This window comes from Elephas maximus, chromosome 7 (assembly GCF_024166365.1).
Source record: "Elephas maximus indicus isolate mEleMax1 chromosome 7, mEleMax1 primary haplotype, whole genome shotgun sequence".
Lineage (NCBI taxonomy): Eukaryota > Metazoa > Chordata > Mammalia > Proboscidea > Elephantidae > Elephas > Elephas maximus.
The window spans coordinates 49,316,764-49,388,852 of NC_064825.1; the positions used below are offsets into that span (position 1 = coordinate 49,316,764).

General features: G+C 41.6%; 1 protein-coding gene across 4 annotated transcripts; it reads left to right on the plus strand.

Moving 5' to 3' along the window:
• The first annotated feature begins 3,159 nt into the window (after positions 1–3,159).
• On the plus strand, positions 3,160–40,606 carry LOC126079031 (protein PIP-1-like). Of its 4 annotated transcripts, none has more exons than XR_007518184.1 (6): positions 3,160–3,446; positions 17,591–17,726; positions 20,419–20,648; positions 38,186–38,347; positions 39,089–39,202; positions 39,771–40,606. XR_007518184.1 is itself a non-coding variant. In XM_049889922.1 (4 exons), exons 2-4 carry the CDS (start codon positions 38,239–38,241, stop codon positions 39,890–39,892), a joined length of 345 nt encoding a protein of 114 aa, XP_049745879.1. In that variant the 5' UTR covers positions 3,171–3,446; positions 38,186–38,238; the 3' UTR covers positions 39,893–40,606. The 4 variants fall into 4 exon arrangements, 1 of the variants encoding a protein (XP_049745879.1); XR_007518185.1 differs by having other exon boundaries at positions 3,163–3,446; positions 20,419–20,598; XR_007518186.1 differs by lacking the exon at positions 17,591–17,726.
• The last annotated feature ends 31,483 nt before the right edge of the window (positions 40,607–72,089 follow it).

Sequence of the window (72,089 nt, forward strand, 5' to 3'; positions counted from 1 at the left end):
AAATAGGGGCAGCTGAGTGTAACAGAAGGAACTTGATCCTCAGCGTTAGATAAATCTGGGTTAAAATCCTGTTTAGCCACTGTTTAGCCACAATCTCAGACAAATTCACCTAAACTCCCTGAGCCTCAGTTTCTTCTTTAGTCTGGGGGCTGGAGATAGTGTCTGTAGAGGGCCTGGCTCATTCAGTCGGGCTTGGGAAGGATACGTAGGCATCACCCGTTCATGGTCACTGTCCCAGATTATGGCTGCAAAGAGGCCTGGGTAAACAGGCCTTGCTAAAAGCCACAGGGACTTCCACAGGGACAACGTCACTTCCTTTTCTAATATTGCTGAGTGATTACCTACTAAAACTGCCCAGAAGCAATATCTACTGCAGAGGAGAGAGAACAAGGTGGTGCGACTGGTCCTCCCCGTGACATTCAAAAACATAAGCAAACCCATTGCTGGCAAGTCGATTCTGACTCATAGGAATTCCAAGGCTCTAATCTTTATGGAGAAATCCTAGTGGTGCAGTGGTTAAGAGCTATGGCTGCTAACCAAAATGTCAGCAGTTCAAATCCACCAGCTGCTGCTTGGAAACTGCATGGGGCAATTCTGTCCTGTCCTATACGGTTGCTAGGAGTTAGAATCGAATTGGTGGCAATGGGTTTGGTTAATCTTTATGGAACCAGAGTGTCACATCTTTCTTTCATGGAGTGGCTGGTGGGTTCAAACTGCTGACCTTGGGTTAGCAGCTGAGTGCTTAACCATTGTGCCACCAGGGCTCCTTTTCCCATTCATCAGCTCTCTATCGATCTATCTCCCATGCTGAGTTCTCAGCCCAGAGCCTGAAAGGAAGAGAGGAAGGGAAGACCCAGCCCCTGCCCTCTGGAAATGTGATCTCGAAGGGCTGATCAGACTCACAAGAGCAATGGCATACAGTGATGGCAAGGCTAGGGGGGCCACAAGTCCACAGCTCAAGCTTGAACTGCCAGCACAGACCCTTTTTGCACTGTGACCTCTTGTCCTCATCCCCAGAGATCTTCCTCACTTACAGACACTCTCCCTGCCAGCCACACCCCTTTGCATGTTCTTTCACAGCACATTCCATGCCTGGTCTCTGTTGCACACTCTATCTGGAAAGCCCTTCTTCCAACTCATGTGGCCTCTCCTTTGGGAAGGTTTCCTGGAGGTCTTCCCTCCTCTTTTCTCCTTCAGCACTTTCATTTATTCCAGTAATATTGACTGACGCCTTCTTCGTGGTAGGCAGGGCCTGAATAAAATAGAATGTGGTCCCTGCCTTCAAGGAGTTCCCAGTCACATGAACTTTGTTAGTCTCTGTGAAAGAGCCACTACGTGGCACAAATTGTTGGTGGTTCCAACCCATTGAGAAGTGCCTCAGAAGAAAGGCCTGACAATCTGCTTCTGAAAGGTCACAGCCTTGAAAACCCTATCTAGCACAGTTCTACTCTGCACACATGGGATCGTCACGAGTTGGAATTGGCTTGATGGCAGCTGGTTTGGTTTTTTGTTTTGGTGAAAGAACAATCAACTCTCTTTTTTGCAATTATGTGTGTTAAATGAAATGAAAATGGAGTCCTGTGGTTGACAAAATGGCGTTGGCAGTCAAGTTGGCAATGCCCCTAAGACTTGTCTTCCCTGAAACTTAAGCCTAGCTTTACTGTAAGTCAGGCCACCCTCCCTGAGCAATGAAATCTGGACAGTGCTTCCATTCTTCTTGACAGTGAGAACCTGACAATGCTTCAGTAGTAAATCGTATAAGCCAATCAGAAATAAGCTTCATTTGCTTCCATGTTTTGCCAGTATAAGCTAATCGCTGCCGATGCTTGGTGGAGTACCTTTCCACATGTAGTTTGGTGCTACCCAATTTGCGAATCTTCTGCCCGAATAAACCTTATTTAATAGGTTAATATTATTGACCCAGTTTCTTTTGACAAGTGTTTGTGTGTCTGTCTCCCCCACTAGGTCATGAAGGAGCTCTGTTGTGTGTCTGTCCTGATCACTGTTTTGTGTCCAGCACCTACTACAGAGCCTGGCATATAGTGGGTGCACAGTTGATTGAATGGCTCTGTGACCATGTGTGGGACCGAGGGCTTTCTGGGAACTCAGGGAAGGGGTCATGATGGTAAAGAATAACCAAGGAGAGATTCCTGGAGGAGGCAGTGGTAGAGTTTTTATAGGAGGGAAGAGGGCAGGACTACAGCAAAGGTATGGAGGTAGGAATGAGTCTGGGCTGTGCAGGAGACAGTGGGGAGACCTGTCTGCCTTGCTGGGAAAAAGGTGGGAAAGTTAGTTGGATGCAGGGCAGGAGAAGGTCAGGCATGCCTCCTGGGGTTTCAGGGTCTCTCTGCATCTCTATATAGCCTTGGCTTCTCCCAGCCCCTGGTTCTATCTCCCTCATACTCCCACCTTTGAAAAGAATGCCAAGAAGTCCATGGATAAGGGACCCAGAGGGCAGCAACGTAGGTGCAAGAACTCTGATCTGGGAGTTTAGGAAGTTCTTCTGTGGAAGCCCCAGCTCCAAATCACTGTTCCCAGATAGTAGAGTTGCCAGATAAAATAAAAGACACCCAGTTAAATTTGAATTTCCTATAAACAATGAATGATCTTTTAAGATAAGTAGTACTGCGACATGCTTATATTTAAAAAATTAGTTGAACCAAAAATATCTCCTGAAGTCTTCTTAAAACCAAAAAACAGTTTTGCTTAGTTACTAAAGAATGTCTGCCTTGAGCATTGTGCTCTTTTAAGAACTATCTACATGGGATCAAATTGATGACAACAACCTGAAAGATTAGACAGGAAACTGATGGGGCAGTAAGTTTATGTTAATGAGGGAGGAACAGCTTGGAACAGGAGGGTGAGAATGGTTATACAACTTGAAGAATGTAGTCAATGTCACTGAATTGTACGTGTAGAAATGGTCGAATTGGTGTATGTTCTGCCATGTATATTCTCAACTGCAACAAAAAATAACATATATTATTTAAAAAATTATTTGTTGTTTATCTGAAATTCAAATTTAACTGAACTTCCTGTATTTTCATTTGCTAAATCTGGCAACTCTTGCCCTACTCTCCATTTCATAATCTGCCACTCACCCCTGCCCTGAGCCCCAGGGAACCATCGAGAGGCCATGTGCCTTCCACAACATACTCAACAAAACAGGAATTTAAAGCTGGAAGAAAAATGCAGAGTATATAGACCCATCCCTCCTCCCACATACTGACTAGGAGTCTGAGGCCCGGGTGGTGGCAGACCTGGCAGAACAGTGGGTACTCTGTTTTCTTGGCTACAGCTTCCTGGACAGCAGAAGGACCCTCAGATAGGGGCTGGTTAGAAAAGGGCAGTGCTCACCCACCCATCCCTCTTGGGCGAGGCAGGACAGGGAGTCTCCAGGCTTTCACCCCAACCCTGGGCTGTTTCCTGGAGCCTGACACCTCCAGGTGAGTCATCTCCGCCTGCCAGGCCAGCCTTGGCAGCTTCTGCTGGGTGGGCAGGGAGAGCCAAGTGGGCGACGCTGGGTCTCGTGGACAAGGCCACTCCTTCAGAAGGTTTATCACCCCACCATTCCCCCTCTCAGGCCCCTCTAATGGCTGGACCAGGTGGGGCCCTCAAAGATAACCCAGCTCAACACCCATTTTAAGATGGGAAAACTGAGATCAGAGGGGAACAGGGACCAAAATTACCAGTCAGTCAAGTTGGGTAAAGGCACTGTCTGTCAAGTGGCCATTTCATGGCTCCTGCTGAAATATCCCACCCCTACCCTAGTTTTATGTTTCTTCCTCTCTCTTATTCCTTGACGTTATATTTTGTATTTGTTTATTGTCAGCCTCCAGTTAGAACGTAAATCCTGTAAAGTTTCTTCCTCTCTCTTATTCCTTGACGTTATATTTTGTATTTGTTTATTGTCAGCCTCCAGTTAGAACGTAAATCCTGTAAAGAGATTCTAGAGCAGTGCCTGGCACTCAGTAGGTGCTTAATAAACATTTGTTGAAGGAAACTGCCTTTATTATATTTCCTCTTCTGTGGAACATGGTACATGGTGCCACAGTCCTCCCAACCTAAGACCCGTACCATGGCATCTACCAGAAACCTGGCTCTGTGCCGGGTTGTGTGCTCCCCCAGGTCTGGGTCTGTGGCTCCTTCCTCTGATTGTAGCTCCACCTGGGTCCTGGGATGGAGAAAGTAACAGCACAGCGTTGGGACAGACTGATAGACAGTGGGTTTAGGGATGCTGCTTTATGAGGGTTTGGGCTCTCAAGTGTTCACCGTAGTGACCCCACATGAGCCAGATAAGCCCATAACATCTGGGCATGGAACCCAATCCCAGAGCCACACTGGGGTTGACCTCTCCCAGTCAGTCTGGCACAGGGTACAGTCCTGACCAGGAGCTAATGACATCCCCATCCCTTACTAGGCATCTTTCTACCTCTCTGTATGATGATGGCTTTGGACTGATTCATCTTTAAATCCCACCAGCCTTCTTCCTACTGCTTGCCACCCCCAGACCTCTGTGCCAGCCACTCTTGCCCTCTAATCCTTAGGTCCCAGATCCTTCCCTCCACCCTGGTCAGAACCTCTGCTGACAGTTTCCTCTGTCCTCCCCTGGAGCCCAAGTCCAGGCCCTGTCTGTCCTGAGGACCATGGGTGGTGGGGACCTAAGGGATTGTCCTGGGGACATTTGTTGTTAGGTGCTGTGGAGTCGGTTCAGATCATAGTGACCCCTTTGCACAACACAACAAAACACTGCCTAGTCCTGCACCATCCTCACAATTGTTGCTATGTTTGAGCCACTGCATCAGTCCATCTCATTGAGGGTTTTCCTCTTTTTCTCGGACCCTTTCCTTTACTAAGCGTGATGTCCTTCTCCACGGATAACATGTCCAAATTACATGAGATGAAGCCTTGCCATCCTTGCTTCTAAGCAGCATTCTGGCTGTACTTCTTCCAAGACAGATTTGTTTGTTATTTTGGCAGTCCGTGGTATAGCCAATATTCTTTGCCAACACCATAATTCAAAAGCATCAATTCTTCTTTCTTTCATATTCATTGTCCAGCTTTCACACATATATGAGGCGATTGAAAATACCGTGGTTTCGGTTAGGCGCACCTTAGTCCTCAAAGTGACATCTTTGCTTTTTAACACTTTAAAGACATCTTTTGCAGCAAATTTGCCCAATGTAATATGTCGTTTGATTTCTTGTCTGCTGCTTCCATGGACGTTGATTGTGGATCCAAGTAAAATAAAATCCTTGGCAACTTCAATCTTTTCTCTGTTTATCATGATGCTGCTTATTGGTCCAGTGTGAGGATTTTTGGTTTCTTTATGTTGAGGTGCAATCCATACTGAAGGCTGTAAGTGCTTCATCACTAAGTACTTCAAGTCCTCTTTGTTTTTAGCAAGCAAGGTTGTGTTATCTGCATATCGCAGGTTGTTAGTGAGTTCCCCTCCAAGCCTGATGCCCCGTTCTTTTTCATATAGTCCAGTTTCTCAGATTATTTCTCAGCATATAGATTGAATAAGTATGGTGAAATAATATAACTGCGTTGTACACCTTTTCTGAATTTTAACAACTCAGTATCCCCTCATTTGGAAACCCTGGTGGTGTAGTGGTTAAGAACTATGGCTGCTAACCAAAAGGCCAGCATTTTGAATCCACTAGGTGTTCCTTGGAAACTGTATGGGGCAGTTCTACTCCATCCTATAGGGTCGCTATGAATCGTAATTGACTCGATGGCAAAGGGTTTTGGTTTTTTGATCCCTTTGTTCTGTTTGAACAACTGCCTCCTGGTCTATATACCGGTTCTTCATGAGCACAATTCAGTGTTCTGGAATTCCCATTCTTTGCACTTGGGTCAATTTAAATCCATCCGGAGAATGTTACTCGCAGAGAATCTGCCCAGATTTGCCTTGCCCCACCCCTCTGACCAATGCAGACATCTTGTTTTGGATGACTCTTCCCTTGGTATGTTCGAAACTGAACTCTCTATTTTCCTGCAGACCTGCTCCTCTCAGAATCTCAGGGAGAACACCTCCAGCCAGCTGGTCATCAGAAGGAACCCAGGAATCACCGTTCTCCTCCCGTTTCCTCCTGCCCTCATCCAATCCTTCACTAAGTCCTGTCTGTTCTTTGTGAGATCTTCTCCCCTTCCACAGAACCACATTTATCCATGCTTCATTTTTTCTCACCTGAACCTCAGAAATAGAGGGCTCCTAGACACCACCCTCTCTGGAGGCCTTCAGCCTATGCTTCATGTAGCAGGCAGAAAGGGATCCTACTGGCAGCAAATCCAACTGTCACTCCCCTGCTCAAAACCCTTTGCCTCCCCATTGTCCTCAGGATAAAGTCTAGCACCTTGGCCTGGCATTCGAGGCTCTTCATTATCTAAATTCTACCAGCTACACTAGCTCACCTCACACTGCTCTTCCACAGAATGCGGAGCATTTTTCAGCTTCCAGCCTGGGCTCAAGTTGTCCCTTCCACCTGGAATGGCTTTCTCCTTCTTAATGCTGAGATTCTTCCAGCTTCAATCATCTGAAGAGTCCACAGCAGGAGTCAACTTGATATCCAGGGAGGCTGGATAAACAAGGCTTTTTTTCAGGGTGCCTGTGTTTGTTTTTAGAGTCGGCCAATATTTATTTATTTATTCATGTATATATCAAAAAGGATTTGAGATGGGCCATTAAATATTGAGTGCCAGCCATGTGCAGCAAAACCCTGTGTGCACACATGCATACTCACCACACTTGCAGACGCAAGACCAGGGGTACCCAGAGGACCAGGGGACAGGAAGAAAGGCATAAGGGCTCCTCAGTGGGCTCGGAGCCCAAGGCTAGGGTGAATTAGGATGAGGCATTAGGGTTCAGAGACAGGCAGAAGTGGACTCGGGGTTCAAATCCAGGGTTTTCTGAGCCTAGAGCTGAGGCTGCCCCCAGATGGCTGCCCTTGGGGCTGCCCCTGGATGGCTAAAGCCTAGCCCTGCCCTCAGAGAGCTCCTTTTCTATTGGAAGGAGAGGATTCTCTCTGGAAAATTGAACAAAACACTCTGGAGGATTCATCTCTGAGTTTACCCCTTAGTGCCCCATGGGGCTCAGCCTCCAAGGGTAAGGCAGCTCAGAGGACAGCTGTGGTTGGGAGGAAGGGGGATATGGAAGGGGGAGGGCTTGGAAGACATAGAATAATGAGAACTGCATAACAGAAGACAGAAACAGTGGGAGCAAAGGCTGGAGGCAAGAGAGGGGGGAGAACTACAGCTTCCACCTGTGACCCCCGTTTGCATTTCTCTTCTCTCTTGCCCAGCTCAGCTTCAAGATCTGCTCCTCTTTCCTCTTGTAGCATTGCTGGGTGGGGAGTAGGGTGGGGATGCAGGCAGTGGGGTGAAGACTGTTGGATGCTCAGGCCCTCCCTGAGCTCTGGGCTCTCTACAGGAGGGAGCCCCAGGCCCAAGCCTGGTGCAGCCCCCGCTGCTGAAATACACACCAGAGTTCCCAGTGCTCTTTCTGTTACGGAATTCTAGAAGGTGGGTCCTTGTCTGGTACACTCAGACTTGCCAGTTATCTAGACACAAGTCTTTGAGAGTGAGGAAAGTAAATTTATTGCAATTTGCAGAGCAAGAAGCCTGTAGGAAGTTCCTCAGATTCGACTCCTGGAGCTATGGGGAAGCAGGGCTTATATGTGATTTGGGCAAGATGGTGGCCATGCAGACATACTGGGGAGGGGAAATTCTAGAAGGGAGCCAGGAAACAGGAGGTGGCGAGGTTCTCATCGGACCTCTTGCTTCAGAATAGGGTCTGGGTGCTGATTTTCCTTCTTATTCTTTCCACCTGTTATTGGTCCTCTGTTGAAGTCAATTAGAGGTCACAGCTGGTGCTTCTGTGCATGCAGGGCAAGCCAAATCCTGGCTTGGGCTAGTGTAAGGACTAATGGAAATTTACTGGCATTTGTAGGGTCAGGTTACATTTCCAGTCACACTCATCTTTTCTGTCCCTCTCAACCAGTGATTGTGTATCACTACACCCATTTCATAGGCGAGGAGGCCAAGGACTAGAATATTGTGGCAGAGCAAGGAGTCCATCCCTTTTTCCTCAGAGGCTAAAATCCTCCCTTTACCAACAATTCCAGATGCCATCTGCTTGTGATTCTCAACAGTGAGGCACAAGCAAGGGTACTCAAAAATACGTGTTGGGTTGGCATCAGGAGGGACTCTGGGAAGGGGCCTCCTCTGCACCTTCCAGGCAGGAAGTCAATACAAGCCTTGCTTTCCATGGGCCCCTTTAGGTGCTGGATCCCTCTGCATCTTCACATAGCCGTAGGCACAGGGTACAGAGCCCAGCTGGGCATCAGGATATCACCAGCTCTTCTATCACTTGCTGTATGACTGTGGGCCAAGACCTTGTCCTCTTTGGCCTTTCCTTTCTGCAGGTGCTGAGCTAGAAGTTCTTCAAGGGGGGTCCTTCCTGTCCTGAGCTCTGTGATCTCTGACTTTCATGTTTCCACTTGGCTTGGTTCCCTGTCTGCAGAGAGTGTGCGGGTCTAAGGCAAGACCAGTTCCCATGCCATCTATCTGTTCAGCACTGAGATGGAGCTTTTCAGGCAGGGGAATAAGGAGGTCTGGGGGCAAATATTCTAGTCTCTTCTCCTGCAGCCAAAGCTGGGGCTCACCTGGCCCACTCCCAAGTGACCCCACCAGACACCAATGTTGAGCAGCTGGGAACTGAACTGAGGCAGCTATCAAGACAGCCCTAAAATTAGCCCCAACAGGGATAGGGAGGGGGAGCAGGCCCAGACTTCAGCTCCTATGACCCCAAGGGACTGAGTCTGTACCCCACCCAAGGTAGGAGAGGTCAGACAGTTCTGGAAGTGGCCCTACGAAGATGCTGGATTGGGACAGTTGCAAATGTGTATGGACACATATCAGGAAGAGGTTAGAAGGGCAGGTGCCCTTTGCCAGTTGCTTGGGTCCTGATGTGGCTTCCAGTCTGCAGCCCTTCAGAACCCTGGGAAGGACCACTCAGGAACCTTGTTATTTATGCTCTTCTAGGCCTAGGCCTGGTTGAAGGGGCCAGTCTGTCCTCCCAAGGCTGAGTTGGATAATTTCACATGTTAGCATGAACTCTCAAGTGCAGAGGAAGGTCAGGAAGCACATATAGCAGCCTGATGTAGGAGCAGACTGGAGCACCCAAAGCCAATTCCTCCCACCCAAGGATAGCAGCTCTACCCTCTTCCTTCCTCTTTGGCATGGTGCTCTGGAGATATTATTCAAAAGCAGATTCAGAAAGTCTCGGGTGGGGAGGTGAGATCTATGAGATTCTCACAAGGTCCCACATTGGTCTACAGATTCACATTGAGCATGAATCTCACACCCCATGCAGCCTAAGTGGGCCCCAAGGGCAAGCCCCCTGTTTTCTTCTGTTCTATACGTATCCCACCTCTCACCCCTAGTGGAGCCTAGAACAGGACCAGGCACCCAGGAACAGGATATGCCAGGTTGTTGTTAGTTGCTGTCGAGTCACCCTTGACTCATGGTGACCCCATGCACAAATGAACATAATGCTGCCCAGTTCTGTACCATCCCCATGATTGGTTGCAGATCAGACCATTGTGATCCATGAGTTTTCATTGGCTGAGTTTTGAAAGCGTCCATGAACAGATGGGTAGTGGTTTTGCATGAGGTACATTGGCTGAGAATAGGACCTGAGTGTCCTGCATGAAGGGTGAGAATTCTACCACTGAACCACCACTGCCCTTATGTACCAGGTTGCTGACGTATTATTGTGGGCTGCTGTGTGGGTGTATAGGTGCACACGTATAGAGAGAGTACAAAGATTCACGTGTACAGTAATAATGAAATAAAACTAGCTAAAAGTTAAAAAATAGTTAACTTTTATTGAGCACTTATGCCCAGGCAATGTGCTAAGAATGTTAACACCCACCAACAAAAAATGTTAACGCACAGTATCTTATTTAATTCTCACAATGACTCTGATGAGATGACAAAATTGAGGCACAGAGAGGTTAAGTGACTTGGTCAAGGTCACACAGCTAGTAAGTGGCAGTCAGGGCTGGGATATGTATGTACACATGGGTCTATTAGTGTGCTCACCTTGGTGCATATATGCAATGAGATGAGCACATGTGATTGGAAGAGTAAATCAGCAGCAAGGATGGAGTGAGTGAGGTAGGAGTCACGTGCACAATGATTCAGAGCATGAGGTTTCTACAGCATAGGGGGCAGAAAGAGGTACAGGCAGGAGTCTGACCAGCCTGGGCTTGAGTTCTCACACTGGGCAGGGCTGAGCTTTGACTTCCTCCTCCGTGAAATGCGTGTGATAATACTTGCCTCATGAGGCTCTGTGAGAAAGAAATGTGGTAACACAAACAAAGTGCCCCACCCAGCACTTGCGAGGCACACAGTAGGTGTTCAGGGTGTGTGAGTTGGCTGGCCCTTCCTTCCCATATGACCAAACTGCATGGCCATCCAGGAAGTGGCTCATGCCCTGTCTGGTTACGGGCAGAGTAAGAGGAGGGAAGGGCCTGGGAGAAGTGGGCAAGGTCTAGAGGGTGATATTGTGGTCACATCTGAGGAAGCATCTCAGGAAGGGACAGATATCCAAACAGACCTTATAACCAGACGTACTGCCCATTGCCTTGGCCCAGACAGGGAGGCCAAAGCTGGAGACCATCCCCTGCCAATTGAGTACAAGCCTTCTTAGGAAAGCAAACACCTCATCCTTGACTCGCTCCTCAGCTATGTTATACATGTCAGCCTCTATTGTCCTGCAGGTGGTGCTCACTGGGAACCAAATCTCCTCTGGGCTGGTGGTCATCAATTGGGCTAGGCCTGTGGAAGCCTCTGGTGGCTCATTTTCTTTTCCTTCACCCACAATTCTGGCCATGCCCTTAGAGCTGGGGTCTCTGAGGCTGCTCACATCTGGGTGGATTTTGAGTGGGCCACTGTGAGGCATCACCAGGCAGATCTCTGATCTACCATCCATGTAATACCAACAAGTTCACTGCCAGAGCCACTCCTGGGGAGGTAATGAGCTGTCTCCTGCAGGCCTCTATAAAACATAGGAAGTTACCTGGGTAGGAGTTACCTTTTCCTGGGATCCAAAACAGAAGCAGGTGCTCAGATGGATCCCTTGGCTGGCTGAGAAGCAGGTGCTGGGGGACTAAGCTGAGGGCACGCTGCAGGTAAGAGCTGGCGGAGGGCAGGAGACCAGATTGTAGTACTGGGGGTCCCGGTGTCTCATTGCATCTGCCACCTTCAGTTGCCATGTGGGGAGCCTCAGGCCCCAAGAGGGTCAGCTGGCCAGGGTCACCCAGAGAAGTGGCACAGACCTGACCCCAGCTACCAACCCACACTGCTGATAGGAGAGCTTCTGGGAGGCTATGGAAAACTGGGTTTGGCACCCCCATGTGACAGCAGAAAAGGCAGGACTGGGCAGAGGTTTGGAGAGCAGACATCCTGGATAGCGGGTGATTCCAGGGTATGGAGGTGCCCTTCTCTGGTAACAGGGCAAGGGCTTACTCCAGTTACACAGGCCCTGACCCTGCTGGTCACTCCAATCCAATATCTACATTCCCTGCCCGACTGGGAGCTCCCCAAGGGTAAGGTAGGGTGTGATCTATCATGTCCCTAGGGCATGCTGGGTAGACACTGAGAGGGTTTGAGGAAGGGAATTGAACTGAATGTTATTCAGTATAAATGGAAAGAAACAGTGTGGAATGTGAACAAAGATTTCTTCACAAATGTGATTGTTAAGGTCGTGTGTCAACTTGGCTGGGCCATGATTCTCAGTGGTTTGGCAATTATGTAATAATGTAGTTTGGCAGTTATATAATTATGTAGTTGGCAGTTATGTAATAATGTAATTGTCCTCCATGGTGTGACCTGATGTGATTAGCCAGTCAGTTGTGAGGGGTGTTTTTTTTGGAGGTGGGACCTGCATCCAATATATGTATAGGCATTCTGGCAAATCTCTCTTGGTTGCTCTGAATCCTGCATCTGGCTCATCATCATCTGACCTCAGTTCTTGGGATTTGTCAGCCTCCACAGCTTGTGACCCAGCAGTCTGCTGTCTGACCTACAGATCTTGGATTCACCAACCCCTGCAGTTACGTGAGTCAGGAGAAACCTCCAACCCGATGCCTGACCCATGGTCTTGGGACTTGCTAGCTTCTACAATGGCATGGGCTATTTCCTTGTGATAAATCTCTCTCTCTCTCTCTCTATACACATACTTCACTGGTTTTACTTCTCTAGAGAGCCCAGCCTAAGACATTTGGTACTGAGAGTGGTTCTAGAGAAACAAAATTGTAAGAATGAGTTTTCTAAACTGGCTATCAAGTCTGACTAGTCTTAAAGGTACTGATGACTCAGCTTCCATTAGTAAAGAAGGCACTGAAAATCCATGCCATAAGGTGGCAATGTTAATATGCAAAATATCACCACCAATAGATCAAGTATTGATGAGAAGTGATGGGTGATTGCACGTTGGATACTTTTCTATAATTTTGTCAGAGGGAGAATATAGGAAAGCTGGTTGGTTGACCCTACTTTTGCTAGACGAAGCGGTGAAAGAGCTGAGGTAGGGCTTCAGAGTCAGCTCAAGCACCACATAAAAGACTTGAAAGTTGCCAACTTGTTACTTGAAAGAAAGCCTGATTTTTTTTACAGTAACAGAGCTGATATTGCCGAAAACAAAACCCAGGGTGTTTTTGTAAGAGTGGCTGAATTAAAATGTCAGGTGAATTCTCAACCAAGAATGGTATCTGAAGTTAAAGTTAGGGCATCGATTGGGAAGAAATGGGATTCTGAAACCTGGGATGGGAACATACGGGCAGACAATCAGGAAGTTGGGGACACTGAGCCCCTAAATTCTGTTGAATCACTCCTGCCAACAGAACCAGCCCTCTTACCCTCATCTGAGGAGATTACTCCCTCTTTGTCTGCTGAGCCACCCTCCTCAGAAAAGTCATTAGCACCTCCACCTCCATCTGATGAGATTAACCTAGCTGTGCCTGAAGAGCCTTTGCCTGAGATATCACCTGGGGCGGTGCCAAGGGCATTGCTTGGGGCATCACTTGAGGCAGATGCCTTACAAGACATTGCTGAATGTTCTCAGACCCATCACCACCACCCATTTTTGCTTCTGGACCTATAACTAAAGTTAAGTCCTAGCGAGCCCCAAAAGACGAAGTAAAAAGTGTGACCCAGGAGGAGGTAAGCTACACTTCAAAAGGACTGCTTTACTTTTGTAATATGTACAAATGGAAACCTGGGAATATGTGTGGGAATGGTTATTAAGGGTGTGGGATAATGGTGCGGGGAACATAAAGTTGGGTCAGTCTGAGGTTATTGATATGGGCCCACTAAGCACAGATTCTTCATTTAATGTTTCAGCTTGAGAAGTTAGGAAAGGATGTAATAGTTTATTTGTTTGGTTTGGTAAAACATGGATTAAGTGGTGGCTTACACTAAATTAAGTTGAAGTACCAGACCTGCTTTCGTATGTTGTAGAAGCCATCCAAAGGCTTAGGGAAATTGGCACGTTAGAGTAGATTTATCAGGTTGAACCCACCGTCCCACCTGTGGAGTACCCAGAGGACACGTTTTTTACCACAGCAATGACGAACATATCCGTGAAGAGAGCACCACCATTCTTGAAGACTACTGTGATTGTTACTTTATTTAAGTTCGATTTGATAGTGGGAACTGCCCTGGTTTAAGACACCTAAATAAAAGGGGGCTGATTTGGCCCTGTGGTTGTAGGGGCCAAGTGACGGCACTTTATTGACAAAGACAAGGTGGGTGTGATTACCATAATGGACAACACAATCAAAACAATAATCAGAATAGTCTGACTCGTATGGACTCATGGCATTGGCTACTTAGTCATAGCATCCCTCGGAGTGAAATAGATTGAAAATCTCCTAAATATTTTCTTGAACTGTACAAGCAGAATTCTGGGTCAAGTGAATGGCAGTCTAACTCAAATTGCCAGAATAGTCATGGCCCCTCAATCAATTCCCAGACTTGAGCCAGTTTATGGGCCTACAACTGCACAAATGAGGGGGCGGCTGGGTGCCCTTGAGGAAGGACCCTGTTACGCTGCCCAAAATTTATATTGTTATCTTTCTTCAGCCTTCCCCAAAGGAATCTATGGCCTTTCACAAGAGTGACTGTTCATTAGGGAAAAGGACATAATCAAACTTTTGGGGGATTACTGGTGTCATGGATTGAATTGCATCCCCCCAAAATGTGTCAACTTGGCTAGGCCATGATACCCAGTATTGTGTGATTGTTCACCATTTTGTCATCTGATGTGATTTTCCTAAACAAACAAACAAAAAAACCCAAACCCGTGGATTCCAACTTATAGTGACCCCATAGGACAGAGTAGAACTGCCCCATAGGGTTTCCAAGGAGTGCCTGCCTGGTGGATTCAAACTGCTGACCTTTTGGTTAGCAGCTGTAGCTCTTAGCCACTCCGCCACCAGGGATTTTCCTTTGTGTTGTAAATCCTACCTTTCTGATGTTAATGAGGTGGAATTAATGGCAGTTATGTTAATGAGGCAGGGCTCAATCTACAACATTAAGTTGTGTCTTAAGCCAGTCTCTTCCAGGGGAATACTGATGACAAGGATCTTCATCCAGAGCCAAGTGAGCGAGAAAGACTTCTCCTTTCAGGGGAATTCAGGCTGGCGCCCTGAATTTGGACTTCTAGCCTCCTAGACTGTGAAAGAATAAATTTCTCTTTGATAAAGCCATCCACTTGAGGTATTTCTGTTACAGCAGCACTAGATAATTAAGACAACTGGATACTGGCTCTGAAATGATACTAATTCCAGGAGACCAAAAATGTCACTGTGCCCAACTAGTCAGGGTGGGGACATTTGGAATTCAGGCTTTTTAATGGATTCTTAGCTCATTTTTGTCTCACAGTGAGTCCAGTGGGTCCTAAACCCATCTTGTAGTGATTTTCTGTTTCAGAATTCATAATTAGAGTAGATATACTCAGCAACTGGCAGAACTCCCACATTGGATCCCTGACAAGTGGGCTATTATGATAGGAAAAGCCAATTAGAGCCATTAGAACTGCCCTTATCTAGGAAAATAGTACATCAAAAGCAAAACTGCATTCCTGGAAGAATTGCAGAAATTAGTGTCACCATCAATGACTTCAGAAATGCAGTGGTGGTAATTCCCACCACATGCCTATTCAACTCACCTATTTGAGCTGTGGAAAAACAAAACCAAACAAAAAACACAGATGAATCTTAGAGAATAACAGTGAATTATTGTAAACTTAACCAGGTGATGACTAATTGTAGATGTTGTTCCCGATGTGATTTCATTGCTTGAGCAAATTAATACATCTGTTGGTAAGGGTGATGCCTTTTTCTCAATTCTGGTTTTGAAGGATCACCAGAAGCAGTTTGCCTTCAACTGGTTTAAGGCCAGCAATACACCTTCACTGTTCTACTAGGGCGTCTCAACTCTCCAGCCTAATGTCATAATTAAGTCTGCGGCAGCCTTGGTTGCCTTTCCCTTCCACAAGATATCACACTGATCCATTACATTGATGACATTATGCTGATTGGACCTAGTAAGGAAGAAGTATCAATGACTTTTTACTGATTGATAAGACATTTATGTGCTAGAGAGTGGCTAATTAACCCGGCAAAAATTCAGGTGCCTTCCAACTCAGTGAAATTTCTAAGGGCTCTGTTGTGTGGGGCATTCCTTCTGAAGTGAAGGATAAATTATTGCATCTGGACCCTCCTACAACTATAAAGGAGGCACAACACCTGGTGGGTCTCTTTGGATTTTGGAGGCAACATATCCCTCATTTGAGTGCGTTACTCTGACCTATTTATCAAATGACTGGAAAAGCTGCTAGTTTTGAGTGAGGCCCAGACCAAAAGAAGGCTCTGCAACAGGTTCAGGCTGTGTGCAAGCCACTGTGCCACCTGGGCCATATGATCTGGCTGATCCAATGGTATTTGAAGTGTTAGGCAGATAGGGCTGCTGTTTGGACTCTTTGGCAGGCCCCTATTTGTGAATCACAGCTCAGACCCTTAGGATTTTGAAGCAAAGTCCTGCCATCCTCTGCAGATAACTATTCTCCTTTTGAGAAACAGCTTTTGGCTTGTTATTGGGCCTTAGTAGAGACTGAATGCTTAACCTTGGGCCACCAGGTCACCATGTGGCCAGAGCTGCCCATCATGAATTGGGTGTTGTCTGATGCACAGAGTCATAAAGCCAGACATGCACAGCAGCATTCCATCATTAAATGAAAGTGTTAGTAAATACGAGATGAGTCTCGAAGAGGACCTGAAGGCACAAGTAAGTTGCATAAGGAAGTGGCCCAAACACCTGTGATTTCTACTCCTATCACATTACCTTCTCCCCTCCCGGTCTGCATCTATGGACTTACATGGCCTTCTTATGATCAGTTGACTGAGGAAGAGAAACCTTGTGCCTGGTTTACAGATGATTCTGTGTGACACCGCTTGAACATGGACAGCAACAGCACTGCAGCCCCTTTCCGAAATCTCCCTGAAGGATAGTGATGAGGGATCATACTTTGGCTCTTGTGGACTTTTTCTAATTTTCTTCAGCTTCAACTTGAACTTCCATATGAGCAATTGATGGTCTGTTCTGCAGTCGGCCCTGGCCTTGTTCTGACTGATGATAATGAGATTTTCCATTGCCTCTTTCCACAGATGTAGTTGATTTGATTCCTGTGTATTCCATCTGGCCAGGTCCATGGGTATAGTTGCCATTGATGTAGTTGAAAAAAGGTATTTTCAATGAAGAAGTTGTTCACCTTGCAAAATTCTTTCATGAGATCTCCAGCATCGTTTTTAACACCAAGGGCATATTTTCCAAGTACCGATCCTTCTTTGTTTCCAACTTTCTCATTCCAATCACCAGTAATTATCAATGCATCCTGATTGCATGTTTGATCAATTTCAGACTGCACAAGTTGCTAAAAATCTTCAATTTCTTCTCCTTGGCCTTAGTGCTTGGTGTGTAAATTTGAATAATAGCTGTATTAACTGGTCTTCCTTGTAGGTGTGTGGATATTATCCATTATCCTAGTATTGACAGTGTTGAACTTCAGGATAGATCTTGAAATGTTCTTTTTGATGATGAATGCAATGCCATTCCTCTTCAATTTGTCATTCCTGACATAGTAGACCATATGATAGCCTAATTCAAAACGGCCAATACCAGTCCATTTCAGCTCACTAATGCCTCTGATATTGATGTTTATGCTTTCCATTTCATTTTGATGATTTCCGATTTTCCTAGGTTCATACTTTGTACATTCCACATTCCCATTACTAATGGATGTTTGCAACTGTTTCTCCACATTTTGAGTCGTGCCACATCAGCAAATGAAGTTCCTGAAAGTTTGACTCCATCTGCGTCCCTCAAATCGACTACATTGAGGAGGCATCTGTTCCCCAGTTGTCTTTTGAGTGCCTTCCAATCTGAGGGGCTCATCTTCTGGCACTATATCAGACAATGTTCCGCTGCTATTCACTAATTTTTCATTGGCTAATTTTTTCAGACGTAGACGGCTAGGTCCTTCGTAATCTGACTTTGTCTGGAAGCTCTGCTGAAACCTGTTCTCCATGGGTGACCCTGCTGGTATTTGAATACTGGTGACATAGCACCCACTGTCACAGCAACTGCAAGCCCCCACGGTATGATAAACTGACAGATGCATGGGTGTATATATATATATATATATATAAAATAATATTTTTGTTTTCTTCCCTCCTTTATCCCATTACTCACAAAATATAAGATGTAAATGGGGCTAGTACGTTTTTGGTTGTATGCATGTTAGTTGTATCATGTTAGGCACATGTATGACTTTATAATTGTCTTTATTTAGAGATTATATATGCTCTAAAGAGGTGTATATAGGTGCCATGTTGACAAGGGATGGAATGTGATGGTTAATGTTTTGTGTCACCTTGATTAGGTTATGATTCTCAATGGTTTGACAGACACTGGACTGACTGCTTTTCCGTAAAGCAATATAATAAAAAAAAAAAAAATTTTTTTTTTTTTAATATAATCACCTCCATGATGTGGCTTGATGTAATCAGCAAATTAGTTGTAATAAGAGTTTCCTTGGGTGTGTGGCCTGTTTCCAACACATATGGACATTCTGGCAAAGCTTGCTGGCTTGCTTTCGATTCTGCGTCTGACTTCACGTCATCATATGACCTCCAGTTCTTGGGACATGAGTCAGCAGCCTCTGGCTGACCTGTAGATTTTGAGATTTTCCAGCTTCAGCAACCCCATGAGCCAGCAGCCTTCTGTCCGACCTGCTGATTTTGGTTCATCAGCCCCCTGTCCTATTGTTCACAGATTCACTATGTGACCGGCATTCTAACAGTAACAACAGCCACTGCAACCACGTGAGTTAGGAGAAGCCTCCAGTCTGACATCTTCTTTGAGATAAAAACCTCTATCTCTCTCTTTATGTATTTATATACATATATATAGTCTTAGGCTGGCTTCTCTAGAGGAGCAAAACCAGCAAGGTGTATAAACCAGTCAGGCTGGAAACTTCCTGACTCATTTAGCTGCAGGAGCTGGTGAACCCAAGACTGATAGGTCAGACAGCAGGCTGCCAGCTCATAGGCTATGGAAGCTGATAAATCCCAATTGGCAGGTAAGCTGCTAGCTCAAGTTCCAAGAACTAGAGGTCAGATGTAGGACCCAGAGTGAGTAAAAGCCAGTGAGCTTTGCCAGAAACTCTCCATGTATTGGATGCAGGCTATACCCCCAAGGAAACTCCTTTCAAGTGATTGGCTGCTCATAGCAGATCTCATCATAGAAATCATTACATTATATCAGATCTTATTACAAAGCTGCCAAACATGAATATGTGCGTATATATACATATATCTATGTATGTGTGTGTGTGGTATTTTCACTTGTTTTGCTTCTCTGGAGAATCTAGCCTAAAAATTCCATGGCAGCATTTTTAATGTCTCTAGACATTATTACCTTGCACAGCTGCATCATGTTATTTATATTTCTATTGTTGGACCTATGTTTCCTATTAACTCATTTGTTTTGAAATTTCAAACACATACAAAAACAAGCTGAATAGTATAATGAACCCCTATATCCATCACTCAGCTTCAACAATTATCAACACACTTTTTGCTTTTACAAGCATTGATGAAGTGAATATTTTTGTTGTCTTAGGCTGGGTTCTCTAGAGAAGCAAAACCAGTGAAGTGTATATGTGTATATATATATATAGACAGAGAGAGAGAGAGAGATTTATCTCAAGGAAGTGGCTCAAACGGTTGTAGAGACTGGTAAGTCCCAAGTCCTTGGGTCTGGTGTCAGGCATCGTCAGGCTGGTGGCTTCCCTTGACTGATGTAGCTGCAGGGGCTGATGAATCCAAGCTCAGCAGGTCAGACGGCAGGCTGCTGGCTAACAGGCTGTGGAGGCTAATGAATTCCAAGAACTGGAGGTCAGATAATGATGAGCTGGATGAAGGAGTGAGCTTTGCCAGAATGTCCATATATATATTGGCTGCAGGCCACGCCCTCAAGGAAAATCCCTTATAACTGATTGGCTGATCACATCAGATAACATCATGGAGGTGATTATATTATATTACATTATGAAAAAGCACCACGGAGAATCATAATCTAATCAAGTTGACACATAACATTAACCATCAGACTCTCTGCTGCTCGGTCTCTCCTAATGTGGTAAAATGAGTCTTGAGTGCTACCACTTGCCTGAGCCCGAGTGCGTCCACCAGTGTAGCCTGCGGGGTGCTGCCTAGCTCAGGTCTGGCACTTCTTTTCTGCTTCTGAATTGTCTCTCTTTCCCTGTTGCTGCTCAGTCCAACGTCCCCAACTTTGTCTTTAATGTTCAGGGCTCCTAGATTGTCATATATAGTCAATTCACTTGTTTTTTTGTGTCTTTGTTGTAAGAGGGACCACAGGAATCATTTGACTATTCCGCCACCTTGGCCCCGCCCCTCTAGATAGTTCTTAAAAGAGCCAGGTGCTAGGCAGACATTCTTTACTAGTTAAGCTAAACTATTCTTTGGTTTTAAGGAGACTTCAGGGGATATTTTTGGTTTAAGGTTTAACATTTAAAGATTATCTCAGGGTAATAGTTTTGGGGGTTCATCCAGCCTCCAGGGCTCCAGAAATCTGAAGTCCATGAAAATTTGAAATTCTGTTCTATGTTTCCCCCTTTTGATCAGGATTCTTCTATAGAATCTTTGATCAAAATGTTCAGTTGTTCTTATCTCATGGTAAAGGAGGCAGTTGTTCATGGAGGTAATTAGTCACACGTTCCATTTCTTTTTCCTATTTCTGACTTTCCTTTTTTCTCTGTTGTTCCAGGTGAATAAAGGCCAATTATTGTACCTTGGATATTGACTTGCAAGCTTTTAAGACCCAGGCACAACTCAGTGAACTAGAAGATAGAACAGAAGCGCCAAACAGAATATTAAGCCAATTAACTGGGATGCCCTATGAAAGCAAGACCCTAAACCTCTGAACCAAAAAACCAAATCTCTTGAGGTGTGTGGGTATACATAAGCAGCCTCAGTAGCTGCTCCTTTTTTGTTATTGTAAGTATATATATCACACGATTTTTGCCAATTCAACTTTTTACAGGTGTACAACTTATTGACAGCAATTACATTAATTGGTTGTGTAGCCCTATTCTTAATCAATGAGATTTTTTTCCATCATCATAAATTGAAACTCAGTGTTCCATGAGCAATAACCTCTCCTTTCACCCTCTCTCATGCCTCTGTAACCACTAATACACTTTGGTCTCTATAAATTTGTCTGTTCTTGACTTTTTCTATAAGTGAGGTCATACAATATTTGTCCTTTTGTGATTGACTTATTTCACTCAGCACAATGTCTTCAAACTCCATCCATGTTGTAGTATCTATCAAGACTTCATTTCTCGTTTTGGTTGAGAAGTATTTCATTGTACCAGATTTTGTTTATCTGTTCATCTGTTGATGGGCATTTATGTTGTTTCTGCCATTTGACAATTGTGAATAATGCTGCAATGACCATTGGTGTGCATATATCTGTTTGTATCACTGCTTTCAAGTCCTTTTGGCATACACCCACTCCTCATTTGTTGACATGATTAGGTTCCAAAGACCAGGTAGTTATGTGAAAATCAGCGTTATGCAAAAATGGAGAATAACTACATCTGATAACAAAATGGAGGATGACTACATCATTACATAACTACCAAAGTACATCATAACATAACTGCCAAATCATATCATTACATAACTGCCAGACCCCAGGTCCAAGAATCATGGCCCAGCCAAGCAGACACATAACCTTAGCCTTTATAGCCAGCGTTACTCTTGCCACACTCTTCAGCATTCGTTATGGCCAGATGCATGTCATTAATGAGCAAAACAATCAGATAGTAGATTTTTTACTATTGTAGTAAATGCAAAATGTCAGATAGTGAGACAGTCAATGAGTAAGGAGCAGGTATATTCCTAGCAGTAGAATTGCTAGGTCATATGGTAGTTCTATTTTTATTTTTTTGAGGAACCACCTGTCTTAGTTATCCAGTGCTGCTGTAACAGAAAATACCACAAGTGGATGGCTTTAACAAACAGAAATTTATTCTCTCACAGTCTAGGAGTCTAGATGTTCAAATTCAGGGTGCCAGCTCCTCGGGAAGACTTTCTCTTTCTGTTGGTTCTGGGGGAAGACCCTTGTCATCAATCTTCCCCTGGTCTAGAAGCTTCTCAGTGCAGGGATCCCAGGTCCAAATGACACACTCCACTTGTGGCTCTTCTTTCTTCATGGTATGAGGTCCCTCTCCTTTCTGCTCAATTCTCTCTTTTTCATCTCAAAAGACATTGACACAAGATAAAACCTAATCCTGTAGATTGAGTTCTGCCTCATTAACATAACTGCCTCTCATCCTGCTTCATTAACATCAATAGAGGTTAGGATTTACAACACATAGGATAATCACATCAGATCACAAAATAGTAGACAACCACACAGCACTGGAAATCATGGCCTAGCCAAGCTGATATACATTTTTGGGGGATACAATCCAATCCATAACATTCCACTCTTTGGTCTTCAAATATCCATGTCCTTGCCACATGTGAAACACATTCACCAAATCATGTCATTTCAAAAGTCTTAAATCAACTCAAAGACCAAAATCTCATCTTGTGCAAAAGTCCTCTTTCTTCATCTGTGAAATCTAGAATACAAGTTATCTGCTTCCAAAGTGTAGTAGTGGAATAGGCACAAGCTAGACATTTCCATTTGAGATGGAAGAAATTTGAAGGGAAAGGAGATAATAGGCACCAAGAAAGTCACCAGAACACATTACATTAGCTCTCAGGCCTTGAAAATAATCCTCTGTTCCCTGAGATCATTTAGGCAGTGGCACTGCCCTCTGGATTCTAGGTATTGTTCACACTCTCAGGATCTGGGTAGAGGCCCCTCAGCCCCGGGCTTCAGCTCTGCCTTCCAGGTTCACTGGAACAGCAACTCTGCTGCCTCACATTTGGGCGGCTCGATTCTCCTACTCCATCTGAGTGGTGACCCTACTCACTTGGCCCTGACAGCCCCTGTTCTTCTGCCTCTTAGGCATGGCAGACCGGCTCTTCAGCTTTGGGCAGCATATCTGGCCTCATCTTGCTGCCCTTGGGAAGGGTAGCCCCACACTCTGAAACCGAGCTGGTGAAGATCTGATTCTTTGAAACCTAGGAGACTGTGGGCCCACCCTTTGCAACTCCAGAGGCCATGGCTCCGTCCTTTGAGACCCCAGAGACTGTGGCCCTACCCTTTGAGACTGAGGCAGCCCTGCTTCCTGTGTTCCCTGTCTCTTCAGCTTCTGCTTCCTGAGTCCTTGGCCTCTCAGCCCCTTGGGCCTCTTGGGCTGGCCTTGGCATCTGCCTTACTCAAACAAGTGTTCCAAAGCTCTTTAGCTCTACCTATAAGTGCCTGGAGGCATCCCACTTTGCTAGTAAACATCAGCCAGAAGGAGTTCAGCTCTCTCCCTCCGTGGGTTGGCAAGCCTAGCTCCACTGATAAGTGCCTGGAGACACCCCACTCCACCAGGAAGCCTCTTGGGCAAAGGCACTCAGTTCTCTTGCTCCATGGGTCAGTCTCCTGGTTCTGCTGCCACTGTTTCTCTGCTGCTTCTTCTTGCCATCTGTGCTGTCTCCAGCGTTTCAGCTCTCCTCATTTCCTTCTGAGTCCTCACCAGAATTGTCTTTGGTTTCCATAATTCCACCAACAGTGTCTTCAAGGCAATCAAGGCTTTTACTATTAGGCACTTTAAAGCTCTTCCAGCCTCCATCCATTCACAGTCTCAAAACTGCTTCCACTTTTTAGGTATCTGTTAGAGCAGCATCCCACTCTCCTGGTATTGAAATCTGTCTTAGTTATCTAGTGCTACTACAACAGAAATACCACAAGTGGATGGCTTTAACAAACAGAAATTTATTCTCACAGACTAGGAGGCTAGAAGTCTGATATCAGGGTGCAAGCTCCTGGGAAAGATTTCCTCTTTGTCAGTTCTGGAGTAAGGTCATTGTCATCAATCTTCCCCTAGTCTAGGAGCTTCTCAGCCCAGGGACCCCAGGTCCAAAGGGCAGGCTCTGGTCCCAGTGTTTCTTGGTGGTAAGAGGTCCCTCTCATTTTTGCTTGATTTTCTCTTTTATATCTCAAAAGAGATTGACTCAAGACACAACCCAATCCTGCAGATTGAGTCCTGCCTCATTAACAACTGCCTCTAATCCTGCCTCATTAACATCATTGTTGCCATTGTTAGGTGTTGTCTAGTTGGTTCTGACTCAAAGCGACCCTATGTACAACAGAATGAAACACTGCCTGGTCCTGTGCCATCCTCACAATTGTTATGCTTGAGCTCATTGTTGCAGCCACTGTGTCAATCCATCTTGTTGAAGGTCTTCCTCTTTTTCACAGACCCTCTACTTTACCAAGCATGATGTCCTTCTCCAGGTACTAGTCCCTCCTGATAACATGTCTAAAGTATATGAGATGAAGTCTTGTCATTCTTGCTTCAAAGGAGCATTCTGGCTGTACTTCTTCCAAGACAGATTTATTCATTGTGATATTAATGATATTGTTCAATAGTTTCCACATTCTGTTGGATCACCTTTCTTTGGAATGTGCACAAGTATGGATCTCTTCCAACTGGTTGGCAAGGTAGGTGTCTTCCAAATTTCTTGGCACAGACAAGTGAGCACTTCCAGTGTTGCATGTGTTTATTGAAATATATCAGTTGGTATTCCATCAGTTCCTGGAGCCTTGTTTTTCACCAATGCCTTCAGTGCAGCTTGGACTTCTTTCTTCAGTACCATTGGTTCTTGATTATATGCTACCTCTGGAAATGGCTGGACATGGACCAGTTCTTTTTGATACAGTGACTGTATTCCTTCCACCTTCTTTTGATGCTTCCTGCATCATTTAATATTTTCCCTGTAGAATCCTTCAATATTGCAGCTCGAGGCTTGCATTTTTTCTTCAGTTGTTTCAGCTTGAGAAATGCCCACTGTGTTCTCCTGTCTTACTTTTCTAACCCCAAATCGTTGCACATTTCATTATACTAGGAAGAAGGAACTGGTGGTGTACTTCTTATATAATTAGCCAGGGAAAACCTTATTAATAGCAGCGAAATATTGTCTGATATGGTGTCAGAAGTTGAACCCCTCAGGTTGGAAGACACTCATAATATAACTAGGGAAGAGCTCCCTCCTCAAAGTAGTTGTTGTTAGGTGTTGTCAAGTTGTTCTGACTCATAGTGACCCTATGTAAAACAGAACGAAACATTGCCCAGTCCTGCTCCATTCTCACAATCGTCGTTATGCTTAAGCCCATTGTTGCAGTCACTGTGTCAACCCATCTAAGGGTCTTCCTCTTTTCCGCTGACCCTCTACTTTACCAAGCATGATGTCCTTCTCCAGGGACTGATCCTTCCTGACAACATGTCCAAAGTATGTGAGACATAGTCTCACCATCCTTGCTTCTAAGGAGCATTCTGGCTGTACTTCTTCCAAGGCAGATTTGTTCATTCTTTTGGCAGTCCATGGTATATTCAATATTCTTCTCCAACACCACAATTCAAAGGCGTCAATTCTTCTTCTGCCTTCCTTATTTATTGTCCAGTTTTCACATGCATATGATGCCATTGAAAATACCATAACTTCGGTCAGGTTCACCTTAGTCTTCAAGGTGACATCTTTTCTTTTGAACATTTTAAAGAGGTATTTGGCACCAGATTTGCACAATGCAATACATCTTATGATTTCTCAACTGCTGCTTCCATGGGCGATTGTAGATCCAAGTAAAATGAAATCCTTGACAAATTCAATCTTTTCTCCATTTATCGTGATGTTGCTTATTGGTCCAGTTGTGAGGATTTTTGTTTTCTTTATGTTGATGTGTAATCCATACTGAAGGCTGTGGTCTTTGATCTTCATCAGCAAGTGCTTCAAGTCCTCTTTGCTTTCAGGAACCAAGGTTGTGTCATCTGCGTAATGAAAGTTTTTAATGAGTCTTCCTCCAATTCTGATGCCATGTTCTTCTTCATATAGTCCAGTTTCTTTGTCCAGCATACAGATTGAATAGATATGGTGAAAGGAGTGGGCGCTTCCAGCGCTGCATCCATTTGTTGAAACATCTCCACTGGTATTCAGTCAATTCCTTGTTTTTTGCCAATGCCTTCAGTGCAGCTTGGACTTCTTTCTTCAGTACTATTGGTTCCTGATCATATGCTACCTCCTGAAATGGTTGAATGTCTACCAATTCTTACTGGTATTAAAAAAAAAAAATTGCTGTTGAGTGGATTCCAATTCATGGTAACCCTATAAAACAGAGTAGAACTGCCCCATATGATTTCCAAGAAGTGCCTGGTGGATTCAAACTGCTGACCTTTTGCTTAGCAGCGGTAACTCTTAACCAACCATTATACCACTAGGGTTTCCCTTTTTGGTATACTGACTGTGTATTCCTTCCACCTTCTTTTGATGCTTCTTGTGTCATTTAATATTTTCCCCATTAAAAAAAAAAAAAAACCCGTTGCTGTCGAGCAGATTCTGACCCATAGCGACCCTATAGGATGGAGTAGAACTGCTCCATAGAGTTTCCAAGGAGGGCCTGGTGGATTTGAACTGCCAATCTTTTGGTTAGCAGCCATAGCACTTAACCACTACACTACCAGGATTTCCTTATCCCCATAAAAATAGAATCCTTAAATATTCTAAATCAAGGCTTGTATTTTTTCTACAGTTCTTTTAGCTTCAGAAATGGAGATTGTGTCCCGTTCTTTTGGTTTTCTATCCCCAGGTCTTTGTACATGTCATTATAATAGTTTACTGTGTCTTGTTGAGCTGCCCTTTGAAATCTTCTGTTCAGCTCCTTTACTTCATCATTTCTTCCTTTCTTTTTAGCTACTTGATGTTCAAGGGCAAATTTCAGAGTCTCTTCTGACATCATTTTGGTCTTTTCTTTCTTACGTGTCTTTTAAATGATCTCTTGGTTTTTCATGTGTGATATCCTTGACGTCATTCCACAACTTGTCTGGTCTTCAGTCATGTGTCAATGTTCAATGTGTCAAATCTATCTTGACATGGTCTCTAAAGTCAGGTGGAATATACTCAAGGTCGTACTTTGGGTCTCATGGACTTGTTTTAATTTTCTTCAGTTTGAACTTGAACTTCCATATGATCAATTGATGGCCTGTTCCACAGTTGGCCTCTGGCCTTGATATTGAGCTTTTCCACTGTCTCTTTCCACAGATGTAGTCGATTTGATTCCTGTGTATTCCATCTGGTGAGGTCCACGTGTATAGTTGTCGTTTATGTTGTCGAAAAAAGGTAATTGCAATGAAGACATCACTGGTCTTGCAAAATTCTATCATGCAATCTCTGGCATTGTTTCTATCACGAAGGCCATATTTTTCAACTACCGATCCTTCTTTGTTTTCAACTTTCTCATTCCAATCACCAGTAATTACCAATGCATCCTAATTTCATGTTTGATCAGTTTCAGATTGCAGAAGTTGGTAAAAATCTCCAATTTCTTCTCTTTGGCCTTCGTGTTTGCTTCATAAATTTGAATAATATTTGTATTAACTGGTCTCCCTTGTGGACATATAGATATTTTCCTATCACTGACAGCATTGTACTTCAGGATAGATCTTGAAATGTTCTTTTTGATGATGAATGCAACGCCATTCCTCTTTAAGTTGTCATTCCTGGCATGGTAGACCATATGATTGCCCAATTCAAAATGGCCAATACCAGTACATTTCAGTTCACAAATGCCCCTAGGATATTGATGTTTATGAGTTCCATTTCATTTTTGAGAATTTCCAATTTTCCAGATTCATACTTTGTACATTCCATGTTCTGATTATTAATGAATGTTTGCAGTTGTCTCTTCTCATTTTGAATCATGCCACATTAGCAAATGTAGATCCTGAAAGCTTAACTCCATCCATATCATTAAGGTTGACTCTACTTTGGGGAGGTAGCTCTTCCCCAGTTGTCCTCTGAGTGCATTCCAACCTGAAGGGCTCACCTTCCGGCACTATATCAGACAATGTTTCACTACTATTCATAAGGCTTTCACTGGCTAATTCTTTTCAGAAGTAGAACACCAGGTTCTTCTTCCTAGCCTGTCTTAGTCAGCCGAAACCTGTCTGCCATGGGTGACCCTGGTGGTGTTTGAATACCTGTGGCATACCTTCCAGCATCACAGCAACATGCAAGCCCCCACAGTACGGCAAACTGACAGACGTGGGTGCCTCAAAGCAGAGTTGACTTTAATGAGTCAAGCTTTTGGGACCTTCATTTGCTGATGTAGCATGACTCAAATGAGAAGAAACAGCTGCAAACATCCATTAATAATCAGAACCTTGAATGTACAAAATATGAATCTAGGAAAATTAGAAGTCATCAAAAATGAAATGGAACACATAAACATTTATACCCTAGATGTTAGTGAGCTGAAATGCACCGGTATTGGCCATTTTGAATTGGGCAATCATATGGTCTGCTATGCTGGGAATGGCACATTGAAGAGGAATGGTGTTGCATTCATCGTCAAAAAAGAAAATTTCAAGATCTATCCTGAAGTACAAATAATTAAAACTACACCCATGTTCACTGCAGCGCTATTCACAATAACCCAAAAGTGGAAAAAACCTAAATGCCCATCAAAAGATGAATGGATAAACAAAATGTGGTATATACATAAAATGGATTATGACTCAACCATAAAGAGAAATAAATTCCTGATACATGCTGCAAGATGGATAAACCTTGAGAACATTGTAATGAGTGAAATAAGTCAGTCACAAAAGGACAAATATTGTATGATTCACTCATACAAAATAGGCAAATACATAGATATCAAAACTTATTAGTGATTACCCCTGGTATGAGGGAAGGGGAAAGGAGGAGTCATTGCCTGGGGGGCACTGAGTTTCAGTTAATGGTGGTAGAATAATTTGTAATAATGCTTAAGTTCTGTTAATAGTGGTAATGGTTGTGCAATTTGATGAATGTCATCAATGTCACTGAATTATACATGTAAACACTGTTGAATTGGCAAATGTTTTGTTATACATATTTCTACCACAATAAAAAATAATTATGTTTTTTAAGATAGAAGAAAAAAATGTATAACTATATCTACACACGATCACAGATCTCATATTGCCCCAAAAAACATGGATGTGCCTTTTAGCTCTCAACCAATTAGATAATTATTTTGCAAAGATAATTTTATAGAACTCATTGTCTTTCCCGATGGGCAAGTTTCTAACAAACAATACAAAACAAACAAAAAAAAAACCAAGCCGATGCCATCAAGTCAATTCTGACTCATAGTGACCCTACAGGAAAGAGTAGAACTGTCCCATAGGATTCCCAGAGAGAGGCTGGTGGATTTGAACTGCCTACTTTTTGGTTAGCAGCCAAGCTCTTAACCACTGTGCCATTAGGGCTCTGCCAAACAGTAGTGCATGGCAATAATTAACACACCAAATAGCATTATATGATAAGTTTAACATATCAACTCATAATATAAAATCCTTTTAAAAATCCTTTTTGGCAAGTGTGCCATTTGAGGCTTCTCAAACTTGGTGTCATAAACAGCCTCCAAGATGTCCCCCAATGGTCCTCACCTTATCTGAAGAACGTAGTTGGTGGCCATAGTTTTGGGTTTCACGTGGAAGTATGTCCTAAATGGACATGTTGGGTACTGCCTCCTTGGAAAGAATCCAAAGCTTTAACAGCCTTTTTTTGGTATGCAGGAAAAGCCTTTCTTTACTGTAACTCTCTTAAGAAATTTCTCTGCAATTTCAGTAAGGAAATTCACCTATAGGTGATGTGGAGGACTTGTGGAATCATACGGCCTCCAAAGTAGAAGATATCAGCTGAGTATAGTATGACTCCAACTTGCAAGTGCAGAACAGAGATACTGGAGGGTGACCTACAGTAAAGCTTATGGTGTAGGGAAAGGATCTTGAGAAGATCCATCAACGAAATGTGAAGAGGGATATAAGAGAAGGAGAGAGAGTATGCAAGTTGCCTACTTCAAGGATACTGGCCTCATCTCATTTATGAAAGGGTTAAGTTTTTTAACTCATTTTTTTAAAAATCATGTTACTTTGATAGGTCAGAGTAGAACTGCCCCATAGAGTTTCCAAGGAGCACCTGGTGGATTTAAACTGCCAACCTCTTAGCAGCTGTAGCACTTAACCACTATGCCACCAGGGTTTCCATATATATACGTTTTTTTGATGTATATGTATATATACATATAAAAAAAAACAGTGCATATACATATATATATATTTCTTCCCAAGTATATGTATATATTTCTTCCATTCATTTTAGCTACTTGAGGTTCAAGAGCAACTTTAAGAGTCTCTTCTGACATCCTTTTTGGTCTTTTTTTCCCTATGTTTTTAATGACCTCTTCTTGCTTTCTTCATGTATGATAGCCTTGATGTCTTTCCACAACTCATCTGGTTTTTGGTCATTAGTGTTCAATGTTTCAAATCTGTTCTTCAGACGATCTCTAAGTTCATGTGAGATATGTTCAAGATTGTATTTTGGCTCTCGGGGACTTGTCCTAATTTTCCTCAGTTTCACCTTGAGCCTCCATGTGAGCAATTGATGGTCTGTTCTACAGTCAGCCCCTGGACTTGTTCCGACATGATATTGAGCTTTTCCATCATCTCTTTCCACAGATGTAGTCGGTTTGATCCTTGTGTGTTCCGTCTGGAAGGTCCATGTGTATAGTCGCTGTTTATGTTGTTGAAAAAAAGGTATTTCCAATGAAGAAGTCATTGGTCTTGCAAAATTCTATGATGCGATCTCTGGCTTTGTTTCTATCACCAACACCATATTTTCCAACTAACAGTCCTTCTTTTTTGTTTCTGACTTTCAAATTCCAATCACCAGTAATTATTGATTGCATATTTGATCAACTTCAGACTGCAGAAGTTGGTAAAAATCTTCAATTTCTTCTCTTTTGTTTTAGTGGTTGTTGCATAAATTTGGATAATAGTCATATTAACTGATCTTTCTTGTGGATGAATGGATATTATCCTATCACTGATAGCGTTGTACTTCAGGATAGATCTTGAAATGTTCTTTTTGACGATGAATGTGATGTCATTCCTCTTCAATTTGTCATTCCTGGCATAGTAGACCACATGACTGTCTAATTCAAAATGGCTGATACCAGTCCATTTCAGTTCACTAATGCCTAGGATTTTGATGCTTATGAGTTCCATTTCATTTTTGATGACTTCCAGTGTTCCTAGATTCATACTTCATACCTTCCATGTTCCAATTATTAGTGGGTGTTTGCAGCTGTTTCTTCTCATTTTGAGTTGTGCCACATCAACAAATGAAAGCCCCAAAAGACTTCATCCACATAACTATGGTGGATTCTACTCTGAGGAGGCAGCCCTCTCCCAGTAATATCTTGAATGTTTTCCAACTGAGAGGCTTATTTTCCAACTCTATATCAAATAATGTTCCACTGTTATTTATAAAGTTTTCAGTGGCCAGTGTTTTCAGAAGTAGACTGCTGGGTCCTTCTTTCTAGTCTTAGTCTGGAAGGTCAACTGAAAACTGTCCACCAAGGGTGACCCTACTGGTATTTGAAGTACTGGTGGCAAAGCTTCCAGTATCACAGCTACGTGCAAGCCACCACAGTATGATAAAATGATAGACACGTGGTGAAAGGCACGGAAGAAATGATGAAGTAAAAGAACTGAAAAGAAGATTTCAAAGGGTGGGTCTAGAAGACAAAGTAAAGTATTATAATGAAATGTGAAGACCTGGAGACAGAAAACAAAAGTGGAGAACATGTTCGGCATTTCTCAAGCTGAAAGAACAGAAGAAAAAAAATTCAAGCCTTGAAGGATTCTACGGGGTAAATATTAAAAGATACAGGAAGCACCAAAAGAAGATGGAAGAAATACACAGAGTTACCGTAACAAAAAGAATTGGTTGATGTTCAGCCATTCTAGAATGTAGCATATGATTAAGAACCTATGATATTGAAGGAAGAGGTTCAAGCTGCACTGAAGGCATTGGTGAAAACCAAGTTTCCAGGAATTGGCAGAATACCAACTGAGATATTTCAAAACACGGGTACAGCTCTGGAAGTGCTCATTAGTCTATGCCAAGAAATTTGGATGACAACTATCTGGCTGACCAGCTGGAAGAGATCCATATTTGTACTGATTCCAAATAAAGGTGATCCAACAGACTCAGAAATTATCTAACAGGATCATTAATATCACAAGTAAGTAAAATTTTGCTGAAAATCATTCAAAAGTGGTTGCAGCAGTACATTGACTGGGAACTCCTAGAAATTCAAGCAGGATTCAGAAGATGTGGAACAAGAGATATCATTGCTTATGTCAGATAGATATTGGCTAAGAGCAGAGAATACCAGAAAGATGTTTACCTGTGTTTTATTGACTATTTTCTTAGTTATCTAGTGCTGCTATAACAGAAATGCCACAGTGGATGGCTTTAACAGAAATTTATTCTCTCATAGTCTAGGAAGCCAGAAGTTCAAATTTGGTCTCAGCTCCAGGGAAAGGCTTTCTCTATCTGTTGGCTGGGGAGGGGGGGAGGGGGAAGGTCCTTGCCATCAATCTTCCATGGTTGAGGAGCTTCTCAGCACAAAGCCTCTGGTCCAAAGGACGTGTTATTCTTCTGGCTCTTGGTTTTTGGTGGTATGAGGTCCCTTTGTCTCTCTACTCACTTCTCTCTTTTGTATCTCAAAAGAGATTGACTTAAAACACAACCCAATCTTGTAGATTGAGTCCTACCTCATTAACATAACTGCTGCTAACCCCACCTCATTAACATTATAGAGGCAGAATTTACAACACATAGAAAAATCACATCAGATGACATAATGGTGGACAATCACACAGTACTGGGAATCATGGCCTAGTCAAGTTGAAACATATTTTTAGGGGACACAACTCAGTCCATAACCAATAAGTAAAGGCATTCAACTGTGTGATCATAACAAACTATGGATAACATTGCAAACAATGGGAATTCCAGAAAGCTTAATTGTGTTCCTGAGGAACCTGTACTTAGACCAAGAGGCAGTCATTAGAACAGAGTAAGTGGCTATTTCGTGGTTTAAAGTCAAGAAAGGTGTGCATCAGGGTTGAATCCTTTTACCACACTTATTCAATCTGTATGCTGAAAAAATAATCTGAGAAGTTGGACTACATGAAGAAGAACAGGGCATCAGGTTTGGAGGAAGACTCAATAACAACCTGCCTTATGCAGATGACACAACCTTGCTTGCTGAAAGTGAAGAGAACCTGAAGCACTTACTAGGGAAGATCAAAGACCACAGCCTTCAGAATGCATTACACCTATACACAAAGAAAACAAAAATGGACAGAAACAGCTGGGCCAATAAGTAACATCATGATAAATGAAAAAAAAAAATTGAAATTGTCAAAGATTTCATTTTACTTGGCTCCACAATCAATGCCCATAGAAGCATCAGTTAAGAAATCAAAGGATACGTTGCACTGACATATTTGCTACAAAGGATCTCTTTAAAGCGTTAAAAAGCAAAGATGTCACTTTAAGGACTGAAGTGCACTTGACCCAATCCATGGTGTTTTCAATCACTTCATATGCATGTGAAAACCGGACAATGAATAAGGAAGACCGAAGAATTGATGCTTTTGAATTACGGTGTTGGCAAAGAATACTGAATACACCATGGACTGCCAGAAGAATGAACAAATCTGTCTTGGAAGAAATACAGCCAGAATGCTCCTTAGAAGCAAGGATGGCAAGACTTTGTCTCGCGTCTGACAAACCCAAGATTGGCAGGTCAGATGGTAGATCACTGGAAGTATCAGAACACATCATGGAGGATGACTACATCATTACATAACTGCCAAATTACATCATTATATAACTGCCAAACCGCTGAGAATCATGACTCAGCCAAGTAGACACACAACCTTAACCATCATAGGTGTATTATATTTTGGGACTTCAGGAGGACAGGAACTTACCCAAATCTGTGGGTAAAAAAAAGTACTAGAGGTAAAATCTGGTGGCAAGCTCTTGTCTTGGCTTCCTAGCTTGGAGAAGCTTTTACATATTCAATCTGAGATTTCCTAGGAAAAATTCCAGCAAAGCAGATTTAAAAGGCCTATATGATAAAACCACCATTCTTGCTTCACCTATGTAAATACTTATGAGCAACATTATTGTTATGGATTGAATTGTGTTCACCAAAAATATATGTTAGAATTCTAATCCCTATACCTGTGGATGTAATCTAATTTGGGAATTGGATTTTCTTTGTCAAGTTAATAAGGCCATATCAGTGTAGGGTGTGTCTTAAATCTCCTAATTTTTTTAGATATAAAAGGAGCAAATTAGACACAGAGAAGCATGAAAGGGGAAAGATAGATGCCACATGGAGATCTCCAAGGAAGTACAGAATGCCACAGAAGCTGAGACAAGGATTTTCTGCAAGAGTGAAAAGAGAGAGATCCTTCCCCTAGAGCTGGCACCCTGAATTCAGACTTTTAGCCTTCTAAACTGTGAGAAAATAAACATCTGTTTGTTAAAGCCACCCACTTGTGGTATTTCTGTCTGCTATATAGGCACTAAGAAACTAAGACATCAATTATAAAGGAAAGATACTACACTTTCCTAGAGAAAAAGAGGAGGTCAGCTACAAAGAAATGAGAATAAAATGACATTTTTCTTCTCAGTAGCAGCCCTGGATGCTGGAAATCAATGGAGTTATGTCTTTAACATTCTCAGGGGGTCTTCCCTACTTATCTAGCAGCAGTAAGTAACTAATACATTTATTTTAAGATCAAGAATAACTTTGTTTTGAGATTGTCTTTGAGCAAAAGTAGAGTAACTATACAAATTTATGTTTCAATAGATAATCGTAGCAATCAGATACTGGTCCTGTTCATTAACTTTGAGTGCTTTACACCTCTTTGTAAAACACAGGCAACTAATGATTGTGTTTTCTACCTGTAAAACAGCTTATGCTGTTTCCATGTGTCCATAAATAATCATTTACCTGAAAGAAAAATTAGGAATATGAGAAGGACCAACAATGTAGAAACTAAAGAATAAACCATTAGCCATTTAGATGCAGCACTAAAAGGAAGTTAGAAAAAATCCTCTAACGCAAGGCAAACTTATAGGATGCTTGATTTTGGGTACAATTTCTTTAGTCATGGGAGCTGAACTTTCATGTTTTGGAAGATAAACTCTAAGATTACAAATAGTGCTAGACAAAGTAGCATTAGAACTACACAACTCAGTGTCACAACTTAGGCAAGGCATCTTTTCACTATCCAAAGAATTATCAGAAATTCATGAAATGACACTAAAAAAAAGACTAGATAATCTTCAGATTATATGTTGATCTCACAAGAAAGTGTTTCATGCTTTGTTTGGGTCACAGTGCTGTGTGTACACAAATGACACCTAGCATGAAATTCATCAAAGTGTTGGAGCAGCTGAAGCTCATGCATAAGAAGCTGCCGAACTGGTCAAAGTGAAAATTGAAACTCCATGGGATTTACTCTCCCGGCTAAATCTTGGCTCAGAGGAATCTTTCAAACTTTGAGTATTGCCCTATTAGTCACTATCATTGTAATCAACTTCCTAAAACGTATAATCTCAAGGATCTCAAATACTTGTGTACAGCTTTCTAAGATGGCAAATGATATCCACCATCATCAGTCAGTCCACAGAAACAAGCACAACAGGATCAGATTTCGGCTTTCTTCAATGAATATCTCTACTGAGCAGTGATGGAAATATTTGATCAAGCTCTCAGTACCTTTGAGGTTATTTCCAAGAGGAGGACGTACTGTTTAAAAAAAAGAAACTGAGGCCCAGAATTTCAGATTCCTCTGTATGCATAGGAAATTTCACAAAGATCTCTGATCAATGTGGACTGCACCCAAGAACAGATGAACAGAAACAGAGGACGCATGGTTGTGTACTCAACATGGCCCTTCTAGCTATGATCTTTGCGATCTAGACAGTGATTGAGTGGGACTATGCAAATAAGGTATATGGAACCTGTGATGGTTGGGATTATGTGTCAGTTTGGCTAGGCCATGATTCCCAATATTGTGTGGTTGTCCTCCATTTTACGTGTCTTGGATCCTGACCTCCACATTTTGATAAACAGGATTGATTTATATATACATTTTTTTTTTTTTTGGTGAAAACATACACAGTAAAACGTGCACCAATTCAAGAATCTCTACATGTACAATTCAGTGACAGTGATTATTCCTCATGTTGTACAACCCTTCTCCTTTTCCAAATTATTCCTCCACCATTAACATAAACTCACTGCCCCCTAAACTTTCCCCTTAGTTTTTCCGTCAATAAAATGGTGATAATATAGGCTGCTGTATGAAAATCAATTGGAATAATAGTTTCCAAGCATTTAGCACCATGCCTGGCATATGGCAAGCTGTCAATTGATGTCCTATGTTGTTCTGGGGTGCGGTAGGGATGAATTACACCTCTCTGGAGTATGTCCTCTACTTCAGTGCATTTTCTGTTCTTAAGCTGGGAGAAGTGATATAGAGAGGAAAGAGGATGTAAATTCTTAAATCTGGTGGTTAGGTAAGGGAGGACCCAGGTCTTGGGGTGTGACTAGAGCTATGGAGAAGCCTGAAGCTTTAACTACAGAGATTTTTCTTGATATCAGCATTTGAAAATTCCATTCATCAGCTTGTGCAATGTGCCTTGTTTACAAGTTCTTAGAGAGTATCATGTGGAGAAGAGCACAGGCCAGACAGTATTCCAATGGTATGGTCAATAGGTGTTTATTACTCACAGAATAAACAGGACAAGGATGAGTAGAACTGCATACATTATCATCAGCCAAGGCTCCCTGAAGTTAGCCTGTAGTCTAGGGTGTGATATCACACCCATGCATGCCCCTTTGGCACCATGGGAAATGAACGCTGAAGCTCCTCTCTGCTGGGATTAAATACTAACAGGGAGCCATGTCCATATGACAAATAGAATGTATAGAGAAAAGGTAGGGGGCATAATAAAAGGTTAAAGTGGAAGGGGTCATGAAAGTAGAAGGCCGCCCACAGAGCAACAGACATTATTCATAGCCCCTGATCTGGGGTAGTGACCATCTCCTACTGGTTATTCTAGATTTACTTGGCCTCAGGAGCATTCTTTCCCCCTTTGTCCTGGTAGGATAATTTAACGCAGTCCTGGGTTTCTTCAGAGGGCTATTGTCTCCCTCTAAGGCACATACTCTGTGCCCATTAATAGCTATTATGTCCATTAGCAGTTAGGGAGCAGGTAAGGGGGCATTTATAATACAGCACATCTGTGTGCCCAGCAGACCCAAAACCCAGCAGATTTAAGTAAATAGACATCTCTATATAATCCACCAGGTGCTCCTTGGAAACTTCATGGGGCCGTTCTACTCTGTCCTATAGGGTCGCTATGAGTTGGAATTGACTCGATGGCACTGGGTTTGGTTTTTTTTTTTTTTAATCTAGTCTAGGGAAACCCTGGTGGCATAGTGGTTAAGAGCTACGGCTGCTAACCAAAAGGTTGGCAGTTCAAAATCCACCAGGTGCTCCTTGGAAACTCTATGGAGCAGTTCTACTCTGTCCTATAGGGTCGCTATGAGTCGGAATCAACTCAATGGGAACAGGTTTGGCGTTTTTTTGGATCTAGTCTAGAGAAGCCCTGGTGGCTCAGTGTTTAAGAGCTCAGCTGCTAACCGAAAGATTGACAGTTTGAATCCACCAACCACTCATTGGAAACCCTATGGGGCAGCTCTACTGTCCTATAGGGTTGCTATGAGTCAGAATCAACTTGACAGAAACAGGTTTTGTTGGTTTTGGATCTAGTCTAGAAGGAGACTGGGGAACGTAAGTGGTTTGTGTTAGCTACTACAGGAAAGGCTGGGGGTTTGAAACCACCCAGCAGCTCTTTGGGGGAAAGATCTGGTGATCTGCTTCCATAAAGATTACAGCTAATAAAACCTTATGGAGCAGTTCTACTGTGTAACATATCGGGTAGCCATGAATCGGGTGCTGACTGGACAGAAGCTAACAACATCTAGTCTGGAATGCACTCTGGAAGGCAAGCCTCCCACTGCTATTTTGGTTTCAGGGCTTTCTTTAGCAGCAGCCAAGGCACGTATTCATTGTCTAAACTTATTTTACTGGAAGCTTCAAATATCTTGATCTCACCACATTCAGGGAAGTAGAACTCTGAGGCCTCGGATGCCTCCAGAGTCAATAACTCACTTGAATCTTACGAATCCTTTGGCCGAATAAGGCAGACATGATTCTACCATTTTAAAGCTAGTTAAAAGGAGACAGAAAGGTTACAAAAACACATGGCTCCCTTGCCTGACCTTGAGGTGAGCAGAGTCAGGGTTGCTAGATGAAGCCAGGGCCAGAGTATCCCTGAGGCAAGAGGAGTACACCTGGGATCCCATTGGCTGCTCTTTTCAGGTTATAAACCAGAGATTCTCTGTGCCTAAGGTACTTAAGTTTTTTTTTTTTAAGGTACTTACCAGCTATACCCTGCCTCCTGCTCCTCCCTGGTGCTGGGCTCTGAGATGGGTAAGTGCCTCCTGCTGCTGCTCCTGGGCCTCTCTTTGCTGCTGGGCTTCCTGCAAGGTGAGCTCCTGGAGAGGGAGATGGAGCTGGACACGTCTAAGAGTACAGGTGAGCAGAACACATGCAGGTGGCTGTGGATTGTTGGACCATGAGGTGATGTGCAAGGATGGCCCTAATCTTCACTTTAGAGGTGGTCTCCACAGCCTCCACCCTACCCCACTCATTTTCCTCACCCTTTCCACTCTCCTTTGCTTACTCCTCCACTTTTGGCCTCACTTTGCTCCTTTTCCTTTCTTTCTCCTCCCTCGCCTATTTTACTTCAGGCTCTTCCCCATACTACCTCAGATTCTAACCCTGATACTCCCTGATACTCTCAGCTTTCTTGCTGAGAGCCCTAAATTTGAGTTGACAGGGTGCTAGGAAGGCTCTATGTGAGTGATGAGGGCAGATGATGATGGTTTTTCTGGGAGGAGGGGTGCAGGTCACAGGATGTGGGATCTTGGGGAGTTGTAATGTAAGTCATGATTTTCACCCTCTGGCAGCATGGTCTATTTCAGGAAGCCTGAGTACTTGTGAGTATAGAGATTCTGTCTCTACTTGGGCGAGACCCCGCCCCCAGACACGTATCCTCCTCCCCAGAAAGGCCCTTGATGCAGGCCCCAACACCCCTATACGTGGAAGAGGCTCCAGAGGCATAGGCCAACCACACAGAAATCAAACTGAGCTTTCAACACATTCACCCAGGCCAATACCAGTGGAGACCTGGCCATGGTTCATGCTAGGTGTGGGATACGTGGCTGGCAAACTGAGCCCAGAAAGAGCCTCATTATGCTGGTTTTTACTTTCTAGCTCTGAAATGTTACAAATGTCATTTTATCGGTTTTAATGGGACTTGCTGGACTAAGAGAACCATCTGCCAAGCTCAAAACGACCAGCAGTGTGTTCTGAAGAAGTTCTATGGAGGTAGGTGGGTACTGAGTAGCCTGATCTTGAGGGAGGTGGCTCTCTCAGGAGCCGTAGTGGGTAGGAGCAGAGAGTGTGCGAGGATTTTTTTTCCCTAAAGATTTGGGACAGTGTTCTCTGGTTTGGTGCTGTATTGCCACTGGTTCTTGATGAACCAGTAGACCTGTCAGAAGAAAAGGTACTTGCTGAGGGGTCTCTGGGTTCTTGGGTGCTGCTAGAACAACAGGCAAATGGGTGCTGTTAGATCCTGAGGGATGACAGGAATTTGGCTATAAAAATTCCACTGGGGTTTGTTTGTGGAAAGCCTTCTTAGAGCTGGAGGCTCTGTTGGGGAAGATTTGGGGCTGGGACAGGGTGATCCACCAGAGGCCCACCTCAGTCATCTCAGTCCCTTCCCACCAAGCAACTTGACACCCAGGGCAATGTGCTGTTTCTCCTCACTCACTGAATCACTGATTTTCCAACAAATGTTTATTGCTTACCACTTATGTGGCAAACGCTTGCCTTCTTGAAGAGTGATTGAAGGCAGAAATCAGGATCCCCTTTTCTTGTCTTTCTTCTTCTCCAGGTAACAAGTTTATATTTGGAACCCAGACATGTGGGACTACGTGCAACCCCACGACCATAGTCTATCGAGATGAGTACACCTATTTCTCATGCTGTAAAGACAATCTCTGTAACAAGTTTTAGAGGATTGACCCTTGATCGTGAGCCTCAGCCCTCCAGTTCAGCCCTTCTCTGTTCTCAGCCTCAAAGGACCGGGCTTTCTTTCTGCTGCATTGTCCAAGCCCTGAAGCCAGCTCCTGCTCAGCTACAAGTGCTCAAGTTTCAACAGCTCCACGCATCTGATAGGTGCTTTCTTCTTTCCACCATCCATAGTGCTCTGCCCTATCTTAGATTTTAGTCTCCTTTCCTTCATTTATTCCTCCCACTCCTGCCTCCCATCCTCCCTCTCCTCAATCCTTTCTTTCTTCAACAAACATTTCCTGACTGCTGAGCACTGTAACTAGATGGTGAATGTACAACAGTGAATAAGACAGAAATAAGACAGAAAAGATCCCTCTTCTCAACACATCTTTAGTACTCCTTTTCTGCCAGGCTGGCCAGGATTACTATGGTTCCAGCGCTCGCTACCCTTCTATTTATAGAATTTAGGGCTTGAAAGAACTTCTTCGCCATCCCTTCCATCACACACACACACACACACACACGCGTGCACGCATGCGCTCTTTCTCTCTCTCACTGATACAAATTTCATCAGTCTTTTCCCCTTTGCTCATTTTTGCTTTTTTCCTAAGACATCCCTTAGATTTCGGGGTTGGTGTCACTGTAATTTTTGTTTTAATTACATGAGCAATATGCATGTTTAATTTAAGAAATGTTAAAATAAAAAAGTAAACATCATTAGTAGTCTTATCCTGTGCACTTGCATATACATTTTCAGTGTATTGATTTCTTTTTTTATTATGATATTTTATTGTGTTTTTGGTGAAAGTTCAAACAGCAAATTAGGTTCCCATTTAACAATTTCTATACTTGTTCTTCAGTGACATTGGTTACGTTCTTTACAATGTGTCAACATTCTCATTATTTCCTTTCTGGTTGTTCCATTTCCATTAATCTAGATTCACTGCTCTGCCTTACTTTCTCGTCTTTGCTTTAGTGTAAATTTGACTTTTGGTCTCATATAGATGATTTTTTAAAGGAGCACAGTACTCACGGGTGATATTATTTATTTTATGAATCAATCTGTTATTTAGCTGAAAGGTGACCTCTGGGTATGGTTTCAGTACAAACTTCAAAGGGTATTTCAGGGCAATAGTCTTGGGGGGTCCTCTGGTCTCTACTGGTCAAGTAAGTCTGGTCTTTTTTAAGAATTTGAGTTTTGTTCTACATTTTTCTCCCATTCTATCTGGGACATTCTGTTGTGTCCTTGGTCAGAATAGTCAGTGGTAGTAGGATAGAACTGATGTGGTTCATGCAGGCTATTAGTTTATAGACTAGTTTCTTTGAGTCTTTGTTTTCCTTCTTTATCTTTTGCTCCAGATGAGTAGAGATCAATAGTTGTATCTTAGATGGCCACTCACAAGCTTTTAAGATCCCAGATGCTACTCACCAAACTAGGATGTAGAACATAAACTGTGTTATGCCAATTGACTGAGTTGTTGCACGAGACTTCAGTCCTAAGCCTTCAAATCCAGTAAACCAATCTCACAAGGTGTTTGGTTATGTCTAGGAAGTATCTGCAACTGTGCCTCCTATGTGTTTTATTATATATATGAATATGTATGCAGTACGCACATACATGTATATACTCATGCCTACAGATATGCGTACACATACACCCTTATATACACATCTATACATTCATAACAAATCTGTCTTAGAAGAAGTACAATTAAAATGCTCCTTAGAAGCAAGGATGGCGAGACTACATCTTACATACTTTGGACATATTATCAGGAGGGTTCAGTCCCTAGAGAAGGACATCATGTTTGGTAGAGGGTCGGTGGAAAAGAGGAAGACTCTCAATGAGATGTATTGACACAGTGGTTGCAACAATTGGCTCAAGCATAACAACAATAGTGAGGATGGTGCAGACCAGGCAGTGTTTTGTTCTGTTGTATAAAGGGTTGCCGTGAGTCGGGACTGACTGGATGGCACCTAATAACAACAACATACCTTCATATACACATATATGTACACTTATCTACCTATGTAACCACAAACACATTTTTTGGTTGTTATTGCTGTTGTTGTAAACTTGTACATGGTATAGCATTTACCAAAAACATCCTTTATTTTTGTGTACTTCTTAGTATCATCATTCACCCATATTTGGTATTGCCTTAAACATCCTTTATTTTTGTGTGCTTCTTAGTATCATCATTCACCCATATTTGGTATTGCCTTCACCATCACTCAAAATAACAAGCGTCTACTACCCAGAAAGTGATTCCCCCTCCCTCGCCCTCCAATCCCTGGTAACCACCAATGAATGCTGGTTTCTGTATATATACCTATTAACGGCTTCTTATAAGAGCGTGATCAAACAATATTTGTCCTTTTGGGGTTGACTTATTTCACTAAGCATAATGTCCTCCAGGTTCATCCATGTTATATTTTGAGAACTCATCATTATTCTTTATAGCTGCAAAGAATTCCACTGTATGTATGTACCGCATTTTGTTTATTCATTCATCCACTGATGGGCATTTAGGTTGTTTCCATCTTTTTGCTATTGTCACTAATGCTGCAGTGAACATAGGTGTGCATATGTCTATTTGTGTCATTGTTATTAGATCTCTAGGGTAGCTACCTAGAAGTGAGATTGCTGCATCATAGGGTATTTGTATTTCTAGCTTTTTGAGGAAGTGTCATACCATTTTTCATAGTGGTTGTACTGTTTGACAATCCATTTGCAGTGGATAAGGGTTCTAATCTCCCCAAAACCTTGTCAGTATTTGCTTATGTCTTTTTTTTTTTTAATCATTGCCATTTTTGCAGGTAGGCTTATTGATTTCTAACAAAAAATGCCTGATGAAATTTTGATTGGAGTTAATGCTATACATTTCCTTGAAGCACTGTTGATCTGCATCCCAGAAATTTTGGTATGTGTTTATTTTTATTCCATTCAAAGTATTTTCTATTTCCCCCTTCGACTTACTCCTTTCAGTTAGAAGTATGTTGGTTAATTTCCAAAATAATTGGAGTTTTCCTGGTTATCTTTCTATTATTGATTACTAGTTTAATTTCATTGTGGTCAGAAAACATACTCTGTATGATTTATTTTAAATTCATTGAGACTTATTTTATAGCACACAGTATAGTCTATCATTATGAATGTTTCAGAACAGTTAAAAGGAATGTTATTCTACTGCTGTGTATTCTACAAAATATCAGTTAGGACTAGTTATTTGACAGTGTGTTTAGGTATTCCACGCAGCAATTTTTTTTTTTTTTTGTCAACTTGTTCTATTGATTGCTGAGAGAAAAAACCAAACCAAATCCAGTCCCGTCGAGTCGATTCCAACTCACAGCAACCCTTTAGGACAGAGTAGAACTGCCCCATAGAGTTTCCAAGGAGCGCCTGGCGGATTTGAACTGCTGACCCTTTGGTTAGCAGCTGTAGCACTTAACCACCACGCCACCAGGGTTTCCTACTTAGAGAAGAGTTTTGAAATTTCTAGTTATTATTATGAATTGGTCAATTTCTCTGTTTCCACTGGTTTTTGCTTTATGTATTTTGGCATTCTTTTGTTAATGCACAAAACATTCAGGATTATTATGTTTTCTTGGTGAATCGGCCTTTTTATCATTAAGCAGTGTCCCTCTTTCTCTCTGGTAATATTCATTTTCCTGATAATAACCACTCCAACTTTCTTTAAATTAGTGTTTGCATGATACATCTTTCTAATTCCTTTATATATACATACACACACACACACACACACACGCATAAATAAATAAATATGTTGTGGTTAGGTGCCGTCAAATCAATTTTGACTCATAGCATCCCTAGGTATAACAGAACAAAATACCGCCTAGTGCTGTGCCATCTTCACAGTCGTTTTTATGCTTGAGCCCATTGTTGCAGCCACTGTATCAATCCATCTCATTGAGGGTCTCCCTCTTTTTCACTGATCTTCTACTTTACCAACCATGATGTCCTTCTCCAGGGACTGATCCCTACTGATAATATGTCCAAAGTATGTGAGACATAGTCTCACCATCTTTGCTTCTAAGGAGTACTCTGTTTGTACTTCCTCCAAGACAGATCTGTTCATTTTTTTGGCAGTCCATGGTATACTCAATATTCTTCTTCAACACCACAATTCAAAGATGTCAATTCTTCTTCAGTCTTCCTTATTCATCATTCAGCTTTCTCATGCATATGAGGTGACTGAAAACACCATTGCTTGGGTCAGGTGCACCTTATCTTCAACGTGACATCATCGCTTTTCAACACTTTAAAGAGGTCTTTTGTAGCAGATTTGCTCAATGGAATGCGTCTTTTGATTTCTTGACTGCTGCTTCTGTGGGCGTTGTTTGTGAATCCAAGTAAAATAAAATCCTTGACAACTTTAATCTTTTCTCTGTTTATCACAATGCTGCTTATTGATCTAGTTGTGAGGATTTTTATTTTCTTTATATTGAGACATAATCCATACTGAAGGCTGTGGTCTTTGATCTTCATCAGTAAGTACTTCAAGTCCTCTTCACTTTCAGCAAGTAAGGTTGTGTCATCTGCACATGGAAGGTTATTAATGAGTCTTCCTCCAACCCTGATGCCCTGTTCTTCTTCACATAGTCCATCTTCTCAGATTATTTACTCGGCATACAGATTGAATAGGTATGGTGAAAGGATACAACCCTGATGCACACCTTTCCTGACTTTAAACCATGCAGTATCCTCTTGTTCTGTTTGAACTACTGCCTCTTGACCTATGTACAGGTTCCTCATGAGCACAGTTTGGTGTTCTGGAATTCCCATTCTTCGCAGTGTTATCCATAATTTGTTATGACCCACACAGTCCAATGCCTTTGCATAGTTGATAAAACACAGGTAAACATCTCTCTGGCATTCTTTGCTTTCAGCCATGATCCATCTGATATCGACAATGATATCCCTGGTTCCACATCCTCTTCTGAATCTGGCTTGAATTTCTGACAGTTCACTGTCGATACACTGCTGTAGCTGCTTTTGAATGATTTTCACCAAAGTTTTACTTCTGTGTGATGTTAATGGTATTGTTCAATAATTTCCACATTTGGTTGGATGACCTTTCTTGGGAATTGGTGTAAATATGGATCTCTTCTAGTCAGTTGGCCAGGTAGCTGTCTTCCAAATTTCTTGGCATAGATGAGTGAGTACTTCCAGTGTTGCATCCGTTTGTTGAAACGTCTCAACTGGTATTTCATCAATTCCTGAAGCCTTGTTTTTCGCCAGTGCCTTCAGTGCGTTTCAGACTTCTTCCTTCAGTACCGTCAGTTCCTGATCATACGCTACCTACTGAAATGGTTAAATGTTGACCAATTCTTTTTGGTATAGTGACTCTGTGTATTCCTCCCATCTTCTTTTGATGCTTCCTGCCTTGTTTAATATTTTCCCCATAGAATCCTTCAGTATTGCAACTCGAGGCTTGAATTTTTTCTTCAATTCTTTCAGCTGGAGAAATGCCAATCCTGTTCTTCCCTTTTGGTTTTCTATTTCCAGGTCTTTGCAAATTTCATTATAATACTTTACTTTGTCTTTTTGAGCTGCCCTCTGAAACAAAAATAGAAACGATGCCAGACTATGCATTACAAACTATGCAGTACTGTACAAAATGGAGTGACTATTTTCAAATGATGATAGAAAATGCACCAGGCCAGATTTCTATACCCAGCAAAAATATTTCCAAAAGTTAAGGGTAAATAAACATAAATAAAGAAAAAGAGGAGATTCATTGCCAGCAGCATATAACAAGAAGTATTAAGGAAGTTCTTCAGATAGAAGAAATGTGATACTTGGGTCTACACAAACATGTCTCATGCATGCGAGGATATCAGGGGTGCTGGGGGGTTTTTCTTTGCATTTGTCTCCTCATCAGCTTTCAGCCATCTCCGAACGACTGCACTGCAGAGGAAGTTTCTTTCTAGGTTTTTGCTTGTTACGTAGTGCTAGGCTTGTGTTAGTAACAGAGGAATTCTCTGTTATTCTGGTTCAATGACAGCTGAACTATAGTAAAAATGAATGAGAAGACATTATCAAAGAAATATGAAATAAATTATGTAAGCACATTTTCCTCACCTGAATGAGACATAAGTCTTCAAATGGAAAGGGTCTACCAAATTTCAAGTAGAATAAACAAAAAGACCCCTCTCAGACACATCATTTTGAAAATCCACATGCTAAATATAATGAAACTATACTACACTTTCCTAGAGAGAAAAAAAATACCAAAAACCAAACCTGTTTCTGTGGAGTCAGTTCTGACTTATGGCCACTCCATGTGTCTCAGAGTGAAACTGCTGCATAGGGTTTTATCTGCTGTAATCATTATGGAAGCAGTTAGCCAGGTCTTTCTTTTGCGACACTGCCGGGTGAGGTTGAACCACCAACCTTTAGGTTAGTGGTTGAGTACAAATCATTTATGTCACACAGCGACCTTTCCTAGAGAGAAAGAGCAGGCCAACTATAATGAAATGAGAATAAAAACAACATTGTTCTTAGTAGCAGCCCTAGATGATGGAATTCAAAGGAGTAATGCCTTTACCATTCTCAGGGAATCCTCCAGGTTTAAGATGACAGAATAAAAGTGTTTCTGCCCTCCTGCCCTCAGAAATCATTTAAACATAACAAAGAGAATGAGAGACAAAAGTACATACTTTACCTTGGAGGAAACAAAGCACCTGTAACACCACAATACAGCACATGAAGGTGGAAAACCAATGATGGAGTGAGAAATGACTTGAAAAGCAAGAGATGTGGAGATATAAGGGCCTGCATAGAGTGTACCAGAAGCAGAACCCAGGGAGGCTTATAAATTTTAGCCCCTAGGAACTGCAAAGGTGGGGTGAGGCTTGGGCCTAAAAACAAGGAAGAAGTTGGTAAGGAGCAGTTAGTTTCCAAGTCTCCACCCTACCCCACATAGGAGGGTAACACTTCCTCCTTTTTCCCCTTGGAGCTGAAAAAATTATTCCCAGAACTCTAGACTCTGGACTCTGAGCAGAGCTGGAGGCAATATAAAGTGCCAGACAGGAAATGAGGATGAAAGGAATGCCTGAATAGTGAATGGTGAGGCTCTGCTTGCCCTCCCCCTAACTGCTTTCTGAATGCTGAAGAGACTCCTGCCTCCACAAAGGAAGGAGTTTGAAGAATCATTCTCTGGACTCCTGCAAAAATGCGAGAACTAAAAACACTGACATTTGTAGCCCCCTTCAAGAAAAGGTCAGCTCCGCTAGGTTCCCCTTCGACCCCTACAGTATAGACCACTAGTCAAAAAGCTCTACCCTATCACACAGAGCTTTCTGTCAGCTCTTTAGTACCTCAGTCTTAAACTTCAAGAGCAGAATCGCGGGGCATTTTAGAAAACGTCCACTAGAAATGACAGAAACTGAAACAAATACATTAATTTTTTAAAAAAGCAATTTAAACAGAAAAGTAGAAGAAAATTTCAAAAACGCTAATATATTCAGAGATGATAACATTATAAAATTATTGGAGAATTTTAAAGATAATGTTGAAAAAACTACCGTAATAGGAAAATAAAACAACAACAACAAAAACCCAAAAAGATGGGCAATAGAGAAAGCCAAAGTTTTGGAGTCATTCTTGACATCTCTCTTTCACTCACACCCCACATCTAATTCATTGACACATTCTGTAAACTTTACCTTCTGAACCTATACAGCGTTGGCCCTCTCACCACATCCAGTGCTACCCATGCTACAGTCACCATCATCCCTCACCTGGAAGACTGCAATAGCTTCCTGGTCCTGTTGCTTCCAAACCTGCCTTCTCTTCCACCCCTGCCATAGTTTTTTTTTCCACAACTGCAGCCAGAATGCTTCTTTTAAAATGTAGGCAGATCAGGTCGTTCTGCTGAACACCTCCCATTTGCTTCCCCTTTCTCTTAGGGTGTAGCTGAAATACGGGGAACTGCAATGCCCTACCAGATCTGGGGTCGCTTTATATCTCTGGTCTCATCTACTCTCCCCACTCAGCAGCTCTTGGCTTTCTTTCTGTTCTTCAAAACCCTCAGCAAAGTCCTACTTCAGAACATCTGTGCTTGCAGTTTCTTTTGCTTGGAATGCTTTCCCTGGGTAGCCTCAAGCCTTACTCCCTGACTTCCTCAGGTCTCTGACCTTTTCAAGAAATTCTACACCCAAGACACTATAGCAAGATAATATCACTTGTGTTAGTCTTTGTCACTTGTATTAAAGAACCCCATGAGTGGCAGCATGACAATCTTAGCAATCTCTAACTGAAAAGGTGTTGGATAATATACGAAACAGAGACAATTTTCAGGAGCATCTTTCATTAACTATTATAAAGTAGCAGACACCAAGAGGTAATAATGTTTGTACATTTATGTTTTGAATATCATGTAGCATAATCATGCAAAGATTTTAAAGTACCACTAAAAATCCACCCATGTTCATTAGCGTCTATATAAGGGACATACTATGAGTTGATATCTAGAGGAATGTACGGGAGAATCTTCTGTAGGCCTCCAAACATCATGAAGTGATAGTTCACACAGAAAGATGAGGCTGAGGAAGTTGTTCCATTATGCACCAACTTGAGGAAAAAGTTTTCTGTTTCAGGAAAGAAAGGCTGCAGAATGAAGGCTGGTAAACATTCCCATGCATCATAACATAGAGAAAAGTTTAGATGATTGATTATTTTCTCTAAGATTATGTTTAGGCAGAATTTTTGGGGCATCATTCTCCTGACCAAGGGTAGAATAAATATCTCCTGGCCTATTGGCTTTATCATTATGTTGTTTAATTTATATTGGAACAGGTATTTTTTTTTCATAGCAGTCCTCATGGGATACTATTTAGCAGTCCCTCACCTCTTCTCTTTGAGATTTTAGGATAATGGGCGAAGATGAGAGTGAGACCTATGCCCACAGGAGACAATAGCTCTTGTAAGAAACCATGAGCTTTTCCAAGGTCTTCACCAGGGGCATGCCAAGTGGATTGTAATTTACCAATTAGAAGACAATGTTGAATCACAGGCAATGGTAACTAGTAATGTAGCTGATGTGCATCCTCGTTGGGTTAATAGAGTCATAAACAAGGTTGCTTAAACACGGTTGACATACCTTCTTATCAGATTACAGAGAGGAGCTGAGCTAATAAATTAATCCAAGGTCAAATTCATTCAGAATAAAAAAAAAAAATCCACCCCCTTGACCTGTGGCTTCTTTATCCAAAGGAGTAGAGGAAAAAAATGACAGCGTAATCTACATGTGTTCACAGAACTCATATTACCCCATAAAACATTGGTGTGTTTTTCATTCTTTAACCAATTACATAATTCTTTTGACAAAAATAATTCTATAGAACTCATCGTCTTTTCTAATAGGCAAGTTTCTACATATGACAGTATAAGACAATCAGGGGTGAATTTACCAGCCAGCAAAGTAAGCACAGGCTTATAGTAAACAAGGTACACATGAGCTTAATTGTGTTTACTTACTAATCTGCAGTGCACAATTTCACCTGTTTTTCACATCTTTGCTTTGGTGAAACCCATGTGAAATTGCACACTACAGATTAATAAGTAAGCACAAGTAAGCCTGTGCATACCTTGCTTATTGGGTAATCCATCCCCAATGACAATACTTAATACACCAAATAGCACTAAATGACAAATTTACCTTATCAAATCATACTAGAACATCATTTATGAAATCCTTTTTGGCAATGTTGTTGTTGTTAGGTACCATTGAGCTGGTTCCAACTCATAGTGACCCTATGTATAACAGAACAAACCACTACCTGGTCTTGCGCCATCCTCATAATCATTGTTATGCTTGAGCCCATTGTTGCAGCCACTATGTCAATCCATCTCTTTTTTGCTGACCCTCTACTTTACCAAGCACGATGTCCTTCTCCAGGCTCTGACCTCTCCTGACAACATGTCCAAAGTATGTGAGACATAGTCTCACATCCTTGCTTCTTCCCAGACAGATTTTTGACAATCATGTGCCATTTTAGACATCTTAAACTTAGCATGGTACCAACCTCCAAGATGGCTCCCAATGATCCTCACCTGAACAAATGATTTCTTTAATAAGGATCAGCACAAAGGCTTCCGGCCAACATGGCACCATAGACAGAAGCATCATGCCATCCCTCTACAGCAACGACCTGAAAAACCAAGTAAAACAGACAAACATCATTCCTGGAACCTGAAGTGTCAAATGAAGAGATAAAGAACTCAGCCAAACACCGAATGGAACAAGAAACTGATTCAGAGGACAAGAAGCAAAGAGAGACACGTGCAGAGGTTACCTATCGGCTTGCACAGTGTGGATTCACCATCTTGGACTCCTATCGGGGATCCATGAACTTGGAGCACGGGAAAGCAGCTTCATGGAACTCCCAGCAGGAGACAGAGCAGCCAGTAATGAGCGATATATGCTTTCTTACTCCCCATCCTCTCCCTGCTGCTCTACCTTTGAGCTTCCTGGCTGGCTGCGGTGGCTCAGCTGTTTCTCTCTCCTCTTTCCCATACCCATATTAGCTCCACATATCACAACGTACCCCCTCTTTCCTGCCTACCTGTACGGTGCACTGAACATCACACCCCCAAACAGCACAGGTATGGCCTACTGGAACCTGCCCAGCACTGATTCCTGGCCCACCCTCTCTGCCCTAGTATGTGCCACAAACAACCCATCCAAGCCCCTCCCCTTCAGCTGGACCTGCCCTGCTGCACCATAACTCAATAACTGTCCCTGCTCATTGGACAAAGAGGTGAAAAGTATTGTGGCTACAGATGAGCAAACAAGAAAGTACACACAGCCTGCCTGATCAGACATAACCAAATAAAACAAAAAAGCATAATGAAACAAACAAATCTACAATCAAGAAATGAAGAAAATAACTATTGAATGTCCCAAAGACAGCAGATAATATGAAAACATATTAAAAAAAACAGGACAGGATGGTTCTAGTAGGTGTACAAAATAAAACATCAGATGGCTTTCCAGTAGAAGAAAAGGCACTAGAACTACCTGACAGGGAATTCAAATCTCTAATATTCAGAGCAACCCAAGAGCTGAAGCAAAAAGCAGACAAAAATGAGGAAGAAATGGACAGATTTATAGAAAAGGCAGACATTTTCATGGAAAATACAGATAAAAAATAGAAGAACTCAGGAAAATTATACAGGAACAAAATGCCAAAATAAACTCACAACTAGAAATCATACAAAAACAACAATTAGAAATCCAAAAGATAAACAAGATTTCAGAGATGGGCAGTGTCACAGAAGGGCTGAGGAGCAGGTCTGAAATGATGGAAGACAAGATGGGCGAAATTGAAGACAAATAATTGGGTTCAACTCTGAGGAAAAATCAGAAAAAAGAACAAAGAATAATGAAGAAACCCTGAGAATTATGTGAGATACAATCAAAAGCAAAAATTTGTGTGTGTTCGGAGTTCCAGAACAGGGAGAGAAAATGAAAAATACAGACAGGATCATTGAAGAATTGCTGACAGAAAACTTCCCTAATATCATGAATGATGAATAGCTGACCGTCTAAGAAACTCAACGAACCCCATATAGGATAGGCCCCAAAAGAACAACTTCAAGACATATCATAATCACACTCACTAAAACCAAAGACAAAGAAAAAATCCTGAGAGCAGCCTGAGAAAAAAAGTCACGTATGGTGGTGAAACAATGAGACTCAAAAAAAAAAAAAACAATGAGACTAAGCTGTCATTATTCGACAGAAACCATGCAGGCAAGAAGACAATGGGATGACATATATGAAACCTTTAAAGAAAAAAATTGCCAGCCAAGAATAATATATTCTGCAAAAATTTCATTCAAATATGATGGTGAAATTAGGACATTTCCAGATAAACAGAAATTAAGGGAATACGTAAACACGAAACCAAGCTTACAAGAATTATTAAAGTGAGTCCTTTGATCTGAGAACAAACATGAGACCACAGCTTGAATCTAGGATGCAAGATTGTACCACCCAGATACCAACCTAGGAAATGAACTCTCAAGGATTATCCAAAACCAAAAGAATTGCAATCTTTTGTTAATCTGTAAATGACAACAACATCAGAACAATAAAACAGGGAATAGATGGTGTAGGTATAGAACTTTTGAATGAAGAGGAAGGCAAGGTGATACCAAGTAATAATAGACTGGTTCAAACCTAGGAAGATAAGCGTAGATTTCAAGGTGACCACAGAGAAAGTTAACAAACCTACTCATCAAAATAAAGAAGAAAACATAAAGTCTCAATAAAAACAAAATCTACAAAGACAAAAGAAACAAAAAAGAAATCTACAAACAAAAGGAACTCAGTGCAGGAGAGTAAGAGGAACAAAGAAAATGTTGGCACCAAAAAAAAAAAAAAAAAAAAAAAAAGCACTACAAAATGACAGAAATAAACTCAGACCTATCAATAATTACTCTGAATATAAATGCCTAAATGCATCCATAAAGAGACAGAGAGTGACAGAATGGATAAAAAAGCAGGATCCATCAATATGCTGTCTACAAGAGACAAACCTTAGAAACAAAGACATACATTTATTAAAAATCAAAGGATGGAAAAAAATATATCAAGCAAATAACAACCAAAAACGTGCCTGAATGGCAAGACTAATCTCAGATAAAATAGTCTTTAAAACAAAATCCACCATAAAAGACAAAGCGGGGGGGGGGGCCGATGGCTGACTAGGTAGACGCTACCTCGGATCCCTCTTGCAACAAAGACTCGGAAAAACAAGTGAATCCATCACATACATGACAATCTACAAACCCTGAACAACAAACACAGATTTAAAGAGTTGACCTGAGTGACAGAGAGGGAGAACGAACAACTACAGGGAAGCTGCGGCTGTTTTCGGAGCCTGGAGCCAGCGTCCCAGTCAGGTAACCTTGGCGCCGGGCTTAGGACTGGCCCCTGGAGAGCTGAACACAACATCTCGTGAGGGCGCAAACATGGGGTGCAGCCCTACCCCCCTGAACTGACCCCGGGAGGGGGCCCAGCCGGTCCGCGCCGGCGGCGTGGTGACACGGCTAGGGGGAGGAGAAATCCCCGGGAGGCAGTGACTGGTTTTGGAGCCAGGAGTGCAGCGTCCCAGCTGGGGAACCTTGGTGCCGGGCTTTGGTCTGGGCACAGGGGAGCTGAACACAGCATCTGGTCATGGCGCAAACACGGGGCACAGCCCTACTCCCCTGAACTAACCCAGGGAGGGGGCCCAGCCGGTCTGTGGGGGCGGCTCGGTGACGTGGCTGGCAGGACGAGAAGTCCCTGGGAGGCAGCGACTGATTTTGGAGCCAGGAGTGCAGCGTTCCAGCAGGGGAACCTTGACGCTGTGCTTTGGACTGCCAGTGGAGGATCTGACCGCAGCTTCAGCGGGCCAGACCCTCGGGGACAATCTCCACACAGCCAGCACACGTAGGCGACACGCCCCTTGGGAATCTCAGATAAAATAGTCATCCCAAGCAAGATAAGCAACTTTGGCTATATTCCGGGGTGCTACTCTCTCCTGTTTTTCTGAACCCTCCCCTCCCCTTCCCAGGCGGCTTCATTAACATTGGAATTTCCTGAGCCAGAGGAAGAAAGGCTCTGGCTCCGCGGCTTTGCTTTTCCCTTTTTTTGGTCTTTTCCTAACCCATTCTTCCGGCCTGAGAGAAGCAACCACAAAAAACCCAGGGACCAAAAATCCTTCCCTAATTGGACTAAAAACATAGAACCAGCTCCAGCCAAGCATATATGATTCAAATCTCGGGCTTTCATCCTTACAGGGAACAAGGTGGCTGTTATAATGCAAAAGCAGTTCTAATAGGGATCTGACTGCATTTTTTTTAGTGGATTTACTGGAAAAACAAGTTTCCCAGGTCTAATATCTCTGCTTATTCAACAGAGCCCTAACTGACCCACAACAGGGAACTGAGGGCTGAAGCTCCCCCCAGGCCACCTAGCCTCTTGCCTTAGGGGTCTAAGGAGGGTGACACCTACTAATCAGTAGAGGTACTTGCATTGGGGGCCTAAGGTACAGCTGCAGAGCCCTCCCACCAAGGTGCTATAGGAATAGAGACACATTTACCTCACTGACACTTGGGGGAAGCCTGTCAGCATCCTGCCCCCACTGGGGGGTGACCCACAGCTGCTAATAGAATCTGGTGCACACAACTATCACCACTACTTCTCGAGGTGGATAGGTGTTAGGGTGCAGCACACACTTGATGACCCAAAATCAGATTCTACTCAAGAACAGTGAATAGACTCAGGCATATATATCTGGAAACAGCCCAAACCAGCTGGTAATAGGTCATTAGTAAGTCAAGGGCTACGACAAACAAGACAGCACAATCTAGTAGCCCATCCACATATATTGAAAGAAAACAAAACAAGATAAGACTCGGTGAGCAATTATAGAATAAATCACTACTATAAAAAAAAATTTTTTTTATATCTTAGTGATGGCTTGGAGACAGCAGTCGATATCAAACCACATAAAGAAGCAGACCATGACAGCTTCTACAACCCCCCAAACAAAAGAATCGAAATCTTTCCCAAATGAAGATACAATCCTGGAATTATCAGATACAGAATATAAAAAACTAATTTACAGAATGCTTCAAGACATCAGGGATGACCTCAGAAATGAAATCAGGCAAACTGCAGAAAAAGCCAAGGAACACACTGATAAAACGGTTGAAGAACTCAAAAAGATTACTCAAGAACATAGTGGAAAAATTAATAAGTTGCAAGAATCCATAGAGAGACAGCATGCAGAAATCCAAAAGATTAACAATAAAATTACAGAATTAGACAACGCAATAAGAAGTCAGAGGAGCAGACTCGAGCAATTAGAATGCAGACTGGGACATCTGGAGGTCCAGGGAATTAACACCAACATAGCTGAAAAAAAATCAGATAAAAGAATTAAAAAAAATGAAGAAACCCTAAGAATCATGTGGGACTCTATCAAGAAGGATAAATTGCAGGTGATTGGAGTCCCAGAACAGGGAGGGAGGACAGAAAACACAGAGAAAATAGTTGAAGATATGCTGACAGAAAACTTCCCTGACATCATGAAAGATGAAAGGATATCTATCCAAGATGCTCATCGAACCCCATTTAAGATTGATCCAAAAAGAAAAACACCAAGACATATTATCAACAAACTTGCCAAAACCAAAGATAAAGACAAAATTTTAAGAGCAGCCAGGGAGGAAAGAAAAGTCTCCTTCAAGGGAAAATCAATAAGAATAAGTTCAGACTACTCAGCGGAAACCATGCAGGCAAGAAGACAATGGGATGACATATACAGAGCACTGAAGGAGAAAAACTGCCAGGCAAGGATCATATATCCAGCAAAACTCTCTCTGAAATATGAAGGCAAAATTAAGATATTGACAGATAAACACAAGTTTAGAGAATTTGCAAAAACCAAACCAAAGCTACAAGAAATACTAAAGGAAATTGTTTGGTCAGAAAATCAATAATATCAGATACTAGCACAACACAAGGTCACAGAACAGAACGTCCTGATATCAACTCAAATAGGGAAATCACAAAAACAAACAAATTAAGATTAATTAAAAAAAAATGCTCAAAACAGGGAATCATTGAAGTCAATACGCAAAAGATCACAATAATCAAAAAGAGGGACTAAATACAGGTGGCATAGAACTGCCATATGGAGAGGGATACAAGGCGATATAGGACAATACAAGTTAGATTTTTACTTAGAAAAATAGGGGTAAATATTAAGGTAACCACAAAGAGGTATAACAACTCCATAACTCAAAATAAAAGCCAAGAAAAATGTAACGACTCAACGAACATAAAGTCAAATACTATGAAAATGAGGATCTCACAATTTACTAAGAAAAACGTCTCAGCACAAAAAAGTAAGTGGAAAAATGAAACTGTCAACAACACACATAAAAAGGCATCAAAATGACAACACTAAACACTTACTTATCTATAATTATGCTGAATGTAAATGGACTAAATGCACCAATAAAGAGACAGAGAGTCACGGACTGGATAAAGAAACCCGATCCGTCTATATGCTGCCTACAAGAGACACACCTTAGACTTAGAGACACAAACAAACTAAAACTCAAAGGATGGAAAAAAATATATCTAACAATAAGCAAAAAAGAAGAGGAGTAGCAATATTAATTTCTGACAAAATAGACTTTAGACTTAAATCCACCACAAAGGATAAAGAAGGACACCACATAATGATAAAAGGGACAATTGATCAGGAAGACATAACCATATTAAATATTTATGCACCCAATGACAGGGCTGCAAGATACATAAATCAAATTTTAACAGAACTGAAAACTGAGATAGACACCTCCACAATTATAGTAGGAGACTTCAACACACCACTTTCGGAGAAGGACAGGACATCCAGTAAGAAGCTCAATAGAGACACGGAAGACCTACTTACAACAATCAACCAACTTGACCTCATTGACTTATACAGAACTCTCCACTCAACTGCTGCAAAGTATACTTTTTTTTCTAGCGCACATGGAACATTCTCTAGAATAGACCACATATTAGGTCATAAAACAAACGTTTGCAGAATCCAAAACATCGAAATACTACAAAGCATCTTCTCAGACCACAAGGCAATAAAAGTAGAAATCAATAACAGAAAAACTAGGGAAAAGAAATCAAATACTTGGAAACTGAACAATACCCTCCTGAAAAAAGACTGGGTTCTAGAAGATATTAAGGAGGGAATAAGGACATTCATAGAATGCAACGAGAATGAAAATACTTCCTATCAAAACCTCTGGGACACAGCAAAAGCAGTGCTCAGAGGCCAATTTCTATCGATAAATGCACACATACAAAAAGAAGACAGAGCCAAAATCAGAGAACTGTCCCTACAACTTGAACAAATAGAAAGTGAGCAACAAAAGAATCCATCAGGCATCAGAAGAAAACAAATAATAACAATTAGAGCTGAACTAAATGAATTAGAGAACAGAAAAACAATTGAAAGAATTAACAAAGCCGAAAGCTGGTTCTTTGAAAAAATTAACAAAATCGATAAACCATTGGCTAGACTGACTAAAGAAATACAGGAAAGGAAACAAATAACCCAAATAAGAAATGAGAAGGGCCACATCACAATAGACCCAACTGAAATTAAAAGAATCACATCAGATTATTACGAAAAATTGTACTCTAACAAATTTGCAAACCTAGAAGAAATGGATGAATTCCTGGAAAAACACTACCTACCTAAACTAACAGAATCAGAAGTAGAACAACTAAATAGACCCACGACAAAAAAAGAGATTGAAACGGTAATCAAAAAACTCCCAACAAAAAAAAGCCCTGGCCTGGATGGCTATACTGCAGAATTCTACCAAACTTTCAGAGAAGAGATAACACCACTACTATTAAAGGTATTTCAAAGCATAGGAAATGACGGAATACTACCCAACTCATTCTATGAAGCCATCATCTGCCTGATACCAAAACCAGGTAAAGACATTACAAAAAAAGAAAATTACAGACCTATATCCCTCATGAACATAGATGCAAAAATCCTCAACAAAATTCTAGCCAATAGAATTCAACAACATATCAAAAAAATAATTCACCACGACCAAGTGGGATTTATGCCAGGTATGCAAGGCTGGTTTAATATTAGAAAAACCATTAATGTAATCCACCATATAAATAAAACAAAGGACAAAAACCACAAGATCTTATCAATTGATGCAGAAAAGGCATTTGACAAAGTCCAACACCCATTTATGATAAAAACTCTCACCAAAATAGGAATTGAGGGAAAATTCCTCAACATAATAAAGGGCATCTATACAAAGCCAACAGCCAACATCACTCTAAATGGAGAGAACCTGAAAGCATTTCCCTTGAGAACGGGAACCAGACAAGGATGCCCTTTATCACTGCTCTTATTCAACATTGTGCTAGAGGTCCTAGCCAGAGCAATTAGGCTAGACAAAGAAATAAATGGCATCTGGATTGGCAAAGATGAAGTAAAATTATCTCTATTTGCAGATGACATGATCTTATACACAGAAAACCCCAACGAATTCACCAGAAAACTACTGAAACTAATAGAAGAGTTTGGCAGAGTCTCAGGTTATAAGATAAACATACAAAAATCACTTGGATTCCTCTACATCCACAAAAAGAACATCAAAGAGGAAATAACCAAATCAATACCATTCACAGTAGCCCCCAAGAAGATAAAATACTTAGGAATAAATCTTACCAAGGATGTAAAAGACCTACACAAAGAAAACTACAAAGCTCTACTACAAGAAATTCAAAAGGACATACTTAAGTGGAAAAACATACCTTGCTCATGGATAGGAAGACTTTACATAGTAAAAATGTCTATTCTACCAAAAGCCATCCATACATACAATGCACTTCCGATACAAATTCCAATGTCATTTTTTCAGGTGATAGAGAAACAAATCACCAACTTCATATGGAAGGGAAAGAAGCCTCGGATAAGCAAAGCATTACTGAAAAAGAAGAAGAAAGTGGGAGGCCTCACTCTACCTGATTTCAGAACCTATTATACAGCCACAGTAGTCAAAACAGCCTGGTACTGGTACAACAACAGGCACATAGACCAGTGGAACAGAATTGAGAACCCAGATATAAATCCATCCACATATGAGCAGCTGATATTTGACAAAGGACCAGTGTCAGTTAATTGGGGAAAAGATAGTCTTTTTAACAAATGGTGCTGGCATAACTGGATATCCATTTGCAAAAGAATGAAACAGGACCCATACCTCACACCATGCACAAAAACTAACTCCAAGTGGATCAAAGACCTAAACATAAAGACTAAAACGATAAAGATCATGGAAGAAAAAATAGAGACAACCTTAGGAGCCCTAATACAAGGCATAAACAGAATACAAAACATTACCAAAAATGATGAAGAGAAACCCGATAACTGGGAGCTCCTAAAAATCAAACACCTATGCTCATCTAAGGACTTCACCAAAAGAGTGAAAAGACCACCTACAGACTGGGAAAGAATTTTCAGCTATGACATCTCCGGCCAGCGCCTGATCTTTAAAATCTATATGATTCTGTCAAAACTCAACCACAAAAAGACAAACAACTCAATCAAGAAGTAGGCAAAGGATATGAACACACATTTCACTAAAGAAGATATTCAGGCAGCCAACAGATACATGAGAAAATGCTCTCGATCATTAGCCATTAGAGAAATGCAAATTAAAACTACGATGAGATTCCATCTCACTCCAACAAGGCTGGCATTAATCCAAAAAACACAAAATAATAAATGTTGGAGAGGCTGCGGAGAGATCGGAACTCTTATACACTGCTGGTGGGAATGTAAAATGGTACAACCACTTTGGAAATCTATCTGGCGTTATCTTAAACAGTTAGATATAGAACTACCATACAACCCAGAAATCCCACTCCTCAGAATATACCCTAGAGAAATAAGAGCCTTCACACAAACAGATACATGCACACCCATGTTTATTGCAGCTCTGTTTACAATAGCAAAAAGCTGGAAGCAACCAAGGTGTCCATCAACGGATGAATGGTTAAATAAATTGTGGTATTTTCACACAATGGAATACTACGCATCGATAAAAAACAGTGACGAATCTGTGAAACATTTCATAACATGGAGGAACCTGGAAGGCATTATGCTGAGCAAAATTAGTCAGAGGCAAACGGACAAATATTGTATAAGACCACTATTATAAGATCTTCAGAAATAGTGTAAACTGAGAAGAACACACTTTTGTGGTTACGAGGTGGGGAGGGAGGGAAGGTGGGAGAGAGCTTTTTGCTGATTAATTAGTAGATAAGAACTGCTTTAGGTGAAGGGAAGGACAATACTCAATACATGGAAGGTCAGCTCAACTGGACTGGACCAAAAGCAAAGAAGTTTCCGGGATAAACAGAATGCTTCGAAGGTCAGCGGTGCAAGGGCGGGGATTTGGGGACCATGGTTTAAGGGGACTTCTAAGTCAATTGGCAAAATAATTCTATTATGAAAACATTCTGCATCCCACTTTGAAATGTGGCATCTGGGGTCTTAAATGCTAACAAGCGGCCATCTAAGATGCATCAATTGGTCTCAACCCACCTGGATCAAAGGGGAATGAAGAACACCAAGGTCACACGATAACTAAGAGCCCAAGAGACAGAATGGGTCACATGAATCAGAGACCTACATCATCCCGAGACCAGAAGAACTAGTTGGTGCCCGGCCACAACCGATGACTGCCCTGACAGGGAACACAACAGAGAACCCCTGAGGGAGGAGGAGATCAGTGGGATGCAGACCTCAAATTCTCATAAAAAGACCAGACTTAATGGTCTGACTGAGACTAGAGGAATCCCGGTGGTCATGGTCCCCAAACCTTCTGATGGCACAGGACAGGAACCATCCCCGAAGACAACTCATCAGACATGAAAGGGACTGGACAGTGGGTAGGAGAAAGATGGTAATGAAGAGGGAGCTAATTATATCAGGTGGACACTTGAGACTGTGTTGGCATCTCCTGTCTGGAGGGGGGATGGGAGGATAGAGACAGTTGGAAGCTGGCAAAATTGTCATGAAAGGAGAGACTGGAAGGGCTGACTCATTAGGGGGAGAGCAAGTGGAAGTATGGAGTAAGGTGTATATAAACTTATATGTGACAGTCTGACTTGATTTGTAAACGTTCACTTGAAGCTTAATAAAAGTTAATAATAAAAAAAAGACAAAGCAGAGCACTATATAATGATTAAAGGGACAATCTATCATGAAGACTTAACCACAATAAACATCTACATACCCAATGACAGGGTTCCAAGATACATAAAACAAGTTCTAACAGCACTGTAAAGAGAAATTGACAGTTCTGCAATAATACTAGAAGACGTCAACGCACCTCTCTTGGTAAAGGACAGATAATCTAGAAAGAAACTCAACAAAGACACAGAAGAGCTAAAGAGCAGAATGAGCCAACTTGACCTCATAGACATATATAGAACACTCACCCAACAGCTGTGAAGTACACGTTCTTTTTCAAAGCACATGGAATGTTCTCCAGAATAGACCACATCTTAGGCCACAGCAACCCTCAACAAAATCCAAAACATTGAGATAATGCAAAGTATATTCTCCGACCACAACACCATCAAAGTAGAAATTAACAACAGGAAGAGTAAGGAAAAAAAAAGATTGATTACATGGAAACTGAATAACACCCTGCTTAAAAACCACAAGAGATTAGAGATGGAATAAAAAAATTCCTAGAATCAAACGAGAATGAAAACGCATCATACCAAAACCTTTGGGACACAGCAAAGGCAGTCCTCTGACGTCAATTTATAGCACTGGATGCATCCATCAAAAAAGAAGAAACGGCAATCCCACTCCTTGGAATATACCCTAGAGAAAGAAAAGCCTTTACATGAACAGATATATACACATCCATGTTCACTGCAGCACCGTTTACAGTAGCAAAAAGATGGAAGCAACCAAGGTGCCCATCAATGGATGAATGGATAAATAAATTACGGTATATTCACACAATGGAATACTATGCATTGAAAAAGGACAGTGGTGAATCTGTGAAACATTTCATAACATGAGAAATATGGAAGGCATTATGCTGAGTGAAATTAGCCAGTTGCAAAAGGATAAATATTGTGTGAGACCACTATCATAAGAACTCGAGAAATAGTTTAAACAGAGAAGAAAATATTCTTTGATGGTTATGAGAGGGGGGAGAGAGCAGACAAGAACTATTTTAGATGAAGGGAAAGACAACACACAATACAAGAGAGGTCAGCACAACTGGACTAAACCAAAGGCAAAGAAGTTTCTGGAATAAACCGAATGCTTTGAAGGGCAGTGTAGCAGGGGTGGGGGTTTGGGCACCATGGTTTCAGGGGACATCTAGGTCAATTGGCATAATAAAATCTATTAAGAAAACATTCTGCATCTCACTTTGGAGAGTGGTATCTGGGGTCTTAAATGCTAGCAAGTGGCCATCTAAGATGTATTAGTTGGTCTCAACCCACCTGGAGCAAAAGAGAATGAAGAACACCAAAGACACAAGGTAATTATGAGCCCAAGAGACAGAAAGGGCCACATAAACCAGGGACTACATCAGCCTGAGACCAGAAGAAGTAGATGGTGCCTGGCTACAACTGATGACTGCCCTGATAGGGAACACAGCAGAAAAACTCTTAGGGAGCAGGAGAGCAATGGGATGCAGACCTCAAATTCTTGTAAAAAGACCAGACTTAGTGGCCTGACTGAGACTAGAAGGACCCCGGAGATCATGGTCCCCAGACCTTATGTTAGCCCAGGTTCAGTAACCATTCCCAAAGCCAACTCTTCAGACAGGGATTTGACTGGACTATGGCATAGAAAATGATACTAGTGAGGAATGAGTTTCTTGGATCAAGTAGACACATGAGACTATGTGGGCAGCTCCCGCCTGGAGAGGAGATGAGAGGGCAGAGGGGGCCAGAAGCTGGATGAATGGACATGAAAATAGACAGGGGAGAGAAGGAGTGTGTAGTCTCATTAAGGGGAGAGCAACTAGGAGTACATAGCAAGGTGTATATAAATTTTTGTATGAAAGACTGACTTGATCTGTAAACTTTCACTTAAAGCACAATAAAAATTAAAAAAAAAAAAAAGAAGAAAGGGACAAAAGTTAATTACATAACTTGAACAAGTAGAAAGACAATGGCAAAAGAAGCCCACAGGAATCCGAAGAAAGGATATAATAAAGATCAGAGCAGAAGTAAATGAAATAGAGAATAGAAAAACAACAGAAAGAATCAACAAAATCAAAATTGGTTCTTTGAAAGGATCAAGAAAATTGACAAACCACTGGCCAAATTGACAAAAGAAAAGTAGGAGATGAGGCAAATAACCCAGTAAGAAATGGAATGGGGACGTTACAACAGACCCAACTGAAATAAAAGGATCATAACAGAGTATTATGAAAACCTATACTCCAACAAATTAGAAAACCTAGAGGAAATAGACAAATATCTAGAGACACACTACCTACCCAAACTAATACAAAATGATGTTGAAAATCTGAACAGACCCATACAAAAGAAGAGATTGAAAAGATAATAAAAAAAAACTTCCAACAACAAGAAAAAAGCCCTTGCCCAGATAGCTTCACTGGAGAATTCTACCAAACATTCAGAGAAGAGCTTACACTAGTACTACTCAGACTATTTCAGAACATAGAAAAGTAAGCGATACTTCCAAATTCATTCTATAAAGCCAGTATAACCCTGATACCAAAACCAGGCAAAGACACCAGAAAAAAAAGAAAGCTATAGACCAATGTCTCTCATGAATATAGTTGCATAAATTCTCAACAAAATTCTAGCCAATAGAATTCAGCATCATATCAAAAAAATAATACACCACAAACAAGTAGGATTCATGCCAGGTATGCAAGGGTGGTGCAACATTAGAAAATCAATTAACATAAGCCACCACATAAATAAAACGAAAAAAAAAAAAAAAAAGAATCACACGATCATGTCAGTCATCGCAGAAAAGGCATTCGGCAAAACCCAACAGCCACTCCTGATAAAAACTCTCAATAAAATAGGTTAGAAGGGAAATTTCTCAACATAATAAAAGACATCTATACAAAACAAATGACCAACATCATTCTTAATTGAGAGAGGCTGAAAACATTCCCCTTGAGAACAGGAACAAGACAAGGGTGCCCTTTATCGCCACTCCTATTTAACATTGCGTTGGAAGTCCTAGCTAGAGCAATAAGGCAAGAAACAGAAATAAAGGGCATCCAAATTGGTAATGAAGTTAAACTGTCCCCATTTGTGGATATGATACTGTGCATAGAAAATCCAAGAGACTCTACAAGAAAACTACTGGAACTAATAGAAAGATTCAGCAGTTTAGCAGGATATAAGATGAACATACAAAAATCAATTTGATTTCTATACACCAATAAAGAGAACAATGAAAAGGAAATCAGGAAAACAACACCATTTATAATAGCCCTAAAAAAAAAAAATAAATAAAATACTTGGGAATAAATCTAACTGGGATGTAAAAGATCTATACAAAGAAAACTAAAAAACACTACTGTAAGAAACCAAAAGAGTTCTACATAAATGGAAAAACATACCATGCTCACAGATAGGTAGTCTCAACATTGTGAAAATGACAATTCTACCCAAAGGGATTTACAAATACAGTGCAATCCCAATCCAAATACCAACAGCATTCTTTAAAGAGATGGAAAAACTTATCATTAACTTTATGTGGAAAGGGAAGAAGCCTTGGATAAGTAATGCACTACTGATGGAGAATAAAGTAGGAGGACTTGCACTACCTGACCTCAGAACCTACTATACAACTACAGTAGTCAAAACAGCCTGGTGCTGGTACAACAACAGATACGTTGACCACTGGAACAGAACTGAGAACCCACCCAGATGCAAACCCATCCACCAATAGTCACCTAATCTTTGACAAGGGCCCAAAGTCCATCAAATGGGGAAAGGACAGTCTTTTTAACAAATGGTGCTGGCAAAACTGGACGTCCATCTGCAAAAAAAATGAAACAGGACCCATACTTCACACCGTATACAAAAACTAATTCAAAATGGATTAAAGACCTAAGTACAAAGCCAAAAACTATGAAGTCCATAGAAGAAAAAATAGGATCAATGCTAGAGGCCCTAACACACGTCATTAACAGTATAAAAACCACAACAAACAACACACAAACTCCAGAGGATAAGTTAGATAACTGGGATCTTCTAAAAATTAAACACTATGCACATCAAAAAAAAAATTTTTTTTTTTCTTTTCCAAAACACTTCACCAAAAGAGTAAAGAGAGCCTACAGGCTGGGAAAATATTTTTGGCTCTTACAAATCAGATAAAGGTGTAATCTCTAAAATCTACAAGAAAATCCAATACCTCTACAACAAAAAGACAATAATCCAACTAAAAAATGAACAAAGAAATGAACAGACACTTCTCCAAGGAAGACATTCAAGCGGCCAACAGACGTGAGGAAATGCTCAGGATCTCTAGCCATCAGAGAAATGCAAATCAAAACCACAATGAGATAACATGTCACCCCCACACTACTGGCAAGAATCAATAAAACAGAAAATAACAAATGTTGAAGAGGCTGCGGGGAGATCAGAACTCTTATGCACTGCTGGTGGGAATGCAAAATGATGCAACCATTTTGTAAAATGATATGGCGTTTCCTTAGAAAGCTAGAAACAGAAATACCATATGATCCAGCAATCCCACTCCTAGGAATATATCCTAGAGAAATAAGAGTCATCACACAAATAGACATGCATACCCATGTTTATTGCAGCATTGTTCACAGTAACAAAGACGTGGAAACAATCTAGATGCCCATCAGCAGATGAATGGGTAAACAAACTATGGCACATACACATAATGGAATATTATGCAACAATAAAGAACAACGATGAATCTGTGAAGCATCTCATAACATGGATGAATCTGGAGGGCATTATGCTGAGTGAGAGAAGCCAATCACAAAGAGGACAAATACTATATGAGACCACTTCTGTAAAAACTCATGCAAACGTTTACTTACAAAAAGAAACAATCAGATGGTTAAGAGGGAGGGGAAAGGTAGGGATGGAAAAACACTTAATAGACAACAGATAAGTGGTGACTTTATGGAAGGGTAAGATAGTACACAACACTGGGGAAGCCAGCACAACCTGTACAAGGCAAGGTCATGGGAGCTCCACAGACATATCCAAACTCCCTGAGGGGCCGAATTGCTGGGCTGAGGGTTGGGGGGACCATGGTCTCAGGAAACACCTAGCTCAATTGGCATAACATAGTTCATAAAGAAAATGTTCTACATTCTATTTTGGTGAGTAGTGTCTGTGGTCTTAAAAGCCTTTGAGCAGCCATTTAGGTTACTCCACTGGTCTCCCCCCTTGGGGAGCAAGGGAAAATGAAGAAAACTAAAGGCACGAGGGAAAGATTAGTCCAAAGGACTAATGGACCATGTCTACCACTGTCTCCACCAGACTGAGTCCAGTAGAACTAGGTGGTGCCTGGCTACCACCACAGACTGGTCTGATTAGGGATCATAATAGAGAGTCCTGGACAGAGCTGAAGAAAAATGTAGAACAAAATTCTAAGTCAAAAATAAAGACCAGACTTGGTGGCCTGACAGAGACTGGAGAAACCCTGAGAGTATGGCCCCTGGACAGCCTTTCAGCTCAGTAATGAGGTCACTCCTGAGGTTCACCCTTCAGCCAAAGATTGAACAGGCCCATGGAGCAAAACAAGACTAAAGTGGGGCACCAGCCCTGGGGCAGGGACTTGAAGTCAGGAGGGAACAGGAAAGCTGGTAATAGGGAACCCAGGGTTGAGAAGGGAGAGTGTTGACATGTTGTGGGGTTGTTAACCAATGTCATAGAACAATGTTGGTACTAACTGTTTGATGAGAAACTAGTTTGTTCTGTAAATTTTCATCTAAAGTACAATTTTAAAAAAAATTCAGAGGAATAGCCAAAAAGGGGAAACAACCCAAATGTCTCTCAACTGATGAATGGATAAGTAAATGTTGTATACCTACGCAATGAAATATTATTTGGCAATAAAAAGAAATGAAGTTCTGAAAAAAAAAAAAAAAGAATCAGCTCAAAGCTGGTTCCTTTTGGGCAAAGTTTAAAGATATTCGAAATGTCCAACTTCTCCCAACTGCTATTCCATCCCATCATCTCTAACACCAACTATCCCCCTACCCTCAGTATTCTTCCTCCCATCTTTGGGTTTGGTAATTTGCTGCAATGTCTCACAGAGCTGATGAACTGTACTAACAGTTAAGTGGTTTATTGGAGGAAATAACAGGTTATAACTTGGGATCAGAATCAACTTAGAAATAACTGGATACAACCTGGGATCAGGATCAACTTGGAAACAAATTTATACAACTCAGAAGACAAGATACAGTTCTTCAATCAGGACAGCTTTCGTCTAAGATAGCTCTCAGCTCCTTCTCAGCTGTATCTGCAGGCAGGTCCTTAGTTTGGGCCTACTGCTACTGGGTCTGTTTGGGTCTGCTGCTGCCAGGCCTGCTTAGGCCTCCTGCTGCTGGGCTTTGCCGTCTCTCACTCATTTCTCCTTATCTTGTGTCATTTCTTGCCGTCTTCAGTGTTACAGCCCCTTCTTTTCTCTATCTCTCCTGTCTCTCTCTCTCAAAAACTCAGGTAACTGCTTATACAGCAAGCTCCTTTTCAATTTCAAGGCATGGTTCCTACCCAGCAAGGCTATGAACTAACCAAGCCCCTCAGTAGATCAAATGTACCTTATTTGCATAGTAAACTGTCCAGTCACTGCAAGAGTTTTACACACCTCATTTGCATGGTAAACTGTCCAATCTCTGCAAGGTTTTATGTAGCTTATTTGCATATTAAACAGTCCACTCCCTTTGCAAGATTGTAGCCTAGCTAATCATCTTGGCAAAGCTATAAGCCTAGGGCCAGAAAGGCCATATATAAAGGAAAACCTGTTGCCCTGCATAACTTTATATGAAGGATATGACCAGTGGTCATCGTTTTAGCTTTCAGGTGGAAGTATGCCCTAACTGGCAAACTTGGCTACAAAATAGTAGATGGTAGGATTTCCAGTTTTCCTGATATTGAGATAGTTTCTGGAGCAGACAGAGAGAAGGAAGGCTTGGAACTAGGTCAGAAAAAAGGCCTGGGGGAATTTAATGAGAAACTTCCCACTAGGTCTGGGAGACCCAGGTCCAGCCTGTTTCAAATTTGTGTCGGCAGGCATCTGTTACCTTAGCGATCTGAATGACGGAAATTAATAAAAATAAATGAAAAGAAGACAGAATTGAGGATTGTTCATGTAGAACTCTGCCTCCTTGAGAAGAATCTAAAACTTTAAAAGCCTTCTTTTGGTATGCATGAAAAACTTTCTTATATTGTGATTCTCTTAAGAAATTTGAACTTCCAGTAAGGAAATTCACCTAGAGGTGATGTGGAGGCCTTGTGAACCCACCTGGACTTCAAGCAGAAGGTTTGGCTCATGTAGTGCAGCACAACTCAGAGTTTTAAGTGTGGAAGAGAGGCACTGGAGGATGACCCAGGGTGAAGATTGCACTGGCAGGGAAATGATCAGAAGATCCACCAAGCAAAAGGGATATAAGAGAGAGAAAGTATGAAAGTTGCATACTTCATGGATGCTGTCCTCCTAAAAATGAAATGGGGAAAAGAAGGAGGGAAATTAACATGAGTTCCATCTGTAAAACAGCCATGACAATTTTACCTTGTCTACTAAAATTTTTTTTTTTTTTTACTTTATTGGGTTGTTTTTGTGAAGATTTTATCTGATGATGTAAATAGAAAATGCAAATATTATTATACAGGTGTCTTAGGCTGGGTTTTCTAGAGGAGAAAAACCAGTGAAGCATATATAAATATGTATATAAAAAAAAAATGGCTCATGCAATTGTGGAGGTTGACAAGTCCCAAATCGTGGGACTGGCAGAGGCTAGAAGCTTCTCCTGACTCACATGGTTGCAGAGGCTGAAGAACCCAAAATCTGCAGGTCAGGTTGGCTGGCTGAAGGCTTCTCAGGTCCCAAGAAGCGGAGATCAGAGGATGATTAGAAGAATGCAGGATCAAGACAGAGCAAACTTTGCCAGAACATTTATTTTTATGTCATGAATGCAGGCCACACCCTCAAGGAAACTCCTCTAGTAATTGGCTGCTCAAATCAGATCACAAAATGGGAGGTGATACACAGTTTCTGCCAAACCACTGAGAATTATAGCCTAGTCAAGTTGACACATGACATTAACCATCACAATAGGTAACCGGCTACTTTTGTTCATACTCTGATTCTGAACATGCATGTGAAATACATATATGAGAATTAGGTTATATGTTAGAACTGGCTCCTAGATAAATAAAAATATTATCAAAATCCCAATTAAACTTCATCATGTAGACACCATGTTCAATAACATATTTATTTTCGGCATTTCTAGCATTCTCCTTAAACTTAATTCTCTCCACAATTGCTCGTGATGTAACCTGGGTTAAGTCCAATGAGCATCCAATGGAAGATTTTCTGCTTTTGCTGCACTTAAATGGTTTTTTTTTTTAGGTCAAGTACAAGGTTTATGGGATCTACAGTTCTCATTTCTACCATAATTTTGTAAAGATTAGAAGTCATATGGAATAATTTTTCAAATAATCTTAACAAACACTGCTGAGGTGACAAAAGTCACAAAGGAGGTGTTGCTGGTTGGTGGTGCCACCTCATGACGCTGGATATATTCACTTGTCAGTTGATGCATCCAAATCTGAGTCCAGCCCATAAAAGGACGTAAGGGGAGTTGGCATATAATGTACAGAAGTACAGATTGATCAAAAGTTAAACAAAGGATGTAGAGACCTCCATGTCCATCAATTTAGAGTGTGATCTTCAGCAGCCAGAAGCCTGACAAAATTAATATAAGAAACGACAGTCAGAACTAGACTCCTGGGGCTTCTTGGATTTTGTAAAAAATTGGACAGAGCCTAGTCTGCATAACGCCTTCTACATAGTAGGAGTTCGAATATAGTTTGCTGGCTGCCTGGTAAAAAGTCTTTAGGGAAATTTTTAGATCATGAGAAAAATGTATACTTTAGGTTAATTAAATGAAGATATTATTTATGCAACATAGAAAAACATAATCATTGAAAACTCTGAATTCTGAGTTGACATTTTTTTTGGTTGATAAATCAATATATATATGAGGAAGGAGGAAAAAAAGGAACATTCCAACTTTTTCAAGTTCCAAAAGTAAGTCATTTGTTTTTTTCTTTTATTTGGTTTTGCTTTGCTTGTTTTTTTATTGTGGAAAGTATGTAGAAGAATTGATGCATTTCTTTTTTCGTGTCGCGGAAGAATATTAAACATACCATGGACTTCCCGAAGAACGAACAAGTCTATCTCGTAAGAAGGACAGCCAGAGTACTTCTAAGCTCCTTGGAAGAGAGGATGGTGAGACTTCTCACATACCTTGGACATGCTATCAGGAGGGACCTGTCCCTGCAGAAGGACATCATGCTTGGTAGAGGGTCAGTGAAAAGAGGAAGACCCTCTATCAGATGGATCAACACAGTGGCTACAACAATGGGCTCAAACATAGCAATGATTTTGAGGATGGCGCAGGATCAGGCAGTGTTTTGTTCTGAGTTGGAACCACCACCACAACAAAAGTATATATATGTGTGTGTGTGTGTGTGTGCGTGTATGGAGCCCTGGTGGTGCAACAGGTTTGGTTTTTTTTGGTTGTATATATATATAACCTGTTGCCACCAGTTGATTCTGACTTGTAATGACCCTGTAGGACAGAGTAGAACTGCCCCCTAGACTTTCCAAGGAGTGGCTGGCCTTTTGGTTAACAGCCAAGCTCTTAACCACTGTGCCACCAGGGCTCCACATAGGTATGTATGTGTGTGTGTGTATGTGTGTGTGTGTGTATGTATATGTATAGTCCCTAGGTGGCACAAACGGTTTGCTCTCAACAGCTAACCTAAAGGTTGCCAATTTGAACCCACCCAGTGATACCCAGGGGAAAAAAAAAAAAGAGACCTGCCAATCTGCTTCTGTTAAGATTACATTTAAGAAACACTATGGAGAAGTTCTATTGTGAAATACATGGGGTTTCTGTGAGTTAGAAGTGACTGTTGGTAACTAAAAAGAACAACACAACAAAACATTTTCCATTTCAATATTTTTAAATGTATAATTCAGCATTATCGCTTACAGTCATCATTTTGTGCAACCATTACCATCATTATTTTCCAAATTTGCCCATCATCCTTAACAGAACCTTGGTACCTCATATGCACAAGACCTTTGTTTTGGCAGAGGAATGGTTGATTCTGTAGCTCTGTGAAGAAGGTAGGGCTATGGTCAAGATAGTGGATGAAGAAGGATTTTGTGTGTAATAAAAGGAGGAAAATTAAGATTCCAGGAGACCTGTGGTTCCCAGGGCTCTAGAGAAAAGAGAAAGTTGGAGAGCCTGGAGAGGAGTCTTGATGGGGAGGTGGTCAGGCAACATGGTAGTATAAAACCCCTCTTTTTATCACCCAAATTTTCAAAAATGCTTGTACACACAAATGCCCTTTTTATTTTGGCGGCAAAGGGGTGAATGAGAAAAGGAGCTAAATTACTTCTCTGGGTTGGTGCTGAGCAGAGATATGATGGAAGCTAGGGAAGGTGAAATGCCTGTGAGGTCAAGGTCCAGTAGAGATAGAATTGGACCAAGAGTGACCATAAAAAATGTAAAGTGATGGGTGCACCCACATGATGGATGCTGATACTCTAAATACATTGGAAGCTTTTCTGGTCAGGAGAGAACAGGTAAATAAGAGAAGGGCTTGAACTATACTATGGCTCATGTTCTGTTCCACCTGCAGACACAGGATCCCTTAAAGACGGGGCTGGTTCCCTCAAGAGAACCTTACTAAAGGGCCGATGATAACATGAGTGACTTTCTTAGAAAGTCCAGAGCCAGGGACTGGGGAGGAAGATTCTGAATTGTGTTGCTGTACTCTACAAAGATGTGTTGAAATAGCAGGTTTCTGAAGCTGAGAGGCAAAGAAGGAAGGCTGAGAAATCCGCCTGGCAACGTGAGGGTACCTGGGCCTTTTAGGTCATGATTTCCACCATGCACACACTATGCACACACAGCAAAAAGAAAAGCCTCTGATAGTGTGATTTGACCAGAGTGACTCTTGCCAAAAGCAACACAAGATGGTGCTATTGAACTGGGAAATAGCTAAAGGAGGCATTTCTGGGGAGGAATGAATATAATCTCGGCCTTGGAAAGGGAAGGACAGAACGGGTCGGGTCAGCATGAAGATATGAATGTTGTGAAATGACTATATGTGAAAGGAGGATATAACTGTAAGCCTGAAACTGCACTATGTGAAGCATTAAGGGGATCAAGGAGATTTAGCAGAGCAGAAGAAAATAAATCTAAGGGCCCATAAAGAGGGATAGTGACAAGAATCAACATAATGTACACCATAACTACCAGAAAAAGGTGGGGGTGATGTGGATTGCTCCATCAAAAAGA

What these genes read in the sequence shown, in the direction of transcription:
- LOC126079031 (XM_049889922.1), top strand. Translation starts at nt 38,239, where the DNA reads ATGGGTAAGTGCCTCCTGCTGCTGCTCCTGGGCCTCTCTTTGCTGCTG. An exon ending in GGACACGTCTAAGAGTACAG is followed by an intron (nt 38,348 to 39,088) that starts GTGAGCAGAACA and finishes TTTACTTTCTAG; the next exon opens with CTCTGAAATGTTACAAATGT. An exon ending in TCTGAAGAAGTTCTATGGAG is followed by an intron (nt 39,203 to 39,770) that starts GTAGGTGGGTAC and finishes CTTCTTCTCCAG; the next exon opens with GTAACAAGTTTATATTTGGA.